Source organism: Dipodomys merriami, unplaced genomic scaffold (genome assembly GCF_024711535.1).
Source record: "Dipodomys merriami isolate MVZ:Mamm:240054 unplaced genomic scaffold, mDipMer1.0.p SCAF_10, whole genome shotgun sequence".
Lineage (NCBI taxonomy): Eukaryota > Metazoa > Chordata > Mammalia > Rodentia > Heteromyidae > Dipodomys > Dipodomys merriami.
Genome location: NW_027202271.1, coordinates 19,943,853 through 20,015,941, shown reverse-complemented (window position 1 = coordinate 20,015,941; position 72,089 = coordinate 19,943,853). Strand labels below are relative to the sequence as shown.

Genomic DNA, 72,089 nt, shown 5'->3' with positions numbered 1-72,089 from the left:
TTGAAAGATAGTAGGGTGACTCAGGACTAGTCTAAAAGGATCACTTAGGTTTTTTTTTTTTGGTCGGTCGTGGGGCTTGAACTCTGGGCCTGGCGCTGTCCCTCAGCTCTTCAGCTCAAGGCGAGCGTTCTACCACTTGAGCTACAGCACTATTTCCGGTTTTCTGGTGGTTTATTGGAGATAGGAGTCTCACGGTCTCTCCTGCCCGGGCTGGCTTTGAACAGCGATCCTCAGATCTCAGCCTCCCGAGTAGCTAGGATTACAGGCATGAGCCACCAGCTCCCAGCTTCAAAGGATCACTTAGGATGTAATGATAATATATCAACTTCCTTTAAATCCTGTTGTTTTTAGCTCACAGGTACCAAAGGCTTCACTCTGATTTTAAACTCAGTCCTACACTATTCCACAATAAAACCATTTTTCCTGACTAGTCAGTGTCAATTTTTGGTGAAACAATTGACTCAAATGTGAATAACATATCTTATTTGTCAAATATGTCACATTCACCATAGCATGTAAGGATCTCTAAGAAGATGACATCACTGATGGTCCTGTTATATTTGAAAGTGTAGCACATGGCACTACTCATTATGTTACATTTTGATGGCCTCTCTAACTAGTTGCCATGAATGACAGCAACATATCTACTTTTGGTGCTTTTCTACCTTTAACATTGGTTACAAGTTCTGTTCACTATACAACTGTAAAAATTGCGCCGGTGGCTCACGCCTGTAATCCTAGCTACTCAGGAGGCTGAGATCTGAGGATCGCGGTTCAAAGCCAGCCCGGGCAGGAGAGACCATGAAACTCCTATCTCCAATAAACCACCAGAAAACCGGAAGTGGCACTGTAGCTCAAGTGGTAGAGCGCTCGCCTTGAGCTGAAGAGCTGAGGGACAGCGCCCAGGCCCAGAGTTCAAGCCCCACGACCGCCAAAAAAAAAAAAAAAAAAAAATTGATAATGACAAGTAACTAAAAATGAAGTTGCAGTTGAGATCTCTATGTGGATATGTGGTAATTTTTACTAAGCATGCTCATTGGAGTCTTTGGAAGTTCATGTTTTAAGTTAGCAATATTGTGCCAAGTGACATATACACACACATATATGTATATTTACACATGTATATATATATATATATGTATATGTATATATATTGTACTAAGTGACTCACTATATATCTAGGACAATACTTTCTTCATTACCATCCAATATCTCTTCATTACTGGAATGAAAAACTTTTCAAAGTAAGTAATGTTAAAAACGATAGGGAAATCTAGTGTTTGAAATTCTCTGAGATATGAGAGGTTATTATGCTACCAATATAACATTTATAACCCATAAGTTGAAGATATGGTAGCCTTTCTTAATACAGGTTTTAATGTTAGTAATGGATTTTCTGTATGTTGAAATTTTTGTTTACTTAGGATGCTGAGGATTGAACTGAGGACCTTGTGCATGCTAGATGCATGTAACATCACTGCCCTACATCTTTAACTTGTGTATTGAATTTTTCTTGAGCCTAATAATCATCAGTTGTGATAGTGTCTTCAGAGGAGGAGTAAGCATCAGTATTGTATGCCACAGGCTTCCAGAGCAGAATTTTAAAGTGCCAGTCTATTTTTGCTTTTATTCATTGTAAGGTACTTGTAAAATACAAGGCCTGCTAGTTTTGATATCTGTCTTTAATCATATGAATAACGTATAAAGTTTAAAAAATCAGTCTGTTTTCTTTTCTTTCTTTTTTTTTTTTGGTTGTCTGGTTGTGGGGCCTGAACTCTGGACTTGGGCACTGTCCCTCAGCTCTTCAGCTCAATGCTAGCGCTCTACCACTTGAGCCACAGCACCACTTCCGGCTTTTTTCTTTTTGCTTAAGTGGTGCTAAGGAATCGAACCCAGGGCCTCAGGCATACAAGGCAAGCCTCTACCACTGAGCCACCTTCCCAGGCCTAAAAAATCAGTCTGATATGCAAAAATGTAAAATGGCATAAAAGAGCTAACTTGCAACATTACTTTATATTGTCTTCTGAAAATATCATTAGCTGTATTATAGCACCAATATGTAAACCTTAAACACAGAACTTGTGCAACTGAATATGTAACTTGTCATATACTCAATACTTTAAAACACCTAGTGAATTTACTTGTAAAATTGACTTGATTCATTGTCAGCTTAGTCATAATATCTATCTGGATTTTTCTCCCAGTCTTAGGCAGATTTCATCTTCTCAGTGTTGCTATTTATTCTTTAACTATTCTTTAAGTGACAAATTAATGTTTTCAAAGACTCTATTCTGAGTTTATGCCAATAGCTCCTACATATGTATATGTATACACACACACACACATGTAAATATATCAGTAGTAATTAGTGTGTTGCTTTAAGATCTCATGCATTTTTTTATAGTAATCACCATGTCTATAGCTTTTACCAGTGAATGGAAGGAATATTCCCTGGAGGCCCCAATTAGAGAGTAACTTGAACAGCTTTGTTTGTTTCTTTAAAATCTTTCCTTTCCTTAGGATGAGATGCATAAGGTCAACTAGCAGATATTTGCATGCCAAGTAAAAACCCTGAAGGTACCGTCTTCATCCTAGAAGGAAGGCATTTCCTGAGCTTTCTCGGGGAATCTCATAACATCCCCAGGATTGTATGGAAAAGTCAGTCAAACTGAGAGGCTCTGAAAGATTTTCTCTCCAGCCCACGGAACCTCCTGCTAAACCTTTTCCTTGTTTTCAAGCATTTAGTTTAGTATTTAGAAGGGTGTGCAACATGGCCACCCTAATTAGAATCCCTTGTTCTAAAATATCTATCTTTTCTTCCAATCCTTTTTTTTTATTGTGAAAATACCATACAGAGGGATTACAATTACATGGGCAAGATAATGAGTACATTTCTTATCAAGCATTGTTGCCTCCTCCTTTGTTTCCCCTTCCCATCCCTTCCCATACCGGCCCTCTGCCCCTCTACCCTATCCTCCCCCCCAAAAGTTGTAAAGTCGTTTTTCGACATAACGACTTGTACATCTTGTTGCAATGGGTCCACCCGTATCCCTATTTAAACGATTTGTTTTTTCCTTTCTTCCAATCCTTAATATTCTCCTTTTGCAAAAAATACGAAAAGATTACCAGGTGCTGGCATCTCAGACCTGTAATCCTAGCTACTCAGGAGGCTAAAATTGGAGGATTTCGATTTGAACTCACTCCACACAGGAAAGCCTGAGATTCTTATCTTCTATTAATCACCAAAAAGCAGGAAGTGGCGCTGTGGCTTAAGTGGTGGAGCACTACCTTGAGCAAAAAAGCTCAGAGACTTCCTAGGCCTTGAGTTCAAGCCCAGGACCAGCATATACCCATACACGCACGTGCGTGTACACACACACACACACACACACACACACACACACACACACACACACACACACAGAATAAGAGACAGTTTGAGAAAAATTATTGAAACTGAAATGTGACTGGCATTTCTATCTCCTCTAAATATGCATTTAGGCAACTTAAAAATGTTTTTTTCTTTCTTGCTCTTGTTTCTAAGGAATCATGTATTTATAAAGAATCATGTAATTATTTTGTTGCTTTGTGTGTCCCTCCCCCATGGTATAACCCCTGTTTTCACTGGGTTTGATGTTGGTATAGTTTGGGGAGAGGAAAGGAAAAACAAAATGTTTAAATAGGGATACAGGTTGACCCATTGCAATAATGAGATGTACACGACACTATATTGAAAAATAAACTTTACAATTTAGGGAGTGTAGTTGAGGAGGTGATGGTAGGGAAAAACAAAGGAGGAGGCAACAATGCTTGATAAGAAATGTACTCATTGCCTTGTTCATGTAACTGTAACCCCTCTGTGCAGTATTTTCACAATAAAAAACTTATTAAAAATGAAAAAAATATTAATACTCCAGAGGCCATTCATTATATGAATTTTCCATGGAAACAGACATTGCCTTCACTTGGCAGTTGAAGCTGTGTTCATGTTAGGCAACAGTGAAGTGACTAGGTTAACACCTATTGTATACTATCTTGGCTCAGCCATGTTATTCAAAAGTTATGCTTTCTCCCAAAATCACAAGCCAAAGATAAGCTGAACTCTTTTTAAAAATAACATTTCAAGTAATTATTATCTGATAAATAGATATCAAATCTACTTCTCTGACAAAATCCTGATCTGATTTCTCAAGAAGAGGAGTAACTGAAATTGTGGAGTTGCCAAATGGATCAATGACCTCAAAGTCAAAGCAGACACCCTGAAAACATTACAGGAAGGACCAGGAGAAACTCTAGGGCTCCTTGGCACAGGTCAAAATTTTCTTAATAAAGACCTAGAAACATAACAAATCAAAGAAAGGTTGGGTTGCATTAAACTGCAGAGCTTCCGCATGGCAAAGGATATAGCTAGCCAGCCCATGGTTTGGGAGATGATCTTCACTAGCCTTTACAATAGACAAGAAAATGTACTTAGAACTCAAAAAATTAAATCCCTGCCCCAAACAAATCCTCAGAGAAACAATATCCTCATTAATAAGTGGGCTAAAGATTTAGAGACTTCTCTGAAGAGGAAATAAGAATGGCCAATAGATACATGAAGAAATGCTCAACATCTCTGATCATGAAAGAAATGCAAATTAAAACAGCATTGAGATTTCACCTCACCCCAGTTAGAATGGCTATAATCAAGAAATCTACTAACAACAGATGCTAGAAGAGATGTGGCCAAAAGGAAATCCTACTGCACTGTTGGTGGGAGTATAAACTTGTTCAACCACTTTGGAAAGCAGTATGGAGGTTCCTCAAAAGACACACAGAGCTCCCCTAGAACCATTTCTGGGCATTTACCCAATGATCACCAACAAGGCCATACTAAAGCTATCAGCACAACCATGTCTATGGTAGCATTATTTACTATAGCTAAGATATGGAACCAACCCAGATGCCCCTTGGATCAACAAAATGTGATATATACACACTTACACACACGCACATCAGAAAGAATGACACTGCCTCATTTGTAAGGAAATGGAAAAACTTGGAAAAAAAGTGAAGTAAGCCAGACCCTAAGAAACATAGGTCTCATGGTTTCCCTTATTTGCAATAATTAGTATACATCTAGGATAATCTTAGCAGATGATCAGAATAGCTTAATAGCTATGCACATATGAACATATAAGATGATGCTAAGTGTAATGAACTCCAGGACATGGACATAAGAGGTTTCTCTTTGTTGTTGTTGTTTTTAATGTACTATGTGATTTTTTTTGTATGTTCTTCCCAATATAGTATATCCCCTGTTGTTACTGTATTTGATTTTGATAACTTGGTATTGTATATATGTTTATTTGAATTAGGGAAGGGAAGGGGAACAACAGAATGGTGAGATAAAGAACCAATGCAACAGCGATATACACAAGACAATATGTTGGAAAGATCTGGACAACTTAGGGGTAGGGGGATGTGCGGGAGGGAAAGTAGGAGAAAAATGAGGGAAGGGGTAACAAGTTTGATAAGAAATGTACTTATTACCTTACTTATATAGCTGTAACCACTGTGTACATCACTTTGAAATAAAAAAAGAAGACAAAATAAGAAATTGTGGAGTTGGACTTACTCTTCTGAGAGTGGATAATAGAGTGAGTGAAGGCTTGTATTTAACTTGTTTCTGTTTCTGCTCAGGGACCACCACTCAGTGTGCTCTGGACTGCCTTTGTTTCTGAGCTCTTCATCTCCAACACACTGCCAAGACTTTTGCCTCAAGGATTTAATCTATTGTAAGATGCCTCAAGTTTGAAAGCAAGATGATACTGAAGAATGTTTTGGTATATTTAGAGCCCTCTTGAGTGTTTAAAAAGATACACCCAGTATTTGAAAGATACAATCTGATTCAAACAGAGTGAGAAATTCTCGCATCAGCAAGATTATCCTTTGTTTTATTTGACAAAGCTGAAGTCAAATGAATAAACAAAAAGGACCTTGGTGACCCAATTTAAACAATCACTAATGAATCTTCTGTGTAATGAACTTGGCAGAAATCCTGAAAAACATAGCACAAAGGGCAGTGTCCTTAGAGACAGATAGACTCACACACACACACACACACACACACACACACACACACACACACACACACACATAGAGCATTGCAGGAAATGGAAGACAGCATACAGCCCTGAAAACCAGATGAATAAGGGTCTGTCTGTTCTTCATGCATTTATTCTATATGTCCATGAGAGCTTACGTTTTCATCCACATTCTATTTTTAACTAAAAGAAGTAAAAGTATTTCAGACCATTATATGAAAATGTGTGAAGATTCACAAATGTAGGGATAATTACTATCTTATACTAAATTTCCCAAATTTTCCAGTGCAGTGAATGGGTACATTCTATGTATTATGAAAACTAATTCAGTCCTTATTTTGAGGTGATTCATATCTATAATCCTGGCTACTTGAAGGCTGAATATTGAGAAGGTTACCATTCAAGGTCAATCTTGAGTTGAAATGTTCACTAAATCCCTTCTTAATGGAGAACTAGATGTGCTGGGAAGTAGGCTGTACCTCAGGCATATGGCTAGGCAGGGAGCAAGAGCTTATCTGAAAACTAGCTAGTTCAAAACAGGGTCGTACCAGTAATCAGGGCACCTTACCTAGCAAGTATGAGGCCCTGAGTTCTAATCCTGTTATTGCTAAAATATAAAACAGGCCCCTGACTAGTTTTCGATGTGATTGTTTTTCATTTTTGATAACTTTGCAACAAGAGTCTATCAGTTTTTCCATCCCATTCCTAGGTCTTCTCAGATTTTCTGTAGTGACTCACTATTATTGAATAAATGAGTATGTACGACTAAATCAAACAGTTGTATAAACTACTTTTCAGAGTTTTTTCCCTCCTGAAAATAATCCTTCTACAAATACCTTCACAAATCTAGAAATAGATTAGATTTGGAATGCCTGGAATAAAGGGAATTCACATATGAAGGGTTTTTGATTTTTTTTGTTGTTGGTAATGGGTCTTGAACTCTGGGCCTGTGTGCTGTCCCTCAGCTCTTCAGCTCTTCAGCTCAAGGTGAGCACTCTACCACTTGAGCCACAGCACCATTTCTAGTTTTCTGGTGGTTATTTGGAGATAAGAGTCTCACGGACTTTCCTGCCCCGGCTGGCTTTGAATCGCGATCCTCAGCTCAGCCTCCTGAGTAGATAGGATTACAGGCATGAGCCACCGGCGAGAGGCTTATATGAAAATTATCAAAATCCTCTCCAAAAGACCATGCTGATGGTGTCAATGGAAGAGCTCCTGTATTCACATGAAGTAGAACACTGTGTATTGTGTTAGGATTTTCAAATCCATTAACACTCATTGAGTATGTTGAAAACATCTTTTTTATGTATATATCTATATTTTTTTGTGAAAATACTGTACAGAGGGGTTACAGTTACATGAGCAAGGTAATGAGTACATTTCTTATCAAGCATTGTTGCCTCCTGCTTTGTTTTCCCCCTACCATCCCTTCCCTCCCACTTCCACAACTACACTCCCCCTGCCTAAATTGTAAGTTTGATATTTAAACATTTTGTTTTTTCCCTTCCCCTCCCCAAATTATACTGACCTCAAATACAGTGAAAACAGGGGTTATACCGTGGGGAGGGACATACAAAGCAACAAAAAAAAATCACATGGCACCTTATAAATATGTTAGAAACAATAGCAAGAAAGAAAAAAAACACTGTGTCCCTATCTTGGGGTTCATTTCACTTAACATCATCTTATCTGGTCATAAGTACATAGCTTTGGACCTTTTCTGCTTGTCCAGACATATACTAGTTATTGTAAGTAAGGGAAAGCATGGGACCTATGTTTCTTTGGGCCTGGCTTACTTCTCTTAATATAATTTTTTCCAAGTCTTTCCATTCCTAGCAAATGGGGCAATGTCATTCTTTCTGATGGAGGCATAGAATTCCATTGTGTGTGTGTGTGTGTATGTGTGTGTGCGCGCGCACACACACACACACACACATATCTACTGATATGTGTGTGTGTGTGTGTGTGTGTGTGTGTGTGTGTGTGTGTACATATACCACATTTTCTTGATCTATTCATCTATGAGGGACATCTGGGCTGGTTCTGTATCTTAGCTATGGTAAGTAATGCTGCAATAAATATAGTTGTGCTGGTAGCTTTAGTATGGCCTTGTTTGTGATCATTTGGGTAAATGCCCAAAAGTGGGATTGCTGGGTCATCTATGTGGAGTCTTTTGAGGAACCTCCATACTGCTTTCCAAAGTGGTTGAACAAGTTTACACTCCCACCAACAATGCAGTAGAGTTCCCTTCTGACCACATCCCTTCCAGCTTGCAGACTTTATTTATGACAGCAATCTGGGGGTTTACTGTGGAGTTAGGCTCACTGGACTATCCTTAGATGAGTCTGATGGGGGGTTCTACCAGTACTTTAAAAAAATTATATTTATAGAGATACTGTACAGAAGGGTTACAGTGACACGAGTAAGGTAATGAGTACATTTCCCATCGAGCATTGTTATCTTCTTCTTTGTTTTTCCCTTAACATCCCTTCCCACCACAATACCAGTACTTTTTGCTGTGGATATTTCTTGAAAACCCATGTGGAAAAGTAGCCACCACAGAATTAAAAAACAAACAAACAAACAAAAAACCCAAAACAACCCAAGATACAAGAACAAATATATTACTCCTTATTTTTAGAGATTTGAGATTAAATGTCCACTTCCCTCTAGTTTTTATGGCCATCCTTTTTCTGGTATCTTCTCCTAAGTTAGCTTTTCCTGTAATCTACATACTTGTTGCAGGCCCAAGGGGATGAGGTCTGTGTGAAAAGGATGCTTGTCAACAATCTGGCGTCTTGACTTCAATATCTATAAGTTTACCGCTATTACTAGTTTGCAATTTAAATTATATCAATCTGACATGTAGCTGTAGCCCATCTGTACATCACCTTTACAATAAAAATTAAGAAAAAATATTGGAAAGGGAATAACAAAATGCTGAAACAAGGACAGAGGATGACCCATGGCAACAATGATACTCACAAGATACTATTTGGAAATGAACTTTACAACTTGTGGGGGGACTGGGGGAGGTGGGGAGGGCAGGGGCAGTAGGAGAAAAACAAAGCAGGGGGTAACAATGCTTGACAAGAAATGCACTCATTACTCATGTAACTGTAACCTCTCTGTACAGCATCTTTACGAGAAATTAAAAAAAAGAAAAAAGAAAAATAGGTATCAAATATACTCATTGTGATAATAAAACTTACATATCCATTAATTTCAACAGCATTTTTATTAATTGTAAGATGTAGTGAATTCTTTATTTTGTTTAAAATGTAAAACCATCTTCTTTACACAAATTTGAACATGTTATTATATATTTCCCTTTCTATGTATTATAGGATTTAGTTTGTTAACTTTCCAGATTGATCAGTAATTTCTTTCTTTAATTATCCTTTTTTTTGGGAAATCTTTTTTTTTTAATGTCGAGGTGATGTATAGAGGGGTTACAGTTACATAAATAAGGTAATGAGTACATTTCTTGTCAAACTTGTTATCCCTTCCCTCATTTGTCTCCTAATTTTCCTTCCTCCAACCCCCTCTTTAAATTCTTACCATGTTTTGGTACTCATATTATTCTGAGTTCTTAAAATTGAGAATGCCCTGCATTTTTTCTCCACTCTTTTGAGGACTTTGTGTAACATAGATGGTATTTAAAGAAATCTACTTGGGATGCTATTTGGTGTTTGAAATTATGTTATGGGAAGGTTTTTCCATAAAGGTACATGCTTTTGTTTTGAATATGGAACTAATAAAGTCTAAATTAATATTATGTCATTTTTGCCGAATCATGATTTTCTACGTGATTACCAGTCAAATATATATCCAACCATTTGCATAAATTTTAGGTGATCATTTTTTGTAAAACAACTGCAAGATGATATACCTAGTGATGTCTGGGCCTTTGTCAAAGATAAAATGACAATCTAGATATGTGTTTATTTGCGGACTTGCTTTTCTGTTCCATTGACTTTTTTTTTTGTTGGTTGTGAGGCCTGAACTCTGGGCCTGGGTGCTGTCCCTTAGCTCTTCAACTCAAGGCCAGTGCTCTACCACTTGAGCCACAGTGCCACTTCCAGCTTTTTCTGCTTATGTGGTGCTGAGGAATCGAACCCAGGGCCTCATGCATGCAAGGCAAGCGCTCTACCACTGAGCCACCTTCCCAGCCCCATCTCACTGACTTTTTTGTGATCAAGTACTCCCCCACACTTTTCACTGGACTGAGGTTTGAACTTCAGGCCTTTTGTTTACTAGGCAGGTACTCTCACACTTCAGCCCCACATTCACAAGGGCTCTTTTTTTCCTCTCTTTGATTTTTGAATAGCTGGGATGACAGGTATGGACTCTCATACCTGGCCTCTAGGATAGACAATTTCTCTAGATTTTATTTGGGGGCTCTGTGGTGGAAAGGACTTTCTATGTAGATGAATGACATTTCAATTGAGATGTAAATGAAGACTAGAAACTGGATGGAAGAATGAGGGAAAGATAATTTTTGTTTGATCGAGGTAACAGGAAGTCTAAAATCCCTAGTATCTCATTGTTTAAATATATGTATATATGTATATATCTTCAATGAGTTGGACAAAAGGGTTTCAATTTGACATGTCAATTTATGTGTATAATTCATCATGATCCGAGTTATCCCTTCCATCGTTCTGAATCCCCATCTATACCCTCTTACCCATCTCCTCAAGTTTCAGTTCAGTTTCCATGGATATACTTGAGTATAATGGCTATATTTGTCCACCATTCCTCTTTGTATTCTTCCATACTCCCTCCTTTTAGTTCTTACCTCTTTCAGTCAAGACATGTTTTAGCTTCCTGGTATTCATTTTGTTGAACTACCTGTTCAGTGGAGTTATACTAATGTGTTAACTTCAAATTTTCAACATTTTATATGTGTACAAATATATACACAAGTATGAATAAATTTTAGGATCCTATACAGCAAATTCTGTTTTATTTTGAATATATTTATTTGGATATACATTTATTTTTGTTGTTGCTACTTTAAAATTCTATCATGTCACTTATTGAGAAAGGTGATTAAATAACTTCCCTTATGGTAGGTTATTAATGAGCTAAGTAAGATAAGGGATATTGAAAATTTCTTTTGTATCTGTTTGAATGCCAAGAACTAGGCTCTCAAAAATTTTAATTTAATCCATTTAACCTTTCAGCAACATTTTGACTGGAAGAAGTAAAGAAAACTCTAAATCACATAATATTTTTGGAAGCACAATACAATTCAAGCTATTTGCTTCGTCCTCCTCTTCTTCCTCCTCTTCCTCCTCCTTCTTTTGATGCCAGTCCTGGGGCTTGAACTCAGGACCTGGGGCTGTCTCTGTCATTTTATATTCAAGGCTTGTGCTCTACCACTTGAGTGATTTCTCCATTTCTGGTGGTTAATTGGAGATAAGAGTCTCACAGACTTTCCTTCCCTGGGCTGGCTTCTAACTGCAGTCTTTAGATCTCAGCCTACTGAGTAGTTCAGATGACAGGCATGAGCCATTGACACCTGGCTATTTGTTTCTTTATTGTATTTGCATGTATTATTTTACTTTGCTTTTGATTTTTCTAGATAGGAATAGAATCATTAACTTCAAAGAATTAGTGCAAATTTTAACAAAAAAACAAATAGTAAGAAGTTGAAACATTTCTTGTCTGGGGCGTAGGCATTAGTGGGAGAGGCGCAAATGTGGAGGGAAAGAAGGAGGAGGTAAGAAAATACTTTATATTACATGCATGAAACTAGAACAAGGCAACTTGATGAGACTGGTTTGGGAAAGGAGAGGAGGGAGGATGCAGAAGTGTAGAGGGTGAGTATGATTTAAAAAGTACACATGAACGGATTCACTGAAAGGAAACCTCCCTTGTAAAAATAATGGATGTCAATTAAAAAAATTAAAATAGGAGGAAACTAACAGGAAAAAAGTGAAATAAAATCATTAACAAGAGCTGGATGCTGATGGATCACACCTGTAATCCAAGCTACTTAGGAAGCTGAGATCTGAGGTTTGCAGTTTGAAGCCAGACTGGAAAGGAAAGGCCATGACACTCTTTTTTTTTGGGGGGGGGCGGTCATGGGGCTTGAACTCTGGGCCTGGGCGCTGTCCCTCAGTTCTTCATCTCAAGGCTAGCACTCTACTACTTGAGCCACAGCGCCACTTCTGGCTTTTTTCTTTTTGCTTATGTGGTGCTGAGGAATCGAATCCAGTGCCTGTTGCATGCAAGGCAGGCGCTCTATCACTGAGCCACCTTCCCAGCCCCATGACACTCTTTTTTAAAAATAAGTTTTTTATTGTGAAAATACTGTACAGAGGGGTTACAATCACATGAGCAAGGTAATGAGTACATTTCTTATCAAGCATTGTTGCTTCCTCCTTTGTTTTTTCCCCTACCATCCCTTTCCTCCCATCTCCACAACTACATTCTTATTTCCAATTAACCATCAAAAAGTTGGAACTGGAGTTGTGGCTTATGAGGTAGAGCACCAGCCTTGAGTCAGAAAGCTAGGGGACAGTGCTCAGACTCTGAGTTCAAAGCCCCCTGTATTAACACACACATTTAAAAGCATCATTAGCAGAAAAAAAATCACTTTTTTTTGATTTGGAGAATATCCTGAAAGAGGATTGTTTTATGAGGGGAATGAACTTACATGGTAGTATTGTTGTGGGTGCAAGAAATAGAATGCTTGAAAAGGTTCACCAGAATAGAAATCAGATCAACAAAACAAATGAGAAGTTCAGGGATTTATTTTCTGACTTTGTTTTATTTGTACATTTAAACATATTCTTTCTTCTTTGAGATGAAGGCAAGTTTTTTGAAGGAATCGCTGAAAGCTTGTCTCACTTGCTTGTTCCTCAGAGTGTAAATGAATGGGTTCAACATGGGGGCAATAGATGTCATTAGCACTGCCACACCTTTGTTGATCGCCACCGATTCCTTTGCTGAGGGCTTCACATAGATGAAGATGCAGCTGCCATAGGTGATAGAAACCACGATCATGTGGGAAGAGCAGGTGGAAAAGGCCCTTTTCCTTTGCTGGGCAGAAGGGAATCGTAGAATGGTCTTGATGATGTATATGTAGGACAGAACCACACAGATGAGGGTCAGAATGAAGGTCAGCACAGCACAGAAAATCACCAACTGCTCTATGAGCCATGTGTCTGAGCAGGAAATCTTCAGGATAGGTGATGCGTCACAGAAAAAATAATCAATGATGTTGGAGTTACAGAATTTCAAATTCAGGAACAGGGTAAGTGGTGGGAATATAATCAACAAGCCAGCCATCCAACAGCAGAGGACCAGCTTTCTGCACACTCTGCTGTTCATGATGGTCACATAATGCAAGGGTTTACAGATGGCCACGTAGCGATCGTAGGACATAATGGCCAGAAGGAAAAATTCAATGACTCCAAAGATATCAGTAAAAAACACTTGGATGACACAGGTAGTATAGGTAATTGACCTGTCACCCGTGGCTATGTTATACAAGTATCTGGGGATACAGGCAGATGTAAATGAAATTTCCAGAAAGGCAAAATTTTGTAGGAAAAAATACATGGGTGTTTTAAGGTGGGAATCCAATAAAGTAAGGGATATGATAGTCAGATTCCCCAATATACTCAACATGTATGGGAAAAGCAGGAAGACAAAAATTGGAATCTGGAGTTGAGGGTCATCGGTTAGTCCCAATAAAATGAAGGTTGTAATGGTGTGGTTTTTCATTACCGACTTCTGAGTTTTATTCAGTTTTTATATACAAAGTAGAGATATATTGTTACATGAGTGATATTAAAGCCACATAGCAAGAGACAGAGAGAGCAAATTAATTCATGCTCAGTGTCTTCTCTAGGCGGTAACTGATAAGATCAATACTCTGGTGAGTTTGGATGTTCAATAATTTGTTTTAGCTCATTGTTTATGACAGTTCGTGATAGGTTAAAAAGCTGTTCTGCAATCCCATTTCTCCTATTGTTTTATGTTTCTACTCCATACCCAACTGGGTCTTTTTCCATGTTATTAGATTGGAATCACAATATTTTCTGATGGAATGAAATTATATTCCCTTTTATGTCTGAGATTTCTCCTGTATTTTAGAGTTGCCTACTTAAATGCAGTTACTATTCATGTCTTTCCCAAAAGTTTGTTTCTTGGTAAAGTACAAAAATAGTCAACTTTTTGGACTTCATGCCTGGGTTTTGTTGACTCATCTGTAACTTGTATTTCATATTTTTGTCAGCATGACCACCATGCATGTATTTATGTTGTTTGCTTTGTTGTAAAGCTTCCCATCCTGGGATGGGGTGGGGGTTATGGTTCAAGTCGTAAGAGTATTTGCTAGAAAGTGCTAAGTCCCGAGTTCAAATCTCAGTATGGCTGAAAGCAAAATAAAACGAAGCTTCCACATTGTGGGCTTGCTCATCCTTCTGTTTCTTTCTAGTATGTAGTTTATATTCTGTGTCCACTGGGATGGCTACACAGTTGGCTACATGGGAAGAAATGCTTGATCCAAAGCTGGGAAAAGAGAAACATTTCCTTTATGTGTTTGGTCTGTGAAGTATGGAAAATATCTTAAAACCTTGTTATCACAATCATCAAGTTCAAAATCAGATTGAAAGTACTAGACATGTTCAGGTGTGGCCTGTGTACAACTACTTCTTTGTGGTTTATCAGCTTAAACCACACTTGTACTATATAGTCTTCAAAACTCAACGGTTCATGGCTCATTTGACAAAGTAAATTTGTTGAAATTAGTTTTTTTTGTGGGAGAAGCAGTTATTGGGGTTTGAATACTATCATTTGACCTATACCCTTAGTCTTTTTTTTCTGTATCTACTTTGCAAACAGGGTCTTTTCTGGCCCATGATCCTCTTACTTATCTTTCTTATGTAGCTTGGATTACAGACATATAAGACCACATAGGAGATCACACTCAGATTTATTGATTGATATGGGGGTCTTGTTAACTTGTTAACTTTTTGCCTGGGCTGAGCTCAAATCCCAATCTTCTCTATTCTGCTTCCTAAGAAGATGAAATTATGAGTATGAGCCACTGTACTTGGTCCTTAAAAAGAAAGCTAGCTATCCAAATTAGTGGGATCATGGTCAATTTATATTCAAAGAAATATTGACAAGCAGAAAAGGTCAAAAGCTATGTACATATGACCAGATAAGATGATGTTAAGTGAAATGAACCCCAAGATAGGGACACAAGTGGTTTTTTTCTTTCTTGCTATTGTTTCTAATGTATTTATAAGGTATCATGAGATTTTTTTTTTGTTGCTTTGTATGATGTCGGTATAATTTGGGGGGGGGGGAGGAAAAAACAAAATGTTTAAATATGGATACAGGTTGACCCATTGTAATAATGAGATGTACAAGACCCTGTTGAACAATGAACTTTACAATTTAGGCAGGGGATAGGGTGGAAGGGGAGTGTAGTTGTGGAGGTGGGAGGGAAGGGATGGTAGGGGAAACAAAGGAGGAGGCAACAATGCTTGATAAGAAATGTACTCATTACCTTGCTCATGTAACTGTAACCCCTCTGTTCAGTATTTTCACAATAAAAGACATAAAAATATTGTTGCTGTAATACATTTGCATCTACTCTACGGGCTCACACATCAAAGCTAGCTTTGTTTTCCTGGTCTCCATCTTGAAGCTTTGTTCTTGATTTTATTCAAAATTTCTTTGCCTCTTTATTTAACATAGAGGTTGTATGTTTGCCCTTGGAATAAGGATTTTGCTAGTGAGTACTCATACCATGAAAGTGTAAACCTTTAAGTCTTTTACGAAGACGTCTCACCTTGCTTTTGCTCTTGAGCAGATAACAGTTGTAATTTGTTAATGGCAAGTTAAATCTTCTTCAGAGAAATCTGTTGGTAATATATACAAACCAGAAGTCAAGGAGTTCATATAATAATTTTCACAGGTTAATCACCTGGAAATACATGGTAGCTACTTTTCATTTAACCTAATTTTTAAGGCACTTGTATTACTAGTTGATAAACCTTTTAGTCTGATAAAATTCTGTCCTTTAAAGATTTTTCCTATAGAAATGGTGAGACAAAGGGTGAACTAATACAGCAGTGATATTCATTGGATACTGTGTTGGCAATGAACAAGCTTGTGGCGGAGGGAGAGTGGTCAGGAGGGAAAAAACTGGGAGAAAATGAGGGAAGAGGTGACACTGTTCAAAAAGAAATGTACTCATTTCATGACTTATGTAACTATAACCCCTCTGCATATCACCTTGACCATAAAAATAAGTTAATTTTTTAAAAAGAAATTTTTCCCCATACTAACTTTATGAACGCACCACAAACTTTAAATAATTTCCAGCATGCTCTGATGTATCTCTTTATGTTCTATAATTGCTAGAAAGTCTGAAGAAATGGTTTTATAAACATCATTGCACATTTAATAATTTATGACTAGTATATATTTATAAGCTGTTTTTTTTTTTTTTGTCAGTTATGGGGCTTGAACTCTGGGCTGGGATGCTGTCCCTCAGCTCCTCAGCTCAAGGCTAGTGCTCTACCACTTGAGCCGTAGGGCCACTTCCAGTTTTCTGGTGCTTTATTGGAAATAAGAGTCTCACAGTCAAAGCGGACACTCTGAACTTTACAGGATGGAATAGGAGAAACCCTAGGTCTCCTTGGCTCCCGCCGAAATTTTCTGATTAGAGACCCAGAAACACAACAAATCAAAGAAAGATTGGACAAATGGAATTGCATGAAATTGCAGAGCTTCTGCATGGCAAAGGACATAGCAAGATCAATAGAAAGCCCACGGATTGGGAGAAGATCTTCACTAGCCATACAACGGACAAGGGTCTCATATCTAAAATATACCTGGAACTTAAAAAATTAAATCCCCCAACAACAAATCTTCAAAGAAACGACTGCCCAATAAATAAGTGGCTAAAGACTTAAAGAGAAACTTCTCTGAAGAGGAAAGAAGGATGACCAATTGACACATGCAGAAATACTCAACCTCTGTAGCCATAAAAGAAATGCAAATCAAAACAACATTGAGGTAACACCTCACTCCAGTTAGAATGGCTAAAATCAAGAACACTAAAAACAACAGATGCTGGAAGGGATGTGGACAGAAGGGAACCTTACTGCATTGTTGGTGGGAGTGTAAACTTGTTCAACCACTTTGGAAAGGAGTATGGAGGTTCCTCAAAAGACTCTACATAGAGCTCCCCTATGACCCAGAAATCCCACTTTTGGGCATTTACCCAAAAGTTTACAAACAAGACCACACTAAAGCTATCAGCAGGACTATGTTTATTGCAGCACTATTTACTATAGCTAAGATATGGAACCAACCCAGATGCCCCTCAGTAGATGAATGGATCAAGAAAATGTGGTATATATACACTATGGAATTCTATGCCTCCATCAGAAAGAATGACATTGCCCCATTTGTTAGGAAATGGAAAGGCTTGGAAAAAATTATATTAAGTGAAGTAAGCCAGACCCAAAGAAACATAGGTCCCATGGTTTCCCTTATTTGCAATATCTAGTATATGTCTGAGTCAAGCAGAAAAGGTCAGATAAGTTGATATTAGGGAAATGAACTCTAAGATATGTATTCAAATGTTTTTCTTTCATGTGATTGTTTCTAATGCATTTATAAGATGATTTCTTTGTTGCTTTGTATGTCCCTCCCCCACAGTATAACCCCTGCTTTCACTGTATTTGATGTTGGTATAATTTGTGGAGGGGAAGGGGAAAAACAAATCGTTTAAATAGGAATACAGGTGAACCCATTGCAACAACGAGATGTACAAGTTGTTATGTCGAAAGCGAACTTTACAACTTTGGTGTGTGTGTGGGGTGGAGCTGGGGGAAGTGGGGAGTATTGGGGGGGCGGGGGAGGATGGGAAGGGATGGGAAGGGGAAACAAAGGAGGAGGCAACAATGCTTGATAAGAAATGTACTCATTATCTTGCCCATGTAATTGTAACCCCTCTGTACAGTATTTTCACAATAAGAAAATTAAAAAAAAAGAGTCTCACAGACTTTCCTGCCCGGGCTGGCTTTGAACTGTGATCCTCATATTTCAGCCTCCTGAGTAGTTAGGATTACAGGCGTGAGCCACTAGTGCCTGGTTTATAAGCTGTTTAAAATTTTTTTTTTAATTGTAAAAATACTGTACAGAGGGGTTACAGTTACATGAGTAAGTTACCTATGGAGCATTGTTACTTCCTCCTTTGTTTTTCCCCTACCATCCCTTCCCTCCCCACCTCCCCAACTTCTCCCTCCTCACCAAGTTGTAAAGTTCATTTTCAACATAGGGTTTTGTACATCTCATTGTTACAATGGGTTAACCTGTATCCTTATTTTAGCATTTTGTTATTTCCCTTCCCCTCCCCAAATTAGAAAAATGTATATACAAGATGCAGGGCAGTTCATCAAATACAGTGAAAACAGGGATTATACCGTGGGGGAAAAACATACAAAAGAAACAAAAAAAAATCACATAGTACATTATAATACATTAAAAGCAATAGCAAGAAAGAAAAAAAACACTTGGGGTTCATTTCACTTAACATCATCTTATATGGTCATATATACATAGCTTTGGCCTGGCTTAAATAATTTCTTCTAAGGTTTTCCATTTCCTAACAAATGGGGCGATGCTATTCTTTCTGTTGGAGGCATAGAATTCCATTGTATAAAGAAACCACATTTTCTTTATCCAATCATCTACTGAGAGGCATCTGGGTTGGTTCCATATCTTAGCTATGGTGAATAATGCTGAGATAAACATAGTTGTGCTGATATATAAACTCTTTTTTATATCAGCATTTTCCTTTAACTCGATTTGAGATTGTATCAGAGTACCACTGTACCTCTGTACTACTGTAATATATCACATCTTTTTTCAAGATTTTTGACACTTTTACTGAACACATGTGTTAGTAATACTGGGCTTTAATTTTATAGTCTCACATGGATTAATAATCTATTTAGTTTACGTATAAGTTCTTCATCACTATCTTCTATAGATAAAGATCCCCTCTTAAATTCTTTCCATGGATATATAGTATATATATGTGTATGTATATATATGTATATGTATGTATATTTATATCCATGGAAAGAATATGTGTGTGTATATACGTGTGTGTGTGTGTATGTGTGTGTGTGTGTGTGTGTGTGTGTGTGTGTGTGTGTGTGTGTGTGTGTGTGTGTGTGTGTGTGTATTGCCAGTTCTGGGGCCTGGGCACTATCCCTGAGCTTTCTTTGCTCAAGGCTCACACTCTACCACTTGAGCCACAGTGCCACTTCTGGCTTTTTCCACTTATGTGGTGCTGAGGAATGGAGCCCAGGGCTTCATGCATACTAGGCAAGTACTCTACCACCAAGCCACATTCCCAGTCCCCTCACTGGATATTTTGATAATACTTTAAAGTGAAAGTTAAAAACTTTTCAGTTCTTCATTTGGATTACTATTTGCTTGGTAGTTTAGTTTTTCTTTCATTGTCTCACTTAATTTTATTAGCATACTGAAACACATGTTAGTTTTGAAATAGTGTCTCCAACATTTGACTTTCTCTTATGTGGATGAATAGAAAGCAATTTCCTCTCCAATTAGTATATTATGGTTATTTATTTATTGCTATTAATTTATTAATTTATTAATTAATTTATTTATAAAATAGCACTCTCTCAAGAAACCAAAGCCAGATCACCCCTTAATTATATGTATGACCAGTTATTGCAATTAAACACCCAGGTTTATTGTCCTGCCATTGAGAAAGAGAGTTGGTGATTTTGTTTTTTTGTTGGAGCTCAGTGTCCTTCCTAGAACTATGGAGTTCCCACAATAATGACAGTAGAAAGTTTCCATTGAAGAGACCCTCCTCTAGCCTCTCCACTGCTCCCATCCGTTCTTGGGAACCATTATTTCCATGAGCTCTTCCATGGGAATGTGCTCATTCCTGAACCCTCTGCATGATTGCTCTTGTCCCCAAACAGATTTTATCCACTGCATTCATGAATAATCCTAACTTGTGATGGGAAAAGTTTAAGAAAATAATTATATCTACCAAAGATTTTTTTTTTTGGACCTGGTCCTGGATATTGAACTTCGGAGCTGAGTGCTGTCCCTGAACTTTTGTGTTCAAGGCTGGAGTTCAGCCACAACTCCACTTCTGGCCTTTTGGTGCTTAATTAGAAATGGGAGTCTTATGGACTTTCTTGTCTGGACTGGCTTTAGACCTTGATCCCCAGATCTCAGCCCCCTGAGTAGTTAGGATTACAGGCATGAGCCATCAGACCCTGGTTTCTACCATTTTCTTTTTCTTTTTTCTTTTTGGGTCCAGTTGTGGGGCCTGAACTCTGGGCCTGGGCGCTGTCCCTCAGCTCTTCAGCTCAAGGCTAGCACTCTACCACTTGAGCCACAGCACCACTTCCGGCTTTTTTCTTTTTGCTTATGTGGTGCTGAGGAATCGAACCCAGGGCCTCATGCATGCAAGGCAGGTGGTCTACCACTGAGCCACCTTTCCAGCTCTCTACCATTTTCATATTAAAAAATTTCAGGAGAGTTAATCTTGTGAATATCAAATACCTTGTAATATTGAGTGATTTAAATGTAGATGTGTTTTTTCCTTTGAAAAGGAAAATGAGGATGTCATAACATCATCCTATTCATAAATTTACATTATCTATATATAGCTGTAAAAAGCAGCATTTCAAAAATGCAAGAAAGATCTGTGAATCATTATATAACAATTCAAATTAATAATTTTAACTGAGTTTGTAACACATATCAAAACTGCCTCTCAGAGAAAAAACATCACATAGATTTACCAAGTATGAAATTAAATGCAATAGCCACTGTACTTCCTCTTCTGAGAGTAACAGCATCAGCTGACTTTTAGCAAGAGTCCTAAGGGCCAACCTGATGAATAGCACCTTACCGCAAAGGCTTAAGTGGAATATTCTTGTTTCCTACTTTCTCTGACTTGGTTCTGCAAAGGCCTACACCTCTTCAACTCTTCATCTTCAACACACTGGGAAGGTTTTTATAGCCGACACATGTTCTATTTTTTTTTTTAATCTGGGAAGTATATTTTAGCTCTCTTTTTGCATGAAAATTGTCATTTCAAATATTTCGCTTTCTTATTTTCAAAGCATTAACATTATTGCTTTTCTGGGTAGGGTGGAGGCTTCTTGTATTTGCTGAACTTGAGACTAAATAAGTTACTGGGTCCTTGGTGACCCATGTTCAAGCATCACTAATGAGTTTTGTTTGTAATGAACTTAGACAAAATTGTGGAAAATGCTACTGTGGGGCAGTGTCCTTAGAGAGGCAAAGATGTAACCATAGCAACAGGTGTAGGTCAAGACAAAGCACTTAAAAAAAAGGTAGTCCAGAATCAGTCTGCTTCTCCTGTATTTTCCTTATAATAAATGACTGTTGAAAGATTAGAAAACCAACCTATCTTGTCATTATCAAAAATTAAAAAGATAATAAAATAAAACTATTGAAAACTCAAAGCAAGTGATAATTATTTTTAATATTTTAAAATTATATCTGACTGAATATTAAAGAAGTAAAAATATTATTTCATTATTTATAGTTGCAATTTGATTTTCACTTAATTATATAAACTAATAATTTTTTAACAACAATACAGGTCCATCATTGATACATAATATGTGTTTCACAGCACCCATTTATATTTAATACCATTCTTATCTATAATATATTATATATTGTGTATCATTATATTTACATATTTAAAAATATATATGTATTTATATTATTCTTTATTTATAATATATATTTTATATATGTAATATATTACATATGTATATAAACTATATCACATATAAACATATTATATTACAATATTATAAAACATAATATATAACTATATAGCAGATAATATATTATACAAATTATATGATATATATCATATAATATACTATAATTATATAATACAATTGTATATAATATGCTATAATTATATTTTATATACTATAATTAGATGTTAAATATTATATAAGATATATAATATCTAATATTGTACAATTATTTATGTGTTTATATTTTCCTTTATATATAATATATGATATTATATGATTATATATAATACATAATATACAATGCACATATAATTCATACATATATTGTATAACACATAATATAATATATAATATTATATAATTATATAATATAGAATATATAATTATATAGAATATAAACTATAATTTATAATATATGATTATAATATAATAATGTATATTTATACATTTTTACATAATACATAATAAAATTATATATATATATTTCATTTTATTTTATTTTTTTTGTGAGCATACTGTACAGAGGGGTTACAATTACATGGGCAGGATAATGCGTACATTTCTCATCAAACATTGCAGCCTCCTCCTTTGTTTACCCTTCACATCCCTTCCCAGCCTCCCCCCCAGCCCCCCACCCAATACTCCCTCCCCCCCCCACACCAACGTTGTAAAGCTCATTTTTGACATGACAACTTGTAATTCTCATTGTTGCAACAGGTCCACCTGTATCCTTAAACGACTTGTTTTTCCCCATCTCCTCCACAAGTTATACTGACATCAAATATAGTGAAAGCAGGGGTTATACTGTGGGGGAGGGACATACAAAGCAACAAAGAAATCATCTTATATATGCGTTAGAAACAAATGCATGAAAGAAAAAAAATTAAAATACATATCTAAGGGTTCATTTTCCTAACATCAACTTATCTGACCTTTTCTGCTTGACTCATACATATAATAGATATTGCAAATAAGGGAAACCATGGGACCTATGTTTCTTTGGGCCTGGCTTACTTCACTTAATATAATTTTTTCCAAGTCTTTCCATTTCCTAACAAATGGGGCAATGTCATTCTTTCTGATGGAGGTATAGACTTCCATTGTGTATATATACCACATTTTCTTGATCCATTCATCTACTGAGGGGCATCTGGGTTGGTTCCATATCTTAGCTATGGTAAATAATAATATATATTTATACATTTTTATGTAATACATAATAAAATTATATATTATAATATATAATTATATTGGGCTGGGAAGGTGGCTCAGTGGTAGAGCGCTTGCCTTGCATGCATGAGGCCCTGGGTTCGATTCCTAAGCACCATATAAGCAAAAAGAAAAAAAAAAGCCGGAAGTGGTGCTGTGGCTCAAGTGGTAGAGAGCTAGCCTTGAGCTGAAGAGCTGAGGGACAGCGCCCAGGCCCAGAGTTCAGACCCCACAACCGGACGCAAAAATATAATATATAATTATAAACTATATAATTATATATACTACACTATACTATATAGCATATTATATAGTATATAATGTACATATGTACTATATAATTATATAATACTTAATATATGATGTATATATATGATATATATATAAATATATGATATATAATATAGAATACAGATAATATATAACATATATCATATATAACTATATAATATATAAACTCAAAGCAAGTTATAATTATTTTTATATATCTTAAATTCATAAATATTATATACTAAAATGTATAAGTATATATACTCCTTAGTTTTACCATAGTCAACTGTATGCTTGTATGATCTCATATATTTAGTTTATTAGCATCTTATGTTTCATAGTGAATAATTGCTGGAGATAAAACACACTTAGATAAATTTATGGAGAAAAATACCAAAATGAAAATATAGTCACACATTAAAGTTTCTGTATTGTTACTACAGTGTCCAAGAAAAGATTATGTCAAATTGTACAACCAGAATTTATGGAGTGCCTAGCTTTTTATTTTTAGTCTTAAGAGTTTTTATTTGCTGTATTAGATTTGAACTCAGGGCCTCATGTTTGCCAGGTCAGTACTCTAACAACTTGCGGTACATCCCCCATCCATCCTAGGGCTGGTCTTTTGTGTCAAGGCTAGCACTCTACCACTTGAGCCACAGCTCTACTTTTGTCTTTTGTGATGAATTGGAGGTAAGGACCTCATGTACTTTCCTATCTGGGCTGGCTTGGAACCATATCTCAGATTTCAGCCTTCTGAGTAGCTAGGATCACAGGCATGAGTCAGTGGCAACAGGCTTTCTTTCTTTCTTAGTTTTTTAAAATTAAAATCTATTTTTTATTGTTTTAAATTGTGAAACAAACTTTTACAAATTAATTTACTTTATTGTTATTATAAAGGTGATAGACAGAGGGATTACAGGTACATGAGTCAGGTAATAAGTACATTTCCTTTAGTTCAGTGTCTTCCGTTCCCTCATTCTCGCCCAGTTCTTCTCTCGCATCTCCACTCATGAGCTGCAGAGTTCACTTTCATCTGTGTCCAGCGAACTCCACTGCTGCACTTTTCATCTTCTTCCTCTCAAGTTCTGTACCCTCCCCCCACCCGAAGATAATACACGATAAAAGAAGACAGAACCATCAAAAATACAAATGAAAAAAAGAGAGAGCTTGTTTCTATATCTTGCAGTTTGTTCTGCTATATACATATAGATGTATATATAGTTTTATAGAAACATGAAGAGGCATGTAGGCATTGAGCCTTTTTGTTTCCTTCTTAAGAGTATCTTCTTTTGGTCTCAATGTGTATATCTGTATAATTTATCATATCTCAGTGTCTTGTAATCGAATTTTCACATATCAAATAAATATGCTGTTTTGATCTCAATGTGAGGATCTAGAAACTTGTTTAATTTATTATATCCTAGTGTCTTTTATTTTAATTTTTTAATTTTCAATTTTTTTTATCAGTCCTGGGCACTGAACTCTGGCCTGGGCGCTGTTCCTCAGCTCTTCAGCTCAAGGCTAGTGCCCTACCACTTAAGCCACAGCACCACTTCCAGCTTGTTTCTGATTATGTGGTGCTGAGGAATCTTACGCAGGGCCTTATGCATGTGAGGCAAGCACTCTACTACTGAGCCACCATCCCAGCCCCTATTCCAGTGTCCTTTAGGTCTAATTTCTGCATATCAGAAAGAGCATGCATCATTTGTCTCTCTGAACTTGGCTTACGTTACTTAACATGATTTGCTCTAGTTTCATCCATTTCCCTAAAATGACATTATTTTGTTCTTTCTAATGGCTGTGTAAAATTCCATTGTGTATAGGTAGCACATTTTTTGGATCCATTCATCTATTGTGGGGCATGTGGGCTGTTTCCATATCTTGGTTATTGTGAATAGTGCAGCATTGGACATGGATGTGCAGGTATCTTTATCATATGCTGGCTCATGATCTACCATGAAGAGTAGATGCCCAGGAGTGGTATGGCTGGGTCCCAGGGAAGTTTTTTGAGGAACCTCCAGACTGCTGTCTAGAGTTGTATTAGTTTACATTTCTACCAACAGTGAAATAGGTTTTCTTTTTCCCCACATCCCTGCCAACATTACTTGTTGCTTGAATTCACCATGTTGGCCAATCTAACTGGGTGAGATAATCTCAGAGTTGTTTTGATTTGCATTTTCTTTTTTTTTTTAATATTATTTTATTTTATTTGAGAACATACTGTACAGAGGGGCTACAATTACATGGGCAGGATAATGCATACATTTCTTACCAAGCATTGCAGCCTCCTCCTTTGTTTACCCTTCACCTCCCTTCCCAGCCTCCCCCCTCCCCCCACCCAATTATACCCCCCTCTTCCTCCCCCCCCACCGACTTTGTAAAGCTGGTTTTGACATGACATTTTGTACTTCTCATTGTTGCAACAGGTCCACCTGAATCCTTAAACGACTTGTTTGCCCCCATCTCCTCCACATGTTATACTGACATCAAATATAGTGAAAGCGGGGGTTACACTGTGGGGGAGGGACATACAAAGCAACAAAGAAATAATCTTATAAATGCGTTAGAAACATATGCATGAAAGAAACGAAAACATTAAAATACATATTTAAGGGTTCATTTTCCTAACATCACATTATCTGACCTTTTCTGCTTGACTCATACCTATACTAGATATTGCAAATAAGGGAAACCATGGGACCTATGCTTCTTTGGGCCTGGCTTACTTCACTTAATATAATTTTTTCCAAGCCTTTCCATTTCCTAACAAATGGGGAAATGTCATTCTTTCTGATGGAGGCATAGAATTCCATTGTGTATATATACCACATTTTCTTGATCCATTCATCTACTGAGGGGCATCTGGGTTGGTTCCAGATCTTAGCTATGGTAAATAATGCTGCAATAAACATAGTTGTGCTGGTAGCTTTAGTGTGGTCTTGTTTGTAAACATTTGGGTAAATGCCCAAAAGTGGGATTGCTGGATCATAGGGGAGATCTATGTGAAGTCTTTTGAGGAACCTCCATACTGCTTTCCAAAGTGGTTGAACAAGTTTACATTCCCACCAACAATGAAGTAAGGTTCCTTTCTGTCCACATCCCCTCCAGCATCTGTTGTTGTTAGAGTTCTTGATTTTTGCTGTTCTAACTGGAGTGAGGTGATATCTCAATGTTGTTTTGATTTGCATTTCTTTTATGGCTAGGGATAATGAACATTTCCTCTTGTGTTTCTTTGCCATTCTTACCTCTTCTTTTCAGAAGTCTCTCCTTAGTTTGTTTGCCCATTTAGTGATTGGTTTATTAGATTTGGGAGGGGTTAGTTCTTGAGCTCCTTGAATCTTTTGGATATTAGGCCTTTGTCTGATGTATAGGTGGTAAAGATCTTCTCCCAGTCTGTTGGCTGTCTTTCTAATTTAGTAACTGTGTCCTTAGCTTAGCAGAAGATTTTTTACTTTGATATAGTCCCACATGTCAAATCTCTCTCCTATCTGTTGTGCTCTTGGGACTCTTTTCAAGAAGTTTCTACTTACACCTATAAGTTCTAATGTTTCTCTTGCTCTCTTGCAATAATTTCAAACTTTCAGGTCTGATGAGGTCTTTGATCCACTTTGAATTGATAATAGTGCATAGTGACAAACAGGGATCCACTTTTAATTTTCTGCATATGGATGTCCAGTTTTCCCAACATCAACTATTGAAAAAAGATGTTTTCCATCATTTGTCTTTGGTTACCTTATTAAATATCAGGTAACTATAAATTTCTGGTTTTATTTCTGGGTCTTTTAATCTGCTCCATTGATCTTGGGATCCACTTTTGTGCCAGTACCAACCTGCTTTTGTTACTAGAGCTCTGTAGTAGAGCTTGAGGTCTGATATTGTGATACTACTTGCATTACTTTTTTTTTTTTTTTGCCTATAATTGGCTTTGGCTATTCAAGGTCTTTTGTTTCATATCACTTTTTGGATTGTTTTGTCTATCTTAGTAAAGAATATCACTGGGATTTTCATGGGAATTGCATTAAAATTGTATATCATTTTTGGTACTATGGCCATTTTCACACTATTGATTCTACCTATCCATAAACATGGAAGGTCTTTCCATTTCCTGTGTCCTCTTTGATTTCTTCTTCAGATTCTTTTTATTGTGAAAATACTGTACAGAGGGGTTACAATTACATGGGCAAAGTAATGAGTACATTTCTTATCAAGCATTGTTGCCTCCTCCTTTGTTTCCCCTTCCCTTCCCTTCCCATCTCCCACAGTCCCCCAATCCCACCCCTCCCCCCCGCCCAGCCAAAATTGTAAAGTTCGTTTTTTGACATAACAACTTGTACCTCTCATGGTTGCAATGGGTCCACCTGTATCCCTATTTAAACAATTTGTTTTTTCCCTTCCCCTCCACAACTTATACCAACACCAAATACAGTGAAAGCAGGGATTATACCATGGGGGAGGGACATACAAAGCAACAAAAAAATTGTCTTATAAATATGTTAGAAACAATCGCAAGAACAAAAAAACATTTGAATCTTTATCTTGGGGTTCATTTCCCTAACATCAACTTATCTGACCATTTCTGCTTGTCTCAGACGTATACTAGTTATTGCAAATAAGGGAAACCATGGGACCTATGTTTCTTTGGGCCTAGCTTACTTCACTTAATATAATTTTTTCCATCTTTCCATTTCCTAACAAATGGGGCAATGCCATTCTTTCTGCTGGAGGCATAGCATTCCATTGTGTATATATACCACATTTTCTTTTCTTTTTTATTGTGAAAAAACTGTACAGAGGGGTTACAATTACATGGGCAAGATAATGAGTACATTTCTTCTCAAGCATTGTAGCCTCCTCCTTTGTTTCCCTTTCCCATCCCTTCCAAGCCTCCCCCTCACCCAATTCTCCCCCCACCCCCCTCACCAAAGTTGTAAAGTTCGTTTTCGACATGACAACTTGTACTTCTCATTGTTGCAACGGGCCCACCTGTATCCTTATTTAAATGACTTGTTTTCCCCCTTCCCCTCCACAAATTATACCGACATCAAATACAGTGAAAGCAGGGGTTATACTGTGGGGGAGGGACATACAAAGCAACAAAGAAATAATCTTATAAATGCGTTAGAAACAAATGCATGAAAGAAAAAAATTTAAATACATATCTTAGGGTTCATTTTCCTAACATCAACTTATCTGACCTTCTCTGCTTAACTCATACATATACTAACTATTGCAAATGAGGGAAACCATGGGACCTATGTTTCTTTGGGCTTGGCTTACTTCACTTAATATAATTTTTTCCAAGTCTTTCCATTTCCTAACAAATGGGGCAATGTCATTCTTTCTGATGGAAGCATAGAATTCCATTGTGTATATATACCACATTTTCTTGATCCATTCATCTACTGAGGGGCATTTGGGTTGGTTCCATATCTTAGCTATAGTAAATAATGCTGCAACAAACATAGTTGTACTGGTAGCTTTAGTATGGCTTTGTTTGTGATAATTTGGGTAAATGCCCAAAAGTGGGTCATAGGGGAGCTCAATGTGGAGTCTTTTGAGGAACCTCCATACTCCTTTCCAAAGTGGCTGAACAAGTTTACACTCCCACCAACAATGCAGTAAGGTTCTCTTCTGTCCACATCCCTTCCAGCATCTGTTGTTTTTAGTGTTCTTGATTTTAGCCATTCTAACTGGGATGAGTTGGTATCTCAATGTTGTTTTGATTTGCATTTCTTTTATGGCTACAGAGGTTGAGCATTTCTGCATGTGTCTATTGGCCATCCTTCTTTTATTATCTCTTTATACCTATATAATTTTAAAAGAAATTTTAGTTTTTCATGCCTCCTTTCTATCCCTCCCCTTCTGTCATCCTATCTCTTTCTTCTCTGAATATTATTTTAAACTTAGATAATTTTTAACTTTCAGTTTTTAAATTTAAATTTGGTTTTTTCCATTTTTCTTGTCTTTTTTTAAATCTCTCTCCTTCAGATTTTCATAGTTTTCACTAAAAAGATCTTTTTGGTGTTTGGTTAGGTTAATTCCTAGGTATTTTATTTATGTATTTTTTGAGCCTATTGCAAATGGAATTGTTTTCATGATTTCCCTTTCTGCTTGTTCATTGTTGGTGTATAGAAAGCCACTGATTTTTGTATCCTGTTACTTTGCCAAAGTAGTTGATCAGCTCTAGTTGATTGGGGATAGAGCATAGACAGCCTTTATTATACTTAGCCCAGGTACATCCTTTCTATTTCTCTTTAGGACTTTTATCATAAAGGTATGAATTTTGTCAAACATTTTAAAGTCAGCTAGGTGCTGGTAGCTTATGTCAGTCAGTCTAGCTACTTAGTAGGTTGATATCTGAGGATCAAGGTTTGAAGACAGCCTGGGCAGAAAAGATCGTTAGATTTTATTTTATTTTATTTTGTCAGTTGTGGGGCTTGAACTCAGGGCCTGGGTGCTGTCCCTGAGCTCTTTTGTGCAAGACTAGTAGTCTACTACTTTGAGCCACAGCTCCACTTCTGGTTTTTACAGGTTAATTGGAGATAAGAATCTCACGGGGACTTTTCTGCCTAAGCTAGCTTTGAACCATGACCCTCAGATCTCAGCTGTCTGAGTACCTAGGATTACAGGCGTGTACCAACAGTGCCCCGTGAGTGTGAGCTTTTGATGTCCAATTAGGTACGACCCTCCTCCCCCAAGTGGAGCTGTGGCATAAGTGGTAGAGGATCAGTCTTGAGTAAAGAGCTAAGGATAGTGCCTGGATGCTGAATTCAATCCCTATTACTGAAGTGCATGCACAGACACAAACACAGACACAGACACAGACACAAACACAGACACAGACACAGACACAGATTTTTATCCTAATCTGGCTCTTAGAAATTCTTTTTTGGTCATGTCTATTTACTCTGAAGCTCCTATACCTGAGTATCCCTATCTTTTCCTCTGTATGGAAAATTTTTTCCCCTATAGTTTCATTGAATATAGTTTTTCTGTGTCTTTAGTTTCTATTTCTTTTCCTTCTTCTATCAAGTGGGTTTAAATTTTTTTTATTGTAAAAGTACTGTACAGAGGGGTTACAGTTACATGAGTAATGAGTACATTTCCTATTGAGCATTGTTACCTCCTCCTTTGTTTTTCCCTACCATCCCTTCCTTTCTTCCCCACCTCCCCAACTCTTTCCTCCCCACCCCCACCCTGCAAAGTTGTAAAATTCGTTTTCCACATAGTATCTTGTACATGTCATTGCTACAGTGGGTCAACCTGTATCCTTATTTCAGCATTTTGTTATTTCCCTTCCCCTCCTCCAAATTAGAAAAATGTATATACAAGATGCAGGGCACTGGAATCAAATACAGTGAAAACAGGGTTTATATCATGGGGGAGGAACATACAAGAGAAACAAAAGATCACATAGTACATTATAAATACGTTAACATCAACAGCAAGAAAGAAAAAACCACTTGTGTCCCTATATTGGGGTTCATTTCACTTAACATCATCTTATATGGTTATCTGTACATAGCTTTTGAACTTTTCTGCTTGTCGTAGACATATACTAGTTATTTCAAATAAGGGAAACCATGGGACCTATTTTTCTTTGGGCCTGGCTTACTTCACTTAATATAATTTTTTCCAACTCTTTCTATTTACTAACAAATGGGGTGGTGTCATTCTTTCTGATGGAGGCATAGAATTACATTGTATATATATATACACCACGTTTTCTTGATCCAATCATCTACTGAATTCCTGTCATTTTATTGATTTTGAACTGAACTATTTCTTAATTCTGGGTTGCTTATCGACTCTAATAGTGAGGCTTGTTCTGTCCCACATTAACATTGTGTTTATCTTTCTTTCTTGGGTAAAGGATTCTTTTAAGTGTCTTGTACAAGGGTAGCTCTCTTGGTTCACTACTTAATCACCACTTGCCCATCTTCATCTACCTTAAAGAGTAGTTTTTAGATGCTCTTGCTCACTTCTCTGAAGCTGCCAGAGGTGGGTATCCTTAGTCTGTCATGTTATTGGAATCTCAAATAAAACTTTTATGTATTAATGAAAATGTAATGACTTGGATGAGTATTACTAACAGAATGTTGAACAATTGAAAGGAGATCCCTGTATACAGGGAAATATTCTGTATACAGTCTTACCTCTCTAATATATGTGGTATATGACCTAAGACCCCCAGTGGATGCTTAAAACACTGGGTAGTACCAAATGATATAAATTCTTTTTATAGTTATACCTATGATAAAGTTTGTTTTTCTGAGACAGGGTGCCTGAAAGTTGCTTTGTAGACCAGGCTGGCCTTGAACTCATAATATTCCTGCCTCAATCTCCCAAGTGCTATTATTTATGGGCCACTTTGCTTAGCTAAAACTTACCCTTTCCACTTCAAAGAAGCTACTCAAGACTTCTGTTTGACATATCCAAATTAGAGCACTTATCTGCCTAAACCTTAGATCTAGTACTAAGTAGAAAATGTGTTACTTGAATAAAAGTGCTTTCAAAACAGTTGACTCAATAATCAAGACAGTCACTAATTAACTTGAGAGGTGGTATTGTATCCAGTTTGGATAGTCTGTGAAGAAAAATATTTCATAGATGGGGTAAGCTGGAGTGCATTGACATGAAATTTGATCGTGCTATTCAGCAAGTTTGCAATTTAAAACATAAATTGTTTATCTCTGGAATTTTCCATTTAATAGTTTGGACAATGGTGGATTGTGAACATCTCAAATGACAGAAAAAGCATCTCAGACAAGGATGTGACTATTATATTTCATTTTATATGATTATTGCAAGTGAACAAATTAATCTCTGGCTTTATAAATCAGTATAGCAGATATCTTTGGTAGGAGATTTACATTGAAAGTCATGAAAAAAGATTTCCAGAGTGCTGGCTGAAAATATAATGTTTGAATCTGAAATAAGTAAATAAATAGCGGATAAATGATCTGGTTACATGAATCTGAAATAAACACTAAATAATCTGGTTACATGACAACTATTCTTGAATAAATTCATAGCTATACATATTGAATTGTGTTCCTTTCTACATTATATTGCAACATGTGAAAAATGTATTAAAAAGACATATGCAAAAATGTTGCAGATTAAATAATAATGTGTATCTCTTACAAACAGTAAAGTAGGGGTTGGGAGAATGAACTGGTAGATGAAGCAAGATTAACTATAAATTGATATTTGTTGACACTGCGATGAATACAGAAATGACACACTCTATGAAACCTTATTTCTTAAAGCTTAGAAATTAAGAGTTAAATTACATAGGACATGGCTTGGCATAGAGAAAGGTTACAAAGTATTTAATAGCATTAAAAAAATCCTTGGATATTTCAAAGGATTTAGGAGAATGGCTGTTATTATCTGAGGATGATAAAGGAAGACCTCTCAGAACAAGGTCAGTAGTGACTTCTCAGTCTTGTGCACCCTTCTCCCCTGCTGGTTAGGTCTTTATGAGCCTGAAGAAGCAGCTGATTCTTCTTGCTACAAGGTAGGCTTCCTCTAGGGTTTCTATCTCAGGGGAGATGAGGATGCTTATTGCAATCAAACAGAGTCTCTAATAATAAAGAGTCAACATTGAATCTACTGATTCCATTGCGAAGTACCCACAGTTTGTCAGGGCAAGAATTCATTATTTGATGATGATGATGATGATGGTGATGATGATAATAATCTATATGTTGGGGTATGAACTTGGACTGATTAAGGAAATGGAGGAAGGTTGTGAAAAAAGTGCAAAGATGATGAAGCAGAAAAATAGGTCACCACAGTCATGGCTGGACAATGAAGTGGAGTGATTGCGGTAGAATAAGGGGTATTGTCAGTTGATTGAAACTCTTCCAGTATTAGAAAGAGCTTCCTCAGGTCCCTAAGCTCATCTGCCCCCCATGGCTCTTCCTGGAAGTTTCTCTAAGGATTACCATGGCTTACAAACTCATCATCTCCAATAATTTACATATGTCTCTTTAAAATGATAAAGCGAGGATGGGCTGGTTTGTAGATCAAATGAGAATGAACAAAAAACTTAAACATTTTTCACTTATTTTCAGAAAAATTAGCTATGTGAATGTTTAGATCATTTATATTTTTATCCAAAAATTTTTAGTGTTTAACTCATGGATTAATTCTGTTTGCATATTATCAATCTGACATTAAAAATAAGTAATAACTGTTGTACCCAAATTCGAGGCCCCCTGAAGACTACCAGAGACCAGGATCAATATAAGTGACAAAAGAGTCATTTATTGCAAGCTCGAGCTTGGTCCTCTGAGCACTCAGTAACTGGTGATGCTAAGAAGCCCCGAGCAGAGAATTAGCACAGTTTTTATAGTATTGAACAAACGAGTCTAGGAGCTTTCTAAGCAGGTAGTTACATGATTGGTTAATTTTTTTTTGGTCCAGTCCTGGGGCCTGAACTCTGGGCCTGGGCACTGTCCCTCAGCTCTTCAGCTCAAGGCTAGCGCTCTACCACTTGAGCCACAGTGCCACTTCCAGCTTTTTTCCCCCTGCTTATGCGGTGCTGTGGCTCAGTGTGGTAGAGCACTAGCCTTGGGCACAAAGAACTCAGGGACAGAGCCCAGGCCCTGAGTTCAAGCCTCACAACCCACAAAAAAAAGAAATGTTATCTAAGAAGTGTAATTACTCATGTCTAAATAAATGATGAATTTATTGGTTTTGCTTCACTTTATTTCTGGTTTTACCAAGGATCATTAATACACTAGCTCATTCTGCTGTTTCCTTGTGTATGTGTATTGTTATTTTGTTTCCTGCGTCATTTTGAAGTTGCTAGGAAAGTCTAAGGTCAAAAACAAAGATACATGCATAGAAACCAATGATCTTTTCATCAAAACTCATCAAAACTTCCCTTTTACATTGGTGAATTCTTTTCACTTTCTTAATAGTGAAATTCTTTTGACTGTATTACTGAAGGCCTGTTTCACCTGCTTGTTTCTCAAGGTGTAAATGAAGGGGTTCAGCATAGGAGCGATGGAGGTGGTCAGGACAGATACACCCTTGTTGACAGCCATTGAATCCTTGGCCGAAGGCTTCACATAGATGAAGATGCAGCTGCCATAGGTGATGGAAATCACGATCATGTGGGATGAGCAGGTGGAAAAGGCCTTTTTCTTTTGCTTGGCAGAAGGAAATTGTAGAATGGTCTTAATGATGTATATGTAAGATAGAACTACACATAACAGGGTCATGACAAAAGTTAACACAGCACAGACTATAAGCATCTGCTCTATGAGCCATGTTTCTGAGCATGAGATCTTCAGGAGGGGGTATGCATCACAGCCAAAATGGTCAATAACGTTAGAGTCACAAAATTCCAGATTTAGGCCCAGGCTAAGTGGTGGGAGTATGATCAACAAGCCAGCTGCCCAGCAACAAAGGACGAGTCTCCTACAGACCCTGCTGTTCATGATGGTCACATAATGCAGGGGTTTGCAGATGGCCACATAGCGGTCATAGGACATGGTGGCCAGCAGAAAGAATTCAGTTACAGCACAAAGATCAGTAAAAACAATTTGAGTGATGCAACTGTTATATGTGATTGTGTTGTCCCCTGTTGATAGGCTGTACAAGTATCTGGGAATACAAGCAGATGTGAATGAGATTTCTAAGAAGGAGAAATTTTGTAGGAAATAGTACATGGCAGTTTTGAGTTGTGGATCCACGGTGGTGAGAGAGATGATGGTGAGGTTTCCGGTGACACTCAGCATGTAGGTGAGACACAGAAAGATGAGGAGCACAGCCTTCAGTTGTGGGTCATCAGTCAGGCCCTGGAGGAGGAACGTTGTGATGGTGTGATTTCTCATCATCCACTCCTGACTTCTACTCAGTCTGCACTGCAAATCAGGTGTTTGGGTGAAGTGGTAATTAACAGAGCAAAAAAACCTATGAAAATAATGTTACATACATTTAAATATTCTATTTACACATATTTTCAATTAGACTAATAGCATCAGTTTTATAATTCACAGTTTGTCATTTCAAGGTGGAATGAAAAATTCAAATATCCATATTATATTCCACAATTTAAATATATAAGATTATATTATGTGTTGTTATATTATATCATAACATGTTACATATGTATTATATTGTTATAACATAATAATATGTATTATATCATATTATATAATTATATTATATACATCACATGTATTATACTATATATATGTTATGTTATATATTATATAGTATATACATTCAATACATTTTATTATGTATTATATTCTTATATATGTATTGTATTATATATGTTATACATATTATAACATGTACTTATTATATAATATGTAGTATATATATTGTATATTGCATAATATAGGTAAGTGTTTTTGAATTTAGCATATGTTGATAATATGAAAACGTATGTGTACACAGTGCATTTTACAAATTCACTTCCTCCGTCATATGCCCATTTTTTTCCTTTATCATTCCATCTTTTTTCAAAGTATTTTGTGGGACTTATCATACTGTTGTTTTGTTTTCAATGCCTTTCAGTCCTCTTTACCCCTCAGAATCCTAATTTCTTCCTCATAGATAGTCACCTGTTACATTTATTTCTAATTGCTATTGCCACAAAGTCTTATTTTTGTTTCTATTCTTTGTGATTCTAGGGATTGGCCCCCAAATTCTTTTTTCTTAATACATTTTTTATTGTAAAAATACTGTACAGAGGGGTTACAGTTACATGAGCAAGGTAATGAGTACATTTCCTATTGAGCATTGTTGCTTTCTTGTTTTTCCCCTACCATCCCTTCCCTCCCATCTCCACAACTACCCCCACCCTGAAATTGTAAAGTTCGTTTTCAACCTAGTATCTTGTGCATCTCATTGTTACAATAGGTTAACCTGTATCCCTATTTAAGCATTTTGTTTTTTTCCTTCCCCTCCCCAAATCTGAGAAGTGTATATACAAGATGCAATACCCCCAACATCAAATACAGTGAGAATGGGTTATACTGTAGGGAAAGAACATACAAAGAAACAAAAAAAAATCACATGGTACATTATAAATATGTTAGAAACAATAGCAAGAAAGAAAAAAAAACCCTGTCTTGGGGTTCATTTTGCTTAATATTATCTTTTTTTTGAACATTATCTTATATGGTACATAGCTTTTGACCTTTTCTGCTTGTCCCAGACATATACTAGTTATGTTTCTTTGTGGCCCCAAAATTCTTGTACATGCTAAGTGCTGAATCACTGAGGACATATCTAGCTCTTCAATTTATTTTTTACCCAAACCAAATTGACCACTAGGATTTTGATTTTGCCAGGCCTGGGGCTTAAGCTCAGGGCCTGGGCATTGTCCCTCATCTTTTTTTTGGGGGAGGGGGTCTGGTTGTGTGGCCTGAACTCTGGGCTTGAGCGCTGTCCCTCAGCTCTTCAGCTCAAGGCTAGCACTCTACCACTTGAGCCACAGCTCCACTTCCGGCTTTTTTTTCTGCTTATGTGGTGCTGAGGAATCGAACCCAGGGCCTCATGCATGCAAGGCAAGCGCTCCACCACTGAGCCACCTTCCCAGCCCCGTCCCTCATCTTTTTTGTGTAAAGTTAGCTATGTCAACTCGATCCACAGGTCTACTTCCAGTTTTTTTGGTGGTTAATTTTGAGATAATAGTCTCATGGACTTTCCTGCCTGGGCTGCCTTTGAGATCCTCAGATCTCAGATTTCCTGAGTTACAAGCTCATAGATGGGAGTCACCTGTGCCCAACATGACTACTAATGTTTTTGTGATATGAAGTGTTCTTTTTAAGACACAGGCTAAATGCTGAAGCTGAACATTGAATTTTTTTTAGCCTATTTATGTGTCCCTTGAAGTTTTGTCATTCATAAAGTGCAAGTAAATAGTTGGAGCTTCACTCTACATATACTTTATGCATTGGTGATGGCGTTGAGGTCTAGACTAGCACTGGTGCCTGTCTTCCTAACTATTCAGGAGGTTGCAGTCTTTAGGATGGCAGCTTGAAGCCAGCGAGGGCAGGTAAGTCTGTGAGACTCTTATTTGCAATTAACCAGCAAAAAAGCTGGAAGTGGAGATGTGGCTCAAATGGAAGCTCCACTTCCAGCATTTTGCTGGTTAATTGGATTTAAAAGTTTGATAAGCTTCCTGTGAGGTCTTGCTTTGAACCAAGATCCTCAGGTCACGGCCTCTTGAGTAGCTAAGATTAGAGGAGAGAGCCACTGGTGCTCAGTATTGATGATTGGGATGATGCACTTGGTAAGCTGACACCACCTCTGACAGACCACTTGCTCCATGACACTCAGCAATTTCATCTTAGGTTTTCCTCCCCTCCAGGGGGTCTTGTATTTTTTTTCCTGGTTTCTACATAACTTGGAATAGAGTCATTGCATCAATACACCAGTTTAGCTATTGTGACGGGCTCTGGCTAGCTTCCTGCTATTTACCTTAAACTACAGTTTTCTTGAACTCTGCTTTCTGAATAGCTGAGCTTACAGGTGTGGCCCGCCATATCTGTCTAGAATGGATATTTTTAAAATAGGCAATATTGATACAATTCTCTCAAAACTTACTTTATTGTTATACATATTTTACCTGTCATCTTTCCAGTTTGTAATTTCTCATGTTGATTGCTGTTTGAACTCATTTATTTCTTAACATAGGCACTTGCTTTGAGTAGTGTTTTTTTGAACTCCAAATATGATTTTCAAATTCCCAAGTAGCCTCATGATGTCAATCATAGAACCAAAGGCACCCTGAGCATAAGTCAGAAATGAAACTTTTGATTTTCACACTGTATTTTCTCTCTTGTATTTTTTTTACAAAGTAATATACTGTAGTTAGAGAACCCGTAGTTTATGCTAAATACAGAAATAAGCACTTTATGTCAATTATCTGTCTGCAGAAATATTCCCTGAAGTGCTTTGTGTTTTCATCTTCCACTTCTGTGCCTCAGCCTCTAATTCCACTAGAAATATATATAGTTGGTTATCAGTTTCTTTCTTTCTTTCTTTCTTTTTTCTTTGGGTCCGTTCGTGGGGCCTGAACTCTGGGCCTGGGCACTGCCCCTCAGCTCTTCAGCTCAAGGCTATTGCTCTACCACTTGAGCCACAGCACCACTTCCGGCTTTTTTTTCTTTTTGCTTATGTGGTGCTGGGGAATCGAACCCAGGGCCTCATGCATGCAAGGCAAGCGCTCTACCACTGAGCCACCTTCCCAGCCCTTGGGCATCAGTTTCTAATTCTTAATTTCTAGAAATTTTGTAGCACTCAAGATTATGCACTTTTTAGAAATGCTCAACATCCCTAGCCATAAAAGAAATGCAAATCAAAACAACATTGAGATACCACCTCACTCCAGTTAGAATGGCAAAAATCAAGAACTCTAACAACAACAGATGCTGGGGGGGGATGTGGACAGAAGGGAACCTTACTTCATTGTTGGTGGGAATGTAAACTTGTTCAACCACTTTGGAAAGCAGTATGGAGGTTCCTCAAAAGATTCCACATAGAACTCCCCTATGACCCAGCAATCCCACTTTTGGGCATTTACCCAAATGTTTATAAACAAGACCACACTAAAGCTACCAGCACAACTATGTTTATTGCAGCATTATTTACCATAGCTAAGATCTGGAACCAATCCAGATGCCCCTCAATAGATGAATGGATCAAGAAAATGTGGTATATATATACAATAGAAGTCTATGCCTCCATCAGAAAGAATGACATTTCCCCATTTGTTAGGAAATGGAAAGGCTTGGAAAAAATTATATTAAGTGAAGTAAGCCAGGCCCAAAGAAACATAGGCCCCATGGTTTCCCTTATTTGCAATATCTAGTATATGTATGAGTCAAGCGGAAAAGGTCAGATAATGTGATGTTAGGAAAATGAACCCTTAGATATATATTTTAATGTTTTTTTCTTTCATGCATGTGTATCTAACGCATTTATAAGATTAATTCTTTGTTGCTTTGTATGTCCCTCCCCCACAGTATAACCCCTGCTTTCACTATATTTGATGTCAGTATAACTTGTGGAGGAGATGGGGAAAAACCAGTTGTTTAAGGATACAGGTGGACCTGTTGCAACAATGAGAAGTACAAGTTGTCATGTCCGAAATGAGCTTTACAATGTGGGTGCGGGGGGAAGGGGGGGAGAAGGATTGGGACTGGGTGGGGGAGGGGGGAGGCTGGGAAGGGATGTGAAGGGTAAACAAAGGAGGAGGCTGCAATGCTTGGTAAGAAATGTACGCATTATCCTGTCCATGTAATTGTAACCCCTCTGTACAGTATGTTCACAAATAAAATTAAATAAAAAAAAGATTATGCTCTTTTTGATGACTTCTACTCATGTTTTAATTTTTTTTTTTTGGTTAGTTGTGGGGCTTGAACTCTGGGCCTGGGCGCCGTCTTCAACTCAAGGTTAGTGTGCTCCCGTTTGAGCTGCAGCCCCACTTCTGGTTTTCTGGTTGTTACTTATTGTTGATTAAACTATTCTATCAATGCCTATACATTTTCCAACATTAAAATTCTTTAAAATCATGTTTGAATTAATATCATCTTAGGAGTTCCTTTTGTACGTTTAAACAGACAGGGAAGATGTATTTAATCAAGGCTTATGTAACCCAAGTGTCAAAAACTGTAACAAATGAGAATGTATTATACTTACATTTCTGGCAGTTAATTGTATCTTCCTATTAGTGGTTTACAATTATTCTTAGAGTTATAATTTGAAAATGAATATTATGTTACTCGAGCATGACATTTTCCCCAGTAGCCTAGGAACACACCCTTAAGATTTCTCTATTTAATTGAGTGAATTGTTTCACCATCCATGCAGAGCCATCATGAATCAGGTGAGAAAGCAGCTTTGGTTTTCTATCATTGACAAGTGGGTCCATAGAGCTGGTGGTATTTTTGGAGTAGTAGATATTAAGATTTCTTTTGTTTAGTGGGAAGATTCTCTGATTTTAGGTTCAATATTTATATTATTTTTCAAATCTGTATCCAAGCTAATAAACAACGGAGTCCATGGTAACTCACATTGAAAAATCACTAATGAATCATCTCTATAATGAACATGGGGAAAAACCAAATTGCCTTAGTAGCTGTGGGAACACAGCCTGTAGAGACCAGAGAAAGCACTAGGAAGGAGCATTGCAAAGAGATTGTCAGGAAAACATTAAGACTCTAATTAAAAAAAATCTAGTCTAGTTTCTTTTCTTTTCTATCTTTTTTTTGGGTCAGTTGTGGGATTTGAACTTGGGGCCTGAGTGCTATCCCTTCGCTCTTTTGCTCAAGGTTAGTGCTCTAACATTTTGATCCACAGTGCCACATCTCTGGTTTCTTTTTATTCATTCCTTTCTTGTAAGACAGCTAAAAGATCTAGGTCTCTTTGTTGGCTTTCTCTGATGTCAGTGAATAAATTCCATATTCATATTTCAAAACTACCATTTGGTCCTTTCATTACGTTCTAATAAGGCCAACTATAAAACCTTTTCTGTCAAAATTCATAATTTCAGTACACATTTCTCCATTTAGGAACTAAGCATTCCATGAGAGCACAGAGACACATTATTTTTCATGCATTCACATATTTGATATTTAAAACTTAATATCAAGAATCCTCTGACTTTTGGAAATCCATTCTATTGGATTTCAAATTTTGACTTTATAATTTCTCCCGGAAGAGAATTATAGCAGATTCTTTAGGAAAATATGTGTTGGGCTCCCCAACCCCTGGCCCAGAGGCCGGGTTGGGGGAACTCCTGGCTGGGGAGCTTCCCTGGCTGATGGCGGCGCCTGGACAGGCCAGGAGGAAGGCAGAGAATGGGCACCGGCGGTAGGCAGGTGGCTGGGGGAGATGGGGGCCCGGATGTTGAGGATGTCTGGAATTCAGACACGGAGCAAAGCTTCCAGGAGGCCGTGGCCATTTACCCTTCCTGTGGCCACCAGAAGATCATCTTGTCTGAAGAAGGCAAGATGGTCGTAATGAATGTATGATCGTAATGACCTGCTTGACCGCTACACCAAGCTGAGAATAGGGAAAACCCGTGCCCAGCCACATCCAGGTTTCGGCTCGAAGCAAACTGCAGGGCCTAAATGTGGACCAGGCTTGTAAGGACAAGGCTTTCCAGATCATGGCTACGATGTCCTCTGCACAGCTCATTCAGCACCCTTCCTGCAGGCTGAACTGGGGTTTCCGCAGGCACTCAGACCAGTTTGGGTTAGGGAGTTCTGGCCCACCTGGAAGGTTCCAGACTTGAAGCTATCCTCACAGATAGCTTTCTCCCTGTCACCGATGCCCCCAGGTACGGATCTTCCAGGACACGACCCCCTACCCCCTAAGCCCTCTCACGCCTGCCACCAATCTCTCCATCAGGGCCAGCCTGGCAGGCTCGGGTCCTGGGCACAGTCTCATTGCAGCTGGTGGGATTCCCTGCCTTTGTGGCACCCTCGGATGCAGTTGACTCTTACCAGAGGCACTTGCGCGTTCACATTAGCCGGCCCTGTCCTAGCCTCGGAGTACCACCCCTGGAGAGTTGTGGATGTCCCGCAGATCTGTGACAAATTCCCTGAGAAAAAGGGTAAGCTGCTGGAGCTATATAATAACGGTGCCTCCTCCCCCTTCCCCAGGGCTTTTTCCTGGTCAGGTTTTGGGTGGACCCGAACAGGGGCCCAAGTGGAGTGGAGGTGGGGCACGCAGTGGTGGCAACATCTGCAGCAGTGAAGTGGGAAAGCTGAGTCTAACCAGCACCATCTTGGCCACGTGGTGGATGGTAGGGAATTGGGTTTAACTGGTGCCATCTTGTTTTCATGGTAGAGGAAGGGGAAGTCCCACCTCCCAAATGATGGGAGAGCCTGAATTCCCAGAGTCAGGGACGGGGACTTGGATGATAGTTACTGGACCTGTCTTGTGCCTTGAACTTGGGAGACTCTGGAATCTCCTTGATCCTGGCCTATGACCGGATCCTATTTTTAGGTCAGACTAGCTCAGATGCCATTATGCCAGGCCGTGTGCTGTCTTCTGTCTCCTGTCTCTCCTCTGGTCATGGCATCCCACTTCATCTCTCCATTAGGGTTGGTCTGAGTTGTTGGTATAGTTTCTTTCCTCTCCTGCTCTCAAGAATAAGTGTATTCGAGGGGTTGCAGGTCTTTGCAACAATAGTTCACCTGCAGATGATGGCTCTCAAATAAGGATTCCCAAATAGACCTCTCAAAATGTGGCTTCTCTGTATCTGCAAGATGTAAGGATTTACCTTACAACAGCGTCTATGGTATATACCTGGTGAACTTTCTGCACTAGTTGTGGCAGCTGCCAGAGCAATATATGATGAACAGCCTCCTGGAGAATTTGGCGATCTTCCAGGTGGTGACAAAGAGAGACAACCCAGAAGCACCTTCTCTGCACTGCCTACATCTTTGAGGTCTCCACTAGTGAGCACGGGGCCCAGCACCACATTTACCACTTGGTCATGGACTGAAGGGGGGACCTCAGAACACCTGCTAGCATGGACTCTTCTACCCTCTCCATGCTTCTTATTTGGGAGGGGGCTGGGATGAAAAGGGGATGGCTTCAGATGCCTGAGCAGCTGGGACGGCCCCCTATTAGAAGGGACCCTAGCTGAGTGGATTGGGATGGAAGATAGACCCCAATATTGAGACCTCACAGGAGGTGTGTGGGAAAAGGACAGATCACTCCAAAGCATTGGGGACTGGGGACTGGAGTAGGACAACACTGGCTTCTTAGGCTCAGAAAGAGCCTATACCCCTTCTTCTAGAAGTTTTGGGGGCCCTTCCCACATGTCTGCCTCCCCATTTCCCCCCCTTCTTGTGATCAGTGATGTCACAAATTGGACAGGATATATATATCCTTCTGTGCAGGATATATATACACACACACACATATCACACACACACACACACACACACATATATATATATATATATATAAATATATTTATATGTGGGTGTTGGGGTCATGATTTTTAACTCAGCGAGCAAATGGGTGAAACTTTCCAATGTCACTCTTTAAGGGGAAGCTAGACTCTTCCCTTCTCAAAGCTCACTTTCTGATGGTGGATAAAGCTAGCTTACAAAGAAAGAAAAAAACAAAGAAAGAAAAGCAACTATCATGTGTTAAATAAATTTGTTACAATACAAGAAACAAAAGCATTTGAAGTTCACTTAATATATGTATGTTCTTATTGACATTTTTACACAATTTTATGTTGTTATTGTAATATATATATATACTGTAGAATGATTAAATCAACCAGCTCACTTATTCTTCTTTATTTTGGATTAGGGATTTGAATTTGAGCTTACGGTCTTATTTTGTGATGCACAAGACATTGTCTCTAGTACAGTCATGCTGCTGTTCAAATGGTGTCAAACATAATTTTCTTGTCCAACTGACATTCTGTATCTTTTGACTAACAACACTGCTTGGGATGAAATGAGGAAAGATACTTGAGTAATTGCTAATGGGCACAAGGTTCCTTTTGAGGATGATAAAAAGTATTCTAAAGTTAGATTATTGTGGTACACATAACTGTGAATATTGCTAAAATCATTTAATTGGACAATGATAAAACTGTGGCATATAATTACATATTAATAAAAGCATTTTATTTAAATTTTTATTGCATATTCTTAAAATGCATAATATGTTAATAATATACATGTTATTGAGACAAGGTCTCAAAGCTCAAAGGACCTTGAAACAGAATTTTTGTGTTTTGGCCTCTACTCATTTTATAGTATAGCAGTTAAAAATTTATTTAGTTGTTATTATACAGGTGATGCACACAGGGGTTAGAATTATAATGTCAGGTAAAGAGGACATTTCTTTTTGGACAATGTCACCCCTTCCCTTGTTCTCTCCCAGTTTTTCCTCTCCCATCCCCACCTACAAATTGAACAGTTCATTTTCAGCAAAGTGTCTAGTGAGAATCACTGCTACATTTGTTTGCTCTTTGTGCCTCTATTTCTGTGTCTCCTCTGCACTCCCAAAATCATGTAGGTGAAAAAACAAGATAAAAGAAAAAGAAAATGAGAAACCAAAAAGGAATAAAAATACCTCTTGTTTCCATTTACTGGAGTTCATTTTGATAAATATTATCTTGTATGGTGGATGCACATAGGCATTTTGCCTTGTGTTCCTCTCCTAAGAGTGTCCTCCTTTGGTTGCATTGTGTACGAATGCCCAGAGACTGGTGTAATTTATGATGTTCTGGTGTGCTTAAGCTCTAGTGTCTGCATATGAAAGAAAACATGCACCATTTGTCTCTCCTTGTTTGGCTTACCAGATTTGCTTTAGGTCTATCCCTTTACATGCAAATTATGTAATTCTCATTGTGTAAAATTCCATTATGTATAGGCATTGTATTTTTGGAACCACTTCTCTATTGTAGGGTGTCTGGACTGTTTTCACAACTTGGCTATTGTGAATAGTGCAGCAATGAACATGAATGTGCAAGTGTCATTACAATATCCTGGCTTGTGATGTCCTGGGTAGATGCCTGGGAGTGGTAAGGCTGGTGGAAGGAATAGCTTTGTTTATATTTTTTGAGGAACCACCAGATTGCCATCCAGAGTGGCTGTACTAGTTTACATTCCTACCAACAGTGTAATAAGGTTCCTTTCTCCACCAACATTTGTTGTTTGATTTTATGATGTTGGTCAATCTAACTAGGGTGAAATGGAATCTCATTAAAATGTGAGAGATGCAAGTTAGTTGAGGTGAGCTGAAACTCTGGCCAATTAGTAAGAGTAAAATTAGCCCATAAAAATCAATAGCTTTTCTAGGGTATAAAATTAACCCTCAAAAAAAATTAACCCTAAAAAAAATCAATGGCTTTTCTGTATGCCAACAGTGGGAAGAGCGTGGCTGAAATCAGGAAAGCAACTCCTTTTGTAATAGCCCCACAAAAAAATAAAATACTGAGGAATTAACTAAAGAAGTGAAGGACCTCTACGATGAAAACTTTAAAAACTTAAAAAAGGAAATGAAGGCAGAATTTAGGAAGTGGAAAACCCTCCCATGCTCCTGGGTTGGGAGGATTAACATCAAGAAAATGGCAATACTGCCAAAGGCTATCTACAAATTCAATGGGATACATACCAATATTCCAACCTCTTTCTTCAATGAAATAGAAGAAGCAACCCAAAAATTCATATGGAACAAGAACCAGAATAGCAAAAACAATCCTTAGCAGAAAGAACAGTGCTGGAGGAATATCAATACCAAATTTCAAACTCTACTACAAAGCCATAGTAATCAAAACAGCTGGCACTGGCACAAGAACAGACCTGAGGAACAATGGAATAGAATTGAAAACCCAGAAATGAACCCACAGACCAGAAAGACAGCTTCTTTAGTAAAGGGTGCTGGTAAAATTAGTTAAACACTTGTAGAAAACTAAAGCTAGATCCTTATATATCACCCTGCACCAGAATGAACTCAAAGTGGATCAAAAACCTTAAAGTCAAAGCAGACACCCTGAAAACATTTCAGGAAGGAATAGGAGAAAGTCTAGGGCTCCTTGGTATAGGCTGAAATTTTCTTAATAAAGACCCAAAACACAAAAGAAAGATTGGACAAATGGGATTGCAGGAAGCTGCAGAGCTTCTGCATGGCAAAGGACATAGCTAGCAAGATCAATAGAAAGCCCACGGATTGGGAGAAGATCTTCACTAGCCATACAACAGACAAGTATATCTAAAATATACTTAGAGCTCACAAAACTAAATCCCCCAACAACAAATCCTCAAAGAAACAACTGCCTGATAAATAAGTGGGCTAAAGACTTAAAGAGAAACATAGACTTATGAAGAAATGGTCAATTTCTCTAACCTTAAAAGAAATGCAAATCAAAACAACATTGAGATAACACCTCACCCCAGTTAGAATGGCTATAATCAAGAACTCTAATAAAAACAGATGCTGGAGGGGACGTGGACAGAAGGGAACTTTACTGCATTGTTGGTGGGAGTGTAAACTTGTACAACCACTTTGGAAAGCAGTATGGAGTTTCCTCAAAAGACTCCACATAGAGCTCCCCTATGACCCAGCAATCCCACTTGTGGGTCTTTACCCAAATGATCACAAACAAAGCCATACTAAAGCTACCAGCACAACCATGTTTATCACAGCATTATTCACCATAGCTAAGATATGGAACCAACCCAGATGCCCCTCAGTAGATGAATGGATCAAGAAAATGTGGTATATATACATAATGGAATTCTATGCTTCCATCAGAAAGAATGACATTGCCTCATTTGCTAGGAAATGGAAAGACTTGGAAAAAATTATATTAAGTGAAGTAAGCCAGGCCCAAAGAAACATAGGTTCCATGGTTTCCCTTATTTGCAATAGTCTATGTCTAGGACAAGCAGAAAAAGTCCAAAGCTATGTACATAATACCATATAAAATGATGTTAAGGGAAATGAACCCCAAGATAGGGACACAACTGGTTTTTTTGTTGCTATTGTTTTTAATGTATTTAAAATGTACTATGTGATTTTTTTCTTTGTATGTTCCTCCCCCACAGTATAACTCGTTTTTACTGTATTTGATTCTGGTGCCCTGAATCTTGTATATACATTTTTCTAATTTGGGGAGTGGAAGGGAAAAAACAACATGGTGAAATAAGGATACAGGTTTACCCAATGTAATAATGAGATGTACAAAAGTTTATGCTGAAAAACGAACTTTACAACTTTGGCTGGGGGGTGGGAGGGAGTGGGAAGGGAAATGGGGGGAGGTGGGAAGGGATGGGAAGGGGAAACAAAGGAGAGTCAACAATGCTTGATAAGAAATGTACTCATTATCTTGCCCATGTAATTGCAACCCCTCTGTACAGTATTTTCACAATAAAAAAAAGAAAATGTTGCATATAAACATAATGGAGTTCTATGCTTCCAGAAATTGAAAGACTTGGAAAATATTATACTAAGTGAAGTAAGCCAGGCCCAAAGAAACATAGGCATAGTTTTTCTTAGTTGTAATAATTAGAATGTGTCTATAAATCTACAGGTAAACCCAATGGATAGTAAAAGACAAAAAATTGCACTTGGGCATGAGTAGTTAAACAACAGTCTAAAGATTCACACAACAAAGGAGGCTATTCTTAGGAGAGGAAAATGAAGGCTCAATAGCTATGTGCATATGAGCATATAAAATGATGCTTATAGAAATGAACTTCAAGAAACAGAAACGAGAGGTTTTGTATTACACTGTAATAAAAATTATACTGTGGCTCTTTTTTGTCCTTTCCTTTCCTTTTTTCTTTTGGCTTATTCCCTTCTGTTATTTTGATTTCTGTACCCTTTGTTTTGTATAAATTTATCTGATTTAGGGAGGAGAAGAGGAAGCACAAAAATGATGGGACAAAGAGTGAACTAATTCAGGAGTGAAACCCACTAGATGCTATGTTGGAAATTGACTATAACACTTGGGGGTGGAAGAGGGAAGTCATGAAGGGAAAAACTGGGAGATAATGAGGGAGGGGTGACACTATTCAAGAGGAAATGTAGGGGCTGGGGGTTTAGCCCAGGGGAAGGGCGCCCGCCCGGCGCGCGCAAGGCCCTGGGTTCAGTCCTCAGCCCTGGAAAAAAAAAAGAAAAAGAAAGAAAAAGAAAAGAAAAACAGGAAATGTACTCATTACCTAACTTATGCAATTGTAACCCTTGCTACATAAAAATTTATAATAAAATTAAAAAAATGTGAGGGATGGAAAAAAGACTAGAGTTTTCTGTTTTTTTTTACTCTATCTTCAGTGCCTGAAGTGTGGTCCAGCAGGAAGAATTTTCTTCAATTAACATAATAACCCTCATCAAAATACATGATGAATTTATTGGTTTTATTTCACTTTATTTGTGATTATTGATTATTGATTATTGATACATTAGGTCATTCTGTTGTTTCTTTGGTATGTAATTGTGTTTTTTTCTGAGTTACTTGAAATTGCTAGGAAAGTTTGAGTTCAAAAACAAAGACACATGCATAGAAACCGATGATCTCTTCATCAAAACTTATCAAAACTTACACTGGAGAATTTCCTTACTGTCTTAACAGCAGTGAGATTCTTTTGACTGTGTTACTGAAGGCCTGTTTCACCTGCTTGTTTCTCAAGGTGTAAATGAAGGGGTTCAGCATAGGAGCGATGGAGGTGGTGAGGACAGACACACCCTTGTTGACAGCCATTGAATCCTGGGCTGAAGGCTTCACATAGATGAAGATGCAGCTGCCATAGGTGATGGAAATCACGATCATGTGGGATGAACAGGTGGAAAAGGCCTTTTTCTTTTGCTTGGCAGAAGGAAATTGTAGAATGGTCTTAATGATGTATATGTAAGATAGAACTACACATACTAGGGTCATGACAAAGGTTAAGACAGCACAAACTATGACTATCTGCTCTATGAGCCATGTTTCTGAACATGAGATCTTCAAGAGGGGATATGCATCACAGCCAAAGTGGTCAATGACATTAGAGTCACAGAATTCCAGATTTAGGCCCAGGATAAGTGGTGGAAATATGATCAACAAGCCGGCTGCCCAGCAACAAAGGACGAGTCTCCTACAGACCTTGCTGTTCATGATGGTCACATAATGCAGGGGTTTGCAGATGGCCACATAGCGGTCATAGGACATGGTGGCCAGCAGAAAGAACTCAGTTACACCAAACAGATCTGTGAAAAAAATTTGAATGGCACAATTGTTATATGTGATTGTGTTGTCCCCTGTTGATAGGTTGTACAAGTATCTGGGAATGCAAGCAGATGTGAATGAGATTTCTAAGAAGGAGAAATTTTGTAGGAAATAGTACATGGCAGTTTTCAGTTGTGGATCCACGATAGTGAGAGAGATGATGGTGAGGTTTCCGGTGACACTCAGCATGTAGGTGAGACACAGAAAGATGAGGAGCACAGCCTTCAGTTGTGGGTCATCAGTCAGGCCCTGGAGGAGGAACGTTGTGACGGTGTGATTTCTCATCATCCACTCCTGACTTCTACTCAGTCTGCACTACAAATTCAGATATTTGGGTGCAGTGGTAATTACCAGAACAAGAAAGGTACGAAAATAACATCACATGCATTAAAATATTCTACTTACACATATTAACAATTAGACTAATAGCTTCAGTTTTATCATTCACAGTTGTCATTTCAAGGTAGAATTAAAAATTCAATAATCAATATCACAGTCCATGATTTAAATATATATTATGTTATAATAAGTATAGTATTAAATATATTAATCATACCGTGTTACATATGTAATATATTGTTTTAACATACTAAAATATATGTATTATATAACATAATCAATTATATTTTCTATTATGTTATACTATATGTATTACATATTATATAACATTTACATGTAATAATATGTACATGTAATAATATGTACATGTATAATATATAGTATACTTATATGTTTTATATTGTATAATATATAACTTTGTGTTTGAATTAACATATGTTGACAATATGGAAATGTATGTGTATATAGTGCATTTTCTACAAATTCACCTCTTCTATTATATTCTCTTCCCTCTCTTCCCATCTTTTTTCAAAGTATTTGGTGGAATTCATCATGCTGAAACCCTTTAGTCTCCTTTTCCCCTCCGAATACTCATTTCTTTTTCCCTCTCTCCCTGGTGATTACCTCCTAGATAATCACCACTTACATTTATTTCCCATTGCTATTGTTCCAAATCTTATTTAATTTTTGTTGCTAGGTTTTGTTTTCTTGTGGTGCTAGGGATTGGCCCCAAGTTCTTGTGTATGTTAAATGCTGTACCACTGAAGATGTATGTAGCTCCTCAATTAATTTTTTTCCTGAAGAAAACTGCAGTTTTTCATTTTATGCAGGCCCTGGGAGCTTGAACTCAGGGCCTGGACACTGAGCTTTTGTGTGTGTGTGTGTGTGTGTGTGTGTGTGTGTGTGTGTGTGTGTGTGTGTGTGTGTGTGTGTGTGTGTGTGTGTGTGTGTGTGTGTGTGTAAGGCTAGCATTGTCTACTAGACCCACAGCTCTACTTCCAGCTTTTTGGTAGCTAATTGGAAATTAAAGTCTCATGAACTTTCCTGCCTGGGCTGTCTTTGTAGTGTGATCCTCAGATCTCAGTTTCCCTGAGTTGCAAGATTATAGGTGTGAGGCATCTGTGCCTGGCTTGACTGCTAACGTTTTTGTGAAATGAGGTGTTCTGCCTAAGACACAGGCTGTATGCTTAAGCTGAATCTTAAATTTTCTTTAACTGATTTATGTTTCCCTTGAACTTTTGTTGATCATAACATGCTAGTAAATAGTTGAGCTTCACTCAAAAAACTTTGTGTATTGGTGATGATGTTGAGGTCTAGACTAGCGCTGGTGGCTACTGCTTGCCTTCTTAACTATTCAGAATGTTGCAAAGGTAAGGATGGCAATTTGAATCCAGCCAGAGCAGGTAAGTCTGTGAGGCTTTTATTTCCATTAAGAAGCAAAAAGCTGGTTTGGCTAAAACCAAACCTCCATTTCCAGGATTTTTCTGGTTAATTGGATTTCGGAGTCTCATAGATGTCCTGTTTGGTTTGTTTTTGAGCCTAGATCCTCAGATCTTGGCCACCTGAGTGGCCACTGGTGCTCAGTATTGGTGGTTGAGATGATGCATTTGTAAGCAGGCACCACTCAAGAGAAACACAGGAGACCCATGTCAGTCAATAATACTGTTACAGATTTTTCTTCCTCCCCAGAAGGCCTTGTATTTTTTTTCCCAGGTGCTATGTTTCCAACAAAGCTTAGAATAGAGGCATTCACCAATATACTAGTTTATTTGTTGAGATAGGTTCTGGCTAACTTTTTGCCCTTCAGCTTAAACTACAATCTTCTTGAACTCTATTTTCTGAATAGCTAAGATTACAGGTATGGTCCACCATATTTGTCTAGAATGGGTATTTAAAACATTTTTTTTTAAGTCACAAAGGCCTTTTAATCTTCACAATGATAGTCATCATTATCTTAATCTACATTGCTGATGAACTCTATGACTTTCAACAATAAAATTTTTTTTACAAATTGGATGATATGCATATTTCTTTCCTTTTGCTTATTATCAGCTGTTCCCTCTTTCTCTCATTCTCTCCCTCCCCATGACTGCCCTTGAGTTGCTTAGTTCACTTTCTTTAATGTTAGAATGACATTTTTAACTAGGCAATATTGATACAATTCTCTCAAAATTTACCTTATTGCTGTATACATATTTTACCTGTCATCTTTCCAGTTTGTGATTTCTAGACAGTTACTTTTCTGCTGATGTATCTTGTGTTGCTTTGAGTAGTGTTATTGAACTGTAAATCTGATTTTTTCAAATTCCCAGATATCCTCATAATGTCAATCATATAACCAAATGCTCTTTACGTGTAAATCAGAAATGAAACTTTTGATCTTCACGGTTTTTTGTTTCTCCCATGTATGTTTTTTACAAACTGGTATACTGTAGTTAGAGAACCTTTAGTTTATGCTAGCTACAGAAATAAGTACTTTATGTCAATTATGTGTCTGCAGAAATATTCCCTCCAATGCTCCGTGTTTCTACTTTCCACTCCTGTGCCTCAGTTTCAATTCCACTAGAAATACACCTACTTAGCCATCAGTTTCTAATTTGTAATTTCTAAGCACTCAAATTATGCTACTTTTAAATGACTACTTACTCATTTTTGCTTAAAACTATCATATCAATGCCTACACACTTTCTAACATTAAAATACTCTAAAATAATGTTTGAATTGATATAAACTTAGGAATTCCTTTTTAAAATTGTAAGAATCAGGAAAGATGTACTTATTCAAGGCTTATGTAACCCAGGTTTCAAAAAATGTAACATGATAGAATTTATTATACTTACATTTCTGGCAGTTAATTGTTTCTTTCTATTAGTGGGTTGCAATTATTCTTAGAGCTACAATTTGAAAATGAACATTGTGTTGAACACTAACATATGAATCCCAGTTGCATACAAATACAATGCTTGTTTGAGATTTCTCTCTCTAATTGATTGTATGAACTTTTCCCCCATCTGTGTAGAGCTATCATCCATCAGGCCAGGAAACGGCTTTGGTTTTCTTTCTATCATTGAAAAGTGGGTCCAAAGAGCTTGTGGTATCTTTGAAATTGTGGATATTGTAATTTCTCTTGCTTAGTGAGAAGATTCTCTAATTTTAAGGTCTGCATTTGTATTGTTTTCAAATCTGCAACCAAGTTAATAAACAAAGGAGTCCATGGTGTCTCATGTTGAAAAATCACTAATGAATCATATATGTAATGAACTTGGGGGAAAATACAATCTGCTTTAGTACCCATGGGAACATGGCCTGTAGAGACCAGAGAAAGAGATTGGCAGGGAAACATTAAGAGTCTAATTACAAAAAATCTAGTCTGGTTTCTTTTCATTCATTCCTATCTTATAAGACACCTGCATTATCTAGGTCTCCTTTCTTGCTTTATCATTTTGCTTAACTGACAATTTCTTGTTAATATTTCAAAACTGCCATTTAGTTCTGCTTTCATTATGTTCTCTTCATCAGGCCAACTATAAAACTTTTTCAGTCAAAATGAATAATTAATTCCAGTATACCTTGCTAAGTTTAGACACTAAGCATTTTCTGAGGGAGCCAAAACACATTTTTTCATGCATTCACCTTTTTGATATTTAAAGTTTTATCCCCAAGAATCCCTCTTTCTCTTAAAAGTCCATGTTATTTGAAATCCATTCTTTTGGATTTCAAATTTTGCCACATAATTTCTCCTGGAACAGAATTACAGAGGATTCTATTGTTATTATAGAGGTGATGTAGAGAGGGATTACAATGATGAGTCAAGTAATGAGTACATTCCTTTTGAATATTGTCATCTGTTCCCTCATTCCCTCCCAGTCCCTCCCTCCCATCTTTACCCACAAAATTACTTTCGTCAATGTCCAGTGCACTATACTGCTACACTTTTTCACCCTTTTTCCCCTCAAGTTCTGTGCCCCCTCCTCCCAAAGATATACACATGAATACACCGTATGTAAGTTAAAGAAAACAGAATAATCAGAAATAGAAAAAAAATTTAAAAAGACTTCTGTTTCCATATCTTAGGAGTTTGTTTCAATATATATATATATATAATTTTATATAAATATGAAGGAGTGCTTAGGATTGCACCTCTATGATTCTCTCCTAAGACTATCATCTTTTGTTCTCACTATATGTGAGTATCTAGAATGTTGTGTACTTTGTCATATCCTAGTGCATTTTAGATCTAACTTTTGCATATCAGAGGGAACATATATCTTTCGTCTCTCTGATCTTGGCTTACCTCACTTAACATGGTTTGTTCTAGTTCCATCCATTTCCCTAAAAATGACATTATTTTATTCTTTCTAATGGCTATGTAAAATTCCATTGTATTTAGTATCAGTTTTTGGATCCACTCATCTATTGTGGAGCAACTGGGCTGTTTCAGTATCTTGGCTATTGTGACTAGTGAGGCAATGAACATGGATGTACAGGTTTTTTTAAAAATCATTTCCTGGCTCAGTATGTTCAGGGTAGATGGCCATGTGTGATATACCTGAGTCATGGGAAAGGGCTGTGTTAAACTTTTTGAGGAATCTCCTGACTGCTGTCCAGAATGGTTGCACTAGTTAAATTCCTACCAACTGTGCAATAAAGGTTCCTTTTCCCCCACATCCCTGCCAACATTTGTTGTTGTTCAAATTCATAATGCTGGCTAATTTAATTGGGGTGGGATAGAATCTCAGAGTTGTTTTGATTTTCAGTTCCTTTCAGTTCAGCTAGGGATGATGTGCATTTCCTCATGTGTTTCTTTATCATTCTTAGCTCTTCTTCAGAGAAGTCTCTCCTTAGCTCCCTTGGCCCATATAGGTTTGGGAGGGGTTAGTTTCTTGAGCTCCTTGTATACATTGGATATTAGGCCTTTGTCTGATGTATTGCTGGAAAATATTTTCTCCCAATCTGTTGGCTGTCTTTCTAGTTTAGTAACTATGTCCTTAGCTGTGCAGAAGCCTTTTATTTTGATATAGTCCCGCTCGTCAACTCTCTCTCTCCTATTTGTTGCGCCCCTGGGCCTCTTTTCAAGAAGCTCATTCCTATTCCTATAAGTTCTAACGTTTCTCCTACAGTAATTTATAAGTTTCAGGCCTGCTGTTGACGTCTTTGAGCCACTTTGAATTGATATTAGTGTCTGGTGACAAACAGTTTTCCGCATTTGGATGCCCAGTTTTTCCAACACCAATTGTTCCTACCGTATGTCTTTGGCTCCTTTGTCAAATATCAGATGACTCCAAGTATATGGGTCTTCTAGTCTGTTCCACTGATCTGTGTTTGTTATTATGGGTCTATAGTAGAGCTTGAAATATGGTATTGTGATACCACCTGCATTTCTTCTTTTACCTCGAATTGCTTTGGCTATTCAAGGTCTTTTGTTGTTCCATATGAATTTTTGGATTTTTTTTCTCTATCTAGGTAAATAATTTCATTGGGATTTTGATGGGGATTGTATTGAATTGTATATAATTTTAGGCAGTATGGCTGGCCATTTTCACAATCTATCCATGAACATAGACAGTCTTTCCACTTCTAAGTATCCTCTTTGATTTCTTTCTTCAGATTTTTATTGCTTTCACTATAAAGATCTTTTAGGTCACTGGGTAGGTTAATTCCTAGGTATTTTTTATTTGTGAGGCCATTGCAAATGGAGTTGTTTTCATGACTTCTCTTTCTACTTGTACGCTGTTGGCATACAGAAAACCTTTGTATCTTGCGACTTTGCCATCAGCTCTTGGAGTTTGGGGGTGGAGTTTTTTGGGTCCTATAGGTATGAGATATGTTATCTGCAAATAGGGGTAGCTTGATCTTTTTCTTTCCCTATGTTAATCCCCTTTATGCCCTTTTCTGCATATTTCCCAGGCTAAGAATTCTAGAGTTATATTGAAGAGGAGTGGAGAGAGTGGGCATCCTTGCCTTGTTATTGATTTTAGGAGAAATGGTTTTAATTTTTCCCCATTCAGTATGATGTTGGCTGTTGCTCTGCCATATTTAGCCTTTATTGTATTAAGAAATGCTCCTTCTATTCCTAGATTCTCCAAAGCTTTTGATATAAATAGATTTTTTGCAGGCTTTTTCTGCATTGAGATGATCATGTGGTTCTTGTCTTTGGTTCTGTTGATGTAGTGTACTACATTTATTGATTTGCATATGTTAAACCAGCCTTTCATCTGGGTGATGAAGCCTACTTGGTCATGATGTGTGATTTTTAAAATTTGTTTCTGGATTATGTCGGCTAATATTTTACTGAAGAGCTTTTCATCTGTGTTCATCAGAGAAATTGGTCTGTGGTTCTCTCTCTCTCTTTTGTATTATTACCTGGTTTGGGGATGAGTGTGATCTTGGCCCCGTAGAATGAGTTTGGAATTACTCCCTCTGTTTCTATTTCACAGAAAAGCTTGAGGAGTATTGGTATTAGTTCACCTTTAAAAGTCTTAGAGAATTAGTGGTGAATCCATCCAGGCCTGGGCTTTTCCTTGTTACAAGACTTCTGATTACTTTCTCAATCTCACTGAGTGCTATTGGCATGTTTAGCTGGTTTATTTATGTCTTCTTGGTTCAGTTTATGCAGTTTGTGTATTTCTAGAAAGTCATCCATTTCTGCTAGGTTTTCCTTCTTTTGTGAGTATTGTTTGTACAAGTAGTCCTTTATAATCATTTGAATTTCTTGGATATTTGTTATAATGTTTCCTGCGACATCTCTGATTTTATTGGTTTGCAGCTCTTCTTTTCCTCGTTAGCCTCATTAGTGGTCTGTCAACTTCATTAATTTTTTTAAAAAAAACAGCATTTTGTTTCATTGACTTTATGTAGTTGTTTTTTAGTTTTTATTTCATTAATTTCTACTCTAATCTTTGCTAGCTCTCTCCATCTAGTCATTTTAGATTTGATTTATTCTTGCTTTTATAGCAGTTTTAATTGCATCATGAGGTTATTTACTTGAGTGGTTTCTATTTTCTTTCTTTCTTTTTTTTTTAAATTGCGAAAATACCATACAGTGGGGTTACAATTACATGGGCAAGGTAATGAGTACATTTCTTATCAAGCATTGTTGCCTCCTCCTTTGTTTCCCCTTTCCATCCCTTCCCATTCCCCCCCTATCCCTTCACCCCCAAACCTCCCCATCCTAGTGTCAAAGTTGTAAAGTTCGTTTTTCGACATAATGACTTGTACATCTCAGTGCTGCAATGGGTCCACCTGTATCCCTAGTTAAACGATTTGTTTTTGCCCTTCCCCTCCACAAATTTTCTTTATGAGTGAGTTTAGAGTCATCAACTTTCCCCTCAACACTGCTTTTGTTGTAGCCCAGAGATTATGTTGTGATGTGTCTTCATTTTCATTGAATTATAAGAACTTTCTAATTTCTTCCTTAATTTCCTCTGTGACCCAGGTATTATTCAGTAGTGCGTTATTCAGTCTCCATGCATTTGAATGATTTCTGCGGTGTTTTGTTGTTGAGAACTAGTTTGATTCCACTGTGATCAGATACGAAGCAAGGAGTTATGTCAATCTTCTTGTATTTGCTTATTTCTTTGTGTGTACTAGGATATGATCTATTTTGGAGAATGTTCTATGGGCTGCTGAGAAGAATGTGAATTGGGTCATTGTTGGGTTGAATACTGTGTAGATGTTTGTTAAGTCCATTTGGGTTATGGTGTCATTTAATTCAGAGGCTTCTTTGCTTATCTTTTTTTTTTTGGTTGACCTATCCTTTGACGAGAGCAGAGTATTAAAATCTTCCTCTATTATTGTGTTGGATTCTCTCCTATTCTGTAAGTCCAAATGTATTTGTTTAATATATTTAGGTGCTCCATTGTATAGTGCATAGATGTTGACCACTGTGATTTCCTCTCCATGGATCATTCCCTTTATTGCTATGTAATGACCTTCCTTGTCTCTTTGTATTAATTTTAATGAAACATCTACTTTTTCACATATCAATATGGCTATTCCTGCCTTCTTGTAGGGTGCCTTTGCATGAAAGATCTTTTTCCATTCCTTCACTTGGAATTTGTTTTTAATCTTTGACTGTAAGACAACAAATGGATCGTTCTTGTTTTTGATCCAATCTGCTGCTCTATTTCTTTTGATTGGGGAATTGAGTCTGTTAATGTTTAGAGTTATTATGGATGTGTCATGTTTCCTGCCATTCTTTTCAAAAATTTTAATAAGTTTTTTATTGTGAAAATACTGTACAGAGGGGTTACAGTTACATGAGCAAGGTAATCTGTACATTTCTTATCAAACACTGTTGCCTCCTCCTTTGTTTTTCCCCCGATTTACTGTGTTTTCCTTCTTTCCTCTTCCTGTGTTTACTAAACTGACCTAGTGATTTTTGTGTAATGTGTTTCCTTGACTTGGGCTGTTTTCCTCAGATTGTATGCTTCCTTTTAGTATACCTTGTAATGCTGGTTTAGTGTTAATGAATTCCTTTAATTTTTGTTTGTCATGGAAGTTTTAGTTTCACCATCAAATGTAAATGATAGCTTCTCTAGTTTGGGTTGGTTTGGCAGTTGTTGTTATTTAGGGCTTGAATTATACTATTCCAGGCTCTCCTTGCATTGAGAGTTTGTGTGGAAAGATATGCAGTAATTCTGATCTTTCCATTGCAATATAGCTGCTTCTTTTATCTTGCAGCATTTAAAATCAATTTCTTGCCTCTCAAGTCTCATGTTTTTAACTATGATGTGTCTAGAAGTGTTTCTTCTTGGATCCTGTCTACTGGAATTTCTGTATGCCTCTGTTGGGGGGAGTGTAAGATTTTTGTCTCTTAAGATTGAGGACGTTCTCTGTTACTATTTTACTAAGTTTTTAGTGCCTTTAGTCCTGAATTCATCCCCCTCATCTTTTTTTTTTGGGGGGGGTCCAGTCATGGGGCCTGAACTCTGGGCCTGGGCACTTTCCTTCAGCTCTTCAGCTCAAGGCTAGCACGCTATCACTTGAGCCACAGCGCTACTTCTGGCTTTTTGCTTATGTGGTGCTGAGGAATAGAACCCAGGGCCTCAGGCATGCAAGGCAAGAGCTCTACCACTGAGCCACCTTCCCAGCCCCTCTTTCCCCCTCATCTATCCCAATTATATGTAAATTTAATCTCTTGTTTGTGTCTGCCAATTCTTTGACTTCCCTTTGGTAGGTTCTGAGTGTTTTTTCTATTCCTGACTTTTTGTTCTAGCTCCTGTGTTTTATCCTCAATTCCTATTATTATGTTTTCCATTTCACTTGTTCTGTTAACCAGGCATTCCACTTTGGATTGCAATACAGAAATTGAATCTTTTATGCTTCTGAGTTCTTTGTTGTGATCAGTTCTCAGTGTTTATTTCATCTTTTAATGAGGTGTATAGCGTTTCTATTTTTATCTCCATACCTTTTTGGGAGTCCTGGATCTTCTTTGTCATTTTCTTTATACTCTTGAAATTGTTTTTTGGATATCTCCTTTTATTTTATTGGCTAATTCTGCCATCATTCCTTTAATGGTTCTTTTGTTCTCCATTTCTTCTTCACTCTCTCTGGTCCTTTCCTGGACTGTTGTTGACATTTCAATTTGGCGTATTGTCTTGATTGTTTATGAATCTTGTAATCTTTCATTGTGATTTATGCATTTGAGTTCGGAGATCAAGGTTGTTCAGATTGTGGTGAAATGTGGTGGTGGAGTGTGGTTTGCTGGATGGATCTGTCAGAGGTTGCATTTAGCAGTCTTCAGCTCTGATTGGTGCAGGTAAGTGTAGTGTGTCCTGCTTGATTATTGGGGCTCTGTGGTGTGCAGGGTGGTTTAGTGTTCTGGCCTAGATTTAAGCCCAGTGCATGTTCTTGTTATGTGGTGCACAGCCATTTAGTGTCTTAGCCCACTTCTGTGTCTGGGGTAGGTGGATACCTGCTCATCCTAGTGTGTGTGTGTGTGTGTGTGTGTGTGTGTGTGTGTGTGTGTGTGTGTGTGTGTGTGTGTGTGTGTGTGGACTCCTTTAGCTCGAGTCCTGGACTGGCTTCTATTTTCAGAGGGACGGGAGCAGTGCTCCAGCATCTGGTCTCCTTTGAGTCCTGGTGGGATGGTGTATGCTTTAATGGGAAGTTGTCACTGCCTGAGTCCTGGATTAGGACAGGAGTGGGCCTTGGAGGGGGCCGGTTCCCACAGGATGGTGTGGGAGACTGGTCTGGGGCTGGCTTCTACATCCCATTTAGTGAGGGTCTGTGGCCCCAGATTGGTGGGCTCTTGCCCACATGCTGGGTCACTTGGGCCCCATGAGTGGCATGCTCTTGGTCCACATATGGTCTGTGCTTGGCTTTTGGCTAATTCACACTAGGTGAACGTGCCTGCACTTTGCCTCTGGCTGGCTTGTGTCGGTTGTGTGGCCTGAGCTTCGCTTTCCACACCGACAGGTGGGTGCCCACACATGGTCCCTGGACCCCCATTGGGGGCCTGGTGAGTGACAGCTTGTGTTTGGCCTGGGATAGATCACACTGGGTAAACTAGCCAGTTCTGGGCACTTGAGCTAGCAAGCTCTCCTTGGGCTGGCAGATACTTTATCTGGTCTGGGGTGGGGCTGGGAGGGCTAGATTTAGGCCCCGGTGTGAGTGTGAACTCAGAAGGGCTCCCGGAGGTACACAGGAGCGTGTCCCCATTGCCTTTAAGCAGATCAATTCCTCCGTGCCCCCCACCCTGGGTGGACTGCTACAGCTGCAAAGGATTCCTGGTTCTACTGATAGGTGGCTGGCACTTGGACTTGGGCTTGTGGCCTCTGTTTGGCCCTGGGAGGTGGTCTGCGCTTGGCTCTGGGGTTGATTCTCATCCCTCAGGTGGCTGGCACTTGGTAGAGGGCTGGCATACACTTGGCCCCATGCTAACTCACCAGGGCCCCGTGCCTGTGAGGTCTCTACCACCTCCAGGGATGGGCGTGAGGCTTCAGGAGGGGTGGGTTCCCGCGGGTGTGGGGAATTTGTCTCTGCTTCATTCTAGCAGGTCAGGTTTCCCTGCCCACAGACAGGGTTGCGGTGAACACAGTGTCCTCGCATCCACTCAGTATGAGTCTTGGTGGCCTCTCGCAGGAAGCAGACAGATGGGATGAGGGGAATGAAGAAGGGCTCTGGCCTCTTCGTTCTCTTCAACTGTGGTGTCCCTTCTTGGGCCGGAGGGAGGAGTCTGGGCCAAGCTTTCTGTGTCTTCCCCCAACCCCCTGAGTTAGTCTCCTGTGGGGGGCATCCCTGGCGGCCTACTCGCTGATCCTGGAGTTGGTTGTGGGCTGACTAGCTGTGCTGTGCAGGTCTCTGGGTCTGGATGTCCCATTCTTATGTTGCTGTCTGTGTCTCAATCTGCATTGGTGGGTCCTGGCACTGTGGAAATTCTCTGCATCTGGACACCTCTGGATGCTGCAGTCTTGCTGATTGGGTCCCGGGGTCCGGGGCAGCTGTGGGGCTGCTCTCATGGCTTAGCTGTGCTACCTGCTCTGGATGGAGATTTAGGGGAAGGCGCTTTGCAGTTTTCTGTCCTTACCTGTGCTAGTTATAAGGTTTCTCCATTTCTGCGATTCCCTATTGGCATATATATATATATACATGCATATATATATATTTGTTGTTGTTGTCCATTGCTTGGAGAGAAGTGTGTTAGGACCCTACATCTATTTGATTGGAGAGAGCTAGGGTATTTCCCTTTGCTTCACTGCCATCTGCCTCTCCTCTTGAAAAGTATTAGTTTTTTAAATAGAGGGGCTTTATGAAGGGGAAAAACTCACATGAAGGTCAGCCTGTGGCACCTGTCCTCTGAGAAGAGGGCTGCTCCTGCTGCCAAACTGCTACTTTTAAACGACTTCTAACTCATTCTCGCTTAGAATGAGTATCAATGCTTGTATCAAAGCTTGTACACTTTCCAATATTAAAATACTCACATAATGTTTGAATTACCATCATCTTAGGAATTCCTTTTTTAAATGGTAAAAATCAGAAAAGATCTATTGTCATGAATGATTTCTTTATACTTACACATCTGGCAATTAATTGTATATTTTTATTAGTGGTTTACAATTATTCTTTTTTTTTTTTTTTTTTTTGTTTTTTGTTTTTTTGCCAGTCATGGGGCCTGAACTCTGGGTCTGGGCACTGTCCCTCAGCTCTTCAGCTCAAGGCTAGTGCTCTACCACTGGAGCCACAGCACCACTTCCGGCTTTTTCTGTTTATGTGGTGCTGAGGAATCGAACCCAGGGCCTCATGCATGCAAGGCAAGCGCTCTACCACTGAGCCACCTTCCCAGCCCGAGGTTTACAATTATTCTTAGAGCTATAATTTGAAAAGGAATATTATGTTGAACACTAACATGAAATCTCATTTCGTGTGAGATTTCACTAATTGACGATGGCAATTTTTTCCCCCATCCATGTAGAGCCATCATTAATCAGGCCAGGAAACAGCTTTGGTTTTCTCTCTATCATTGAAAAGCCCATCCACAAAACTATTCCCTCGGAATAGTGAGTGTTGTGATTTCTTTTGCTTTGTGGGAAGCTTCTTTAATTTTAAGGTCTGTATTTGTATTATTTTCCAAATCTGTAACCAAGTTAATAAACAAAGGAGTCCATGATAACTCATGTTGAAAAATCACTAATGAATCATCTATATAATGAACTTGGCGAACAACCCAATCTACCTAAGTAGCTGTGGGACACAGCCTGTAGAGACAGGAGAACTAGGAGCATTGCAAACAGATTGCTAGGAAAACATTAAGAACCTAATGACAAACAAATATAGTCTGGTTTTTCTTTTCTTTTCTTTTTTCTTTCTTTCTTTCTTTTTTGTGGATGGTCCTGGAGCATGAACTTGGGACCTGGGCACTATTCCTGAACTCTTTTTGCTCAAGGCTAGTGCTCTACCATTTTGAGCTAAGACCTCACTTCCTCTGGTTCTTCTCACTTATTCCATTGTTATAAGATGACTAAAAACTCTAGCTTTATCAGTTTGTTTGACAGTGAATAAATTACATGTTAAAATTTCAAAACTACCATGTGGGGCTAGTTTCATTATGTTTTCCTCATAAGGTCAACTCTAAAATCTTTTCAGTGGGGCTGGGAAAGTGGCTCAGTGGTAGAGTGCTTGCCTTGCATGCATGAGGCCCTGGGTTCGATTCCTCAGCACCACATAAGCAGAAAAAAGCTGGAAGTGGTGCTGTGGCTCAAGTGGTAGAGTGCTAGCTTTGAGCTGAAGAGCTGAGGGACAGCACCCAGGCTCAGAGTTCAGGTCCACGACTGGACCCCCCCAAAAAAATCTTTCAGTCAAAATTAATATTTTAGTATGCATTTCTGGGTTTAGGAACTAAGCATGCATTCAAATATTTGATATTTAATGTTTATTACCAAGGATCCTTCTGACTATAGGAAATCCACATGATTTGAAATTCATCCATGGTTTTGGATTTCAAATCTTGATTTTACAAGTTTTTGTGGAACAGAATTACAGCAGATTCTTCTTTATGAAAGTGTCATGTGTTAGAAAATTGTATCTTACAAGAAATAGAAGCATACATATACTAGATATTGCAAATAAGGGAAACCATGGGACCTATGTTTCTTTGGGCCTGGCTTACTTCACTTAATATAATGAGTCAAGCAGAAAAGGTCAGATAATGTGATGTTAGGAAAATGAATCCTTAGATATGTATTTTAATGTTTTTTTCCTTTCATGCATTTGTTTCTAAAGCATTTATAAGATTATCTCTTTGTAGCTTTGTATGTCCCTCCCCCACAGTATAACCCGTGCTTTCACTATATTTGATGTTAGTATAACTTGTAGAGGAGATGGGGAAAAACAAGTCATTTAAGGATACAGGAGGACCTGTTGCAACAATGAGAAGTACAAGTTGTCATGTCGAAAACGAACTTTACAACTTTGGTGGGGGGGGCAAATTAAAAAAAAGAAATAAAAGTATTTGTAGTTCATTTAATATACATAAATTCTAATGGACATCATTTTTAATAACCCTAATTGTATGTAGTTATTGGTTTTTTTTATTTTATTTGAGAACATACTGTACAGAGGGGTTACAATTACATGGGCAGGATAATGCATACATTTCTTACCAAGCATTGCAGCCTCCTCCTTTGTTTACCCTTCACCTCCCTTCCCAGCCTCCCCCCTCCCCCCACCCAATCGTATGTAGTTATTGTATACAATATAAAAGTGATAAATGTATATGGTATAGAATGATTAAATCAACCAGCTTGCTTATTCTTTCTTTACTTTGGAATAGGGATTTGAGTTTATTGTTATAGCTATTTTGTAACGTGTAAGACATTGTCTCTGAGTACATGTGACCAGTATACTGTTCAGTAGATGTCAAAACTTTTTTCTCTTATCCAACTGAAACTCTGTTTTCTTTGAGCAACAACAGCAGGAAGAATATTAGTATTTGCCTCTGGTTGTGAAGAAATGTGAAAAGATATAAATGATGAGTAATTGCTAATTGGCACAAGGTTCCTTTTAGAAGTGATAAAAATGTTCTAAAGTTAGATGATAGTGATATATATATATATATAAAACTTTGTGAATATTATAAAAATCACTTTTTTCCCTTTTTTTGAAGGGATTCTGTGGCTCAAGAGTGTTTGCCGTGAGCTGAAGAGCTGAGGGACAACACCCAGGCCCAGAATTCAAGTCCCATGACTAACAAAAAAAAAAATAACCTGATGCTAAGCGAAATGAACCCTAAGGGACACAAGAGGTTTCATCTTTGTTGTCGTTCTTTTTAATGTACTTATAATATAGTATATGTTTTTTTGTTTCTTTGTATGTTCTTCCCCCATGGTATAACCCCTGTTTTCACTGTATTTGATTCTGGTGTCCTGCATCTTGTATATACATTTTTCTAATTTGGGGAGGGGAAGGGAAATAACAAAATGCTGAAATAAGGATACAGGATGACCCATTGTAACAATGAGATGTTCAAGGCAGTATGTTGAAAACAAACTTTACAACTTTGTGGGGGGGCAAGGGAGGGGAGAGAGGAGTTGGGGAGGTGGGGAGGAAAGGGATAGTAGGGGAAAAATAAAGGAGGGGTAACAATGCTCGATAGGAAATGGACTCACTACATTTCTCATGTAACTGTAACCCCTCTGAACAGTATCTTTACAATAAAAATATATATTAAGAAAAAATCATATAATTGAACAATTATAATTTAAATTTCAATTTTGTAGCCTATAAGTTACATGATAAAAGATTTTTTATTTAAATGTTTTGCATATTCTTAAGATGTACAATATGTTATTAACATATATTATTGAGACAAGGTCTCATAGCTCAAGTGAGCTTGAAACTCAGAATCTTCATGGCTTAGCCTTATGCAGTTTAACATACTGCAGTGGAAAAATGATTATTGTAATGAAGGTGATATACAGAGGATTACACAAGTCAGGTAAAACATTTGTTTTTGGACAGTGTCATCCCTTCCCTTGCTGTCTCTCAACTTTTCCTTCCTGTCCCTATCCTAGTTCATTTTCAACACAGTGTCTAGTGAGTACCATTTTTGCATTTGTTTGTCTTTTGTGTCTCCATTTCTGTGCTCGCCCTTATACTTCCAAAGATACGTAAATGAACAAACAGGAAAAAGGAAAGAGAAAACACTGAAAACAAAAATGAGGGAAAATTCTCTTGTTTCCTTTTCCTGGAGTTTATTTTGATAAATATATTGTATAGTTTGATGTACATAGGCATTGTGCCTTTGTGTTCCTCTCCTAAGAGTATCCTCTTTGGGTCTCACTGTGTGTGAATGCCTACAGTCCTGTATTATTTATCATGTCTTGGTATATTTTAGATCTAGTGTCCTCATATAGGATAAAACATGCACCATCATAGTTTGTAATCTTAAGCATCATGATCTGCTATCTCTGTTGTGTTGTGTAAACAATGAGTGGGGGTTCATTCAAAATCATTCATTCAAACTGGGAGACAATACTGACAAGGAGTAACCAACTGATCTTTCTGCAATCTGTGTCATGACTGTGCAATGTAGACATTTTCTTTAAAAATGAAATGCTTTTATTTCTGTTTTCCTCATTACTACTGGCTAGTACCAACACCTGATGAAAGGAGTGGCTTCAACAATCTGGATTCAAACCCAACTTAAAAACTGTGTAACCTCGGGGCTGGAAAGGTGGCTCAGTGGTAGAGCGCTTGCCTTGCATGTCTGAGGCCCTGGGTTCAATTCCTCAGCACCACATAAGCAAAAAGAAAAAAGCCGGAAGTGGGGTTGTGGCTCAAGTGGTAGAGCGCTAGCCTTGAGCTGAAGAGCTGAGGGACAGTGCCCAGGCCCAGAGTTCAGGCCCCATGACCGGACTCCCCCAAAAAAAACAAACAAAAAAAAACTGTGCAACCTTGAAGATGTTTCCTAAATACTCTGTACTTCAATTTCTCCAACTGTATAATGGATTAATAATAGACCTCCCTCACAATATTGTTATAAGAAATGAGTTATTCAAAATGCTGTAATAAGGATACAGTTGGACCCATTATAACAATAAGATGTACAAGACACTATGTTGAAAATGAACTTTACAACTTCAGGGATGGGGGTAGGGAAGAGTTGGGGAGGTAGGGCAGGAAGGGATGGTAGGGGGAAAACAAAAGAGGAGGTAACAATGCCTGATAGGAAATGTACGCATTACCTTACATGTAACAGTAACCACTCTGTACAGTATACTTACAATAAAAATATATATACAAAAGAAACATGCACTGCGTGATTTGTTTTAGGTCCATCCATTTCTCTGCAAATAACATAATTTTATTCTTTGTAAAGGTTGTGTTAAATTCCTTTGTGTATAGGTCCCATATTTTTGGAATCATCTACGTATTGTAGGACATCTGGACTGTTCCCAAAACTTGGCTATTGTGAATAGTGCAAAGTAAACATGGATGTGCAAATGTTTTTACAATATCCAGGCTTGTGGTATGCTGGGGGGGGGATGCCCAGGAATGGTAAGCCTGGTTGAAAGAAGTTTCCAGACTGCCATCCAGAGGGGTTTACTAAAGTATATTCCTACCAAGAGTGCAACATGGTTCCTTTTCTTACATCCTTGCCAACCTTGGTTGTTGTTCAAATTTATAATATTGGCCACTCTAACTGGGGAGAATTGGAATCTCATGTGAGGAATGGAAGAAGGATCAGAGTTTTCTGGGCTTTCTATTCTATCCTCATCTCCTGAAGTGGGGTCAGGTATTAACTATATTCTCCAATAAGCACAATCAATCAAATCAAAATACATGATGAATTTATTGCTTTTTTATACATTCTTTGTACATTTTTTATTCTAAAAATGCTGTACAGAGGGGTTACAGTTACATGAGCAAGGTAATGAGTACATTTCCTATTGGGCATTGTTGCCTCCTCCTTTGTTTTTCCCCTACCATCCCGTCCCTCCCACTTCCACAACTATTGCCCCCCCTACCCCCAAAGTTGTAAAGTGTTTTCAACATAGTGTTTGTACATCTCATTGTTACAATGGGTCAACCTGTATCCTTATTTAAGGATTTTGTTTTTTCCCTTCCCCTCCCCGAATTAGAGAACTGTATATATAAGATGCCAAAATCAAATACAGTGAAAATAGGGGCGACATCAAATACAGTGAAAATAGGCATTATACCATGGGGGAGGAACATACAAAGCAACAACAAAATCATATGGTACATTATAAATACATTAGTAACAAAGCAAGAAAGAAAAGAGAGGTATAATTTGTGGAGGGGAGGGGAAAAACAAATCGTTTAGATAGGAATACAGGTGGCCCCATTGCAACAATGAGATGTACAAGTCGTTATGTCAAAAACGAACTTCACAACTTTGGTGGAGGGGGGAGGAGGATTGTGTGTGGGGGTAGGGGGAGGATGGGAAGGGATGGGAAGGGGAAAAAAAAGGAGGAGGCTACAATGCTTGATAAGAAATGTACTCATTATCTTGCCCATGTAATTGTAACCCCTCTGTACAGTATTTTCACAATAAAAAAATAAAAGAAAAAAAAGAGATATTTGTGTCCTTATCCTGGGATTCATTTCACTTAACATCATCTTATATGGTCATATGTACATAGCTTTTGGCCTTTTCTGCCTGCCCTACACATAGTTATTGCAAATGAGGGAAACTATGGGGCCTATGTTTCTTTGGGCCTGGCTTACTTTACTTAATATAATTTCTTCCAAGTCTTTCCATTTCCTAACAAATGGCTTGATGTCATTTTTTCTGATGGAGGCATAGAATACCATTGTGTATATATACTGCATTTTCTTGATCCATTCATCTACTGAGGGGCATCTGGGTTGGTTCCATATCTTAGCTATGGTGAATAATGCTGTGATAAACACAGTTGTACTTGTAGCTTTAGTATGGCCTTGTTTGTGATTGTTTGGGCAAATGCCCAAAAGTGGGATTGCTGGGTCATAGGAGAGCTCTATGTGGAGTCTTTTGAGGAACCTCCATACTGCTTTCCAAAGTGGATGAACAAGTTTACACTCCCACCAACAATGCAGTAGGGTTCCATTTTGGCCACAACCCTCCAGCATCTGTTGTTAGATTTCTTGATTATAGCCATTCTAACTGGGGTGAGGTGGAATCTCAATGTTGTTTTGATTTGCATTTCTTTTATGGCTAGAGAGGTTGAGCATTTCTTCATGTGTCTGTTGGCCATTGCTATTTCCTCTTCAGAGAATTTTCTCTTTAAGTCTTTAGCTTACTTATTTATTGGGCGGTTGTTTCTTTGAGGGTTTGTTGTTGGGGGATTTAGTTTTTTGAGTTCTAAGAATATTTTAGATATGAGACTCTTGTCTGTGAAAACATTTTTTTTTACATTGGTGAATTTCCTTACTGTCTTAAGAACAGTGAAATTCTTTTGACTGTGTTACTGAAGGCCTGTTTCACCTGCTTGTTTCTTAAGGTGTAAATGAAGGGGTTCAGCATAGGAGCGATGGAGGTGGTGAGGATGGTCACACCCTTGTTGACAGCCATCGAATCCTTGGCTGAAGGCTTCACATAGATGAAGATGCAGCTGCCATAGGTGATGGAAATCACAATCATGTGGGAAGAACAGGTGGAAAAGGCCTTTTTCTTTTGCTTGGCAGAAGGGAATTGTAGAATGGTCTTAATGATGTATATGTAAGATAGAACTACACATAACAGGGTCATGACAAAAGTTAACACAGCACAGACTATAAGCATCTGCTCTATGAGCCATGTTTCTGAGCATGAGATCTTCAGGAGGGGGTATGCATCACAGCCAAAGTGGTCAATAACATTAGAGTCACAGAATTCCAGATTTAGGACCAACGTAAGTGGTGGGAATACAATCAACAAACCAGCCACCCAGCAACAAAGGACGAGTCTCCTACAGACCCTGCTGTTCATGATGGTCACATAATGCAGGGGTTTGCAGATGGCCACATAGCGGTCATAGGACATGGTGGCCAGGAGAAAGAATTCAGTTACAGCAAAAAGATCAGTAAAAAAAATTTCAGTGATGCAACTGTTGTATGTAATTGTCTTGTCCCCTGTTGATAGGCTGTACAGGTATCTGGGCATACAAGCAGATGTGAATGTGATTTCTAAGAAGGAGAAATTTTGTAGGAAATAGTACATGGCAGTTTTGAGTTGTGGATCCACGGTGGTGAGAGAGATGATGGTGAGGTTTCCGGTGACACTCAGCATGTAGGTGAGACACAGAAAGATGAGGAGCACAGCCTTCAGTTGTGGGTCATCAGTCAGGCCCTGGAGGAGGAACGTTGTGATGGTGTGATTTCTCATCATCCACTCCTAACTTCTTACTCAGTCTGCACTGAAAATCAGGTGTTTGGGTGGAGTGGTAATTAACAGAGCAAGAAAACTTTGAAAATAACATCACATGCATTAAAATATCATATTTCCACGTATTATCAATTTCAGTAGATGTTTAAGTTTTATAATAATAGTAGTCATTTCAAGGTAGACTTAAAAATTCAAACATTAATGTTCTATTGCACAATTTAAACATAAGAATATATATTATGTTATAGTGAATATTATATCATAACATATTATTCTGCATATGCATTATATTCTTATTTTATAACACAGTAATATATGTGTATGATATCATAAGTACATTATATTATATATTATATATGCAATATATGTTATATATTTAATATGTAATTCTATATTTATAATAATATATAGTATTCATCTATTTTATATAGACAATACATTTAACTGTGTTAATGAATTAACATATGTTAATAATATGAGGATGTACCTACATACAATGCATTTTTAACAAGGTCCCCTCCTCCCTTTATTCCTATTTCTTGCCTTGCTTTCTCATCTTTTTTCTAAGTATTTGATGGGATTCATCATGCTGACATTATCTTCATATGTAATGCCCCCTCAGTCCTCTTTGTTCCTCAGAATCCTTATTTTTCCTTTCCTCCTGGTGATCATCTCCTACCTAGTCTCCTCTTACATTTATTTCCCATTGCTGTTGCTCAAAAATCTAATTCAGTTTTCTTTTCTTGTGGTGGTAGGGATTCATGCCAAGTTCTTGTGCATACTAAGTGCTGTACTATTGAAGACATATTTAGCTTCTCAATTTGTTTTTCTCATACAAAACTAACTACTACATTTTTTCTTTTGAGTGGGTTCTGGGACTTGAACTCAGGGCTGTCTCTGAGGTTTTATGTGTTAGGTTAATTCTTTCTACTTGAGCCACAGCTCTATTTCCAGTGACTTTCCTGGCTGGGCTGGCTTTTAACTGTAATCTTCAGAACTCAGCTTCTAGAATTGCTAGATTATAGGTGTGAACCATCTGTTCCTGACTTGACTACTAATGTTTTTGTGATAGGAAGTTTGCTATATATGCTTAAGCTGAATCTTGAAATTTCTTTAGCCTATTTGTATTTTCCTTGAAATTTCATTATTCATAAAATGCAAGTATATTACAAATAGTTTGAGTTTCATTCTACAAATTATGTATCTATTTGTTAAGAAGTTGAGGTCTAGACTAGTGCTGGTAGCAAATGCCTACAATCCTATAAATTCAAGAGGTTTGTGAAACTCTTATTTCCAATTAACCAGCAGAAAGCTGGAAGAGGAGCTTTGGCTGAAATCAAAACTCCTCTTCTAACTTTTTTGTGGTTCATTGGATTTAAGAGTCAAGGAATTCCTGTTTTGTCTGGCTTTGAACCAGGATCCTCAGATTGTGGCCTCCTAAGTAGCTAGAATTGCTGGTGAGAGCCACTGCGCCCAGTATTGCTGTTAGAGAGGTTGTACTTGGTAAGCAGGTACCACCTCAATTGAAACACCACTTGACCCATGACTCTCAGCACTATTTTGTGTTAATTTTTTCTTCTTCCTTTCCCAGGAGGTCTCGTATTTTCTCCTGGGTGCTATATTTCCTACATAGCTTGAAATAGAGGCATTCACCATTACACGGGTTTAGTTGTTGAGAAGGGCTCTAGCTATGTTCCCGCCCTTCACCTGTTGATCTCTGCCTTCTGAACACCTGGGATTACAAGACTGAGCTATCATGTCTGTTTAGAATGGACATATAAAACTCAATATTGATATAATTCAATATTCACCTTATTGTTTCATATGCGTTTTATTTTCGTCTTTCCAATTTGTAATATTCAGACACTTACTTTCTTGTGGATGTCTCTTGTTTGAATTCATTTATTACTTAACACATGCACTTGCTTTGAGTAGTGTTTTCTTGAACTACAAATACGTTTTCCAAATTCCAAAATGCCCTTGAAATGTCAATAATATAACCAAATGCACCCTAAGCATAAATCAGAAACTTTTGCTTCTTACAATGTATTATGTTTTTCCCATGTGTTCTTTACAAACTAATATAGTGTACTTAGGTAACCAGTAGTTTCTGCTAGGTACAGAAATAAGCGCTTTATGTCCTTTATGTAGCTTCAGAAACATTTCCTCCCATGCTCTGTGCTTCTGCTTTCCATTCTTATGCTTCAGTTTCTAATTCCAGTAGAAATACACATACTTGGCCATTGGTTTTTAAATTTTAATTTCCTGAAGTTTCACTGCACTCAAATTATGTTACTTTTGAACAACTTCTTACTCCTTTTGTTTGCTTAATATAGTTGTATCAATGCTGATGTACTAGCCAACATAAAAACAGCCTAAAATAATGTTTGAATTAACATCATTTTAGGAATTCCTTTTCTGAATTGCAACAATCCAGAAAGATCTACTTGTTCAATATTTATTTATTCAGGTCTAAGAATGTAACAAATGACAGAATTTATTATACTTACACTTCTGGTAGTTAATTGTATCTTTTATTAGTGGTTTACAATTATTCTTAGAGAAAAAAACTTTAAATGAATATTAAGTTGAAGCCTAATATGGTATGATTTCCAGTAGCCTAGAAATATACCCTTTGCTTGAGATTTCTCTCTGTAGTTGATTGCGCCAAGTTTCTCTCAATCCATATAGAGTCATCCTCCATCAGGCGAGGAAACTGCTTTGGTTTTCTTTCTGTCATTGAAAAGTAGGTCCACAAAGCTCAGGGTACCTTTGGAATAGTGGCATTGTGAGTTCTTTTG

At 37.9% G+C, this 72,089-nt stretch overlaps 4 protein-coding genes and 1 pseudogene across 4 annotated transcripts; 1 reads left to right on the top strand and 4 right to left on the bottom strand.

Annotated features, from left to right (window-relative positions):
• Positions 1-12,878: 12,878 nt before the first annotated feature.
• LOC138838327 (olfactory receptor 6C2-like) lies at positions 12,879-13,826 on the bottom strand. Its single transcript, XM_070037678.1, has one exon. The coding sequence runs from the start codon at positions 13,824-13,826 to the stop codon at positions 12,879-12,881; it is 948 nt and encodes a 315-aa protein (XP_069893779.1).
• A 20,503-nt stretch (positions 13,827-34,329) lies between these two features.
• LOC138837507 (olfactory receptor 6C2-like) lies at positions 34,330-35,262 on the bottom strand. Its single transcript, XM_070036417.1, has one exon. The coding sequence runs from the start codon at positions 35,260-35,262 to the stop codon at positions 34,330-34,332; it is 933 nt and encodes a 310-aa protein (XP_069892518.1).
• Positions 35,263-40,252: 4,990 nt separating this feature from the next.
• Positions 40,253-42,162, top strand: LOC138838319 (transcriptional enhancer factor TEF-4 pseudogene; annotated as a pseudogene).
• A 6,326-nt stretch (positions 42,163-48,488) lies between these two features.
• LOC138837502 (olfactory receptor 6C2-like) lies at positions 48,489-49,424 on the bottom strand. Its single transcript, XM_070036403.1, has one exon. The coding sequence runs from the start codon at positions 49,422-49,424 to the stop codon at positions 48,489-48,491; it is 936 nt and encodes a 311-aa protein (XP_069892504.1).
• Positions 49,425-68,352: 18,928 nt separating this feature from the next.
• Positions 68,353-69,288, bottom strand: LOC138837496 (olfactory receptor 6C2-like). Its single transcript, XM_070036390.1, has one exon. The coding sequence runs from the start codon at positions 69,286-69,288 to the stop codon at positions 68,353-68,355; it is 936 nt and encodes a 311-aa protein (XP_069892491.1).
• Positions 69,289-72,089: the final 2,801 nt, after the last annotated feature.

What these genes read in the sequence shown, in the direction of transcription:
- LOC138838327 (XM_070037678.1), bottom strand. Translation starts at nt 13,826, where the DNA reads ATGAAAAACCACACCATTACAACCTTCATTTTATTGGGACTAACCGAT.
- LOC138837507 (XM_070036417.1), bottom strand. Translation starts at nt 35,262, where the DNA reads ATGAGAAATCACACCATCACAACGTTCCTCCTCCAGGGCCTGACTGAT.
- LOC138837502 (XM_070036403.1), bottom strand. Translation starts at nt 49,424, where the DNA reads ATGAGAAATCACACCGTCACAACGTTCCTCCTCCAGGGCCTGACTGAT.
- LOC138837496 (XM_070036390.1), bottom strand. Translation starts at nt 69,288, where the DNA reads ATGAGAAATCACACCATCACAACGTTCCTCCTCCAGGGCCTGACTGAT.